The sequence below is a fragment of the Silurus meridionalis genome, chromosome 16 (genome assembly GCF_014805685.1).
Source record: "Silurus meridionalis isolate SWU-2019-XX chromosome 16, ASM1480568v1, whole genome shotgun sequence".
NCBI lineage: Eukaryota > Metazoa > Chordata > Actinopteri > Siluriformes > Siluridae > Silurus > Silurus meridionalis.
The window spans coordinates 5,618,729-5,679,676 of NC_060899.1; the positions used below are offsets into that span (position 1 = coordinate 5,618,729).

General features: G+C 37.8%; 4 protein-coding genes across 18 annotated transcripts; 1 reads left to right on the forward strand and 3 right to left on the reverse strand.

Moving 5' to 3' along the window:
- Nucleotides 1–14,587: 14,587 nt before the first annotated feature.
- On the reverse strand, nucleotides 14,588–20,779 carry mapre1b (microtubule-associated protein, RP/EB family, member 1b). Of its 2 annotated transcripts, none has more exons than XM_046869950.1 (7): nucleotides 20,645–20,779; nucleotides 18,368–18,491; nucleotides 17,915–18,060; nucleotides 17,243–17,441; nucleotides 16,542–16,648; nucleotides 16,174–16,326; nucleotides 14,588–15,763 (listed from the first exon to the last, which is right to left on the reverse strand). In XM_046869950.1, exons 2-7 carry the CDS (start codon nucleotides 18,486–18,488, stop codon nucleotides 15,713–15,715), a joined length of 777 nt encoding a protein of 258 aa, XP_046725906.1. In that variant the 5' UTR covers nucleotides 18,489–18,491; nucleotides 20,645–20,779; the 3' UTR covers nucleotides 14,588–15,712. The 2 variants fall into 2 exon arrangements, with proteins under 2 accessions (XP_046725906.1, XP_046725907.1); XM_046869951.1 differs by lacking the exon at nucleotides 20,645–20,779 and adding an exon at nucleotides 20,382–20,529.
- Nucleotides 20,780–23,040: 2,261 nt separating this feature from the next.
- On the reverse strand, nucleotides 23,041–38,529 carry prkcbp1l (protein kinase C binding protein 1, like). Of its 9 annotated transcripts, none has more exons than XM_046869399.1 (21): nucleotides 38,506–38,529; nucleotides 33,835–33,905; nucleotides 33,330–33,490; nucleotides 30,657–30,878; nucleotides 29,934–30,047; nucleotides 29,616–29,708; nucleotides 29,419–29,506; nucleotides 29,284–29,339; nucleotides 29,104–29,181; nucleotides 28,855–28,970; nucleotides 28,206–28,663; nucleotides 27,972–28,079; nucleotides 27,568–27,714; nucleotides 26,951–27,469; nucleotides 26,118–26,516; nucleotides 25,327–25,442; nucleotides 25,126–25,206; nucleotides 24,891–24,969; nucleotides 24,540–24,779; nucleotides 24,155–24,190; nucleotides 23,041–23,878 (listed from the first exon to the last, which is right to left on the reverse strand). In XM_046869399.1, exons 2-21 carry the CDS (start codon nucleotides 33,857–33,859, stop codon nucleotides 23,700–23,702), a joined length of 3,315 nt encoding a protein of 1,104 aa, XP_046725355.1. In that variant the 5' UTR covers nucleotides 33,860–33,905; nucleotides 38,506–38,529; the 3' UTR covers nucleotides 23,041–23,699. The 9 variants fall into 9 exon arrangements, with proteins under 9 accessions (XP_046725355.1, XP_046725356.1, XP_046725352.1 ...); XM_046869400.1 differs by lacking the exon at nucleotides 38,506–38,529 and adding an exon at nucleotides 37,867–38,012 and having other exon boundaries at nucleotides 30,657–30,800; XM_046869396.1 differs by lacking the exon at nucleotides 38,506–38,529 and adding an exon at nucleotides 37,867–38,012.
- On the forward strand, nucleotides 38,090–47,644 carry slc16a7 (solute carrier family 16 member 7). 6 transcript variants are annotated; one of them, XM_046869406.1, is made up of 7 exons: nucleotides 38,090–38,241; nucleotides 38,577–38,707; nucleotides 40,308–40,435; nucleotides 41,629–41,853; nucleotides 43,112–43,255; nucleotides 46,130–46,969; nucleotides 47,131–47,644. In XM_046869406.1, the coding sequence occupies exons 4-7, from the start codon at nucleotides 41,637–41,639 to the stop codon at nucleotides 47,388–47,390; spliced, it is 1,461 nt and encodes a 486-aa protein (XP_046725362.1). In that variant the 5' UTR covers nucleotides 38,090–38,241; nucleotides 38,577–38,707; nucleotides 40,308–40,435; nucleotides 41,629–41,636; the 3' UTR covers nucleotides 47,391–47,644. The 6 variants fall into 6 exon arrangements, with proteins under 6 accessions (XP_046725362.1, XP_046725364.1, XP_046725359.1 ...); XM_046869407.1 differs by lacking the exon at nucleotides 38,090–38,241 and adding an exon at nucleotides 38,371–38,416; XM_046869408.1 differs by lacking the exon at nucleotides 38,577–38,707.
- A 3,382-nt stretch (nucleotides 47,645–51,026) lies between these two features.
- Nucleotides 51,027–60,484, reverse strand: si:ch211-220i18.4 (SRSF protein kinase 3). The gene is made up of 12 exons (XM_046868963.1): nucleotides 60,406–60,484; nucleotides 60,012–60,097; nucleotides 59,758–59,866; nucleotides 58,828–58,915; nucleotides 58,666–58,753; nucleotides 58,303–58,409; nucleotides 54,470–54,593; nucleotides 54,303–54,349; nucleotides 54,113–54,220; nucleotides 52,842–52,911; nucleotides 52,667–52,759; nucleotides 51,027–51,999 (listed from the first exon to the last, which is right to left on the reverse strand). Exons 1-12 carry the CDS (start codon nucleotides 60,447–60,449, stop codon nucleotides 51,815–51,817), a joined length of 1,149 nt encoding a protein of 382 aa, XP_046724919.1. The 5' UTR covers nucleotides 60,450–60,484; the 3' UTR covers nucleotides 51,027–51,814.
- Nucleotides 60,485–60,948: the final 464 nt, after the last annotated feature.

A 60,948-nucleotide genomic window follows, 5' to 3' on the forward strand; every position in this document is an offset into this window, starting at 1 on the left:
TGGAGGTGGTGAAGCAGGTAAGTGGTAGGGAGGAAGTGAGAGCAGCTATTAAGAGGATGAAGAGTGGAACGTCGGCTGGACCAGATGACATACCTGGAGAAGCATAGAGATAGTTAGGAAAGATGGCAGTGGAGTTTTTAACCAGAATGTTTAACAAGATTTTGGAAGGTGAGAAGATGCCTGAGATATGGAAAAGGAGTGTGCTAGTATTGATCTTTAAGAATAAGGAATAAGAATAAGGACGAGGTCAGAGAGGAGTCTCCGTGGACTATGATGTTTGCAGTTGATGTTGTTTGTGGTGAAAGTAGGGAGCAGGTTGAGAAGAGCCTGTAGAGGTGGAGGTACACGCTGAAGAAAAGAGGAATGAAAGTCAGTAGGAGTAAGACAGAGTGCATGTGTGTGAATGAGAGGGAGGGCAGTGGAGTGGTGTGGTTGCAGGGAGAAGAGGTGGTGGAGTCTGAAGGAGTTTAGGTACCTGGTGTCAACAGTGCAATGTAATGGATAGTGTGTTAGAGAAGTGAAGAAAAGAGTGCAGGCAGGGTGGAGTGGGTGGAGAAGAGTGGCAGGAGTAATTTGTGATAGAAGGGTATATGTAAAAGTGAAAGAGAAAGTTTATAGGACTGTGGAGAGACGATGTTGCTGCGATGTTGTATGGTTTAGAGACAGTGGCATTGACTAAAAAACAGGAGGTGGAGCTGGAGGTAGCAGAGCTGAAGATTTTCATTGGGAATGACAAAGATGGACAGGTTCAGAAATCAGTTTATTAGAGGGACAGTGCATGTAGGACGTTTTGGGGACAAAGTGAGAGAGGCCTGATTGAGATGGTTTGGACAGGTGCAGAGGAGGGACATGGGGTATATCAGTAGGTGAATGCTGAGGATGGAGCCACCAAGAGGGAGGAAAAGAGGAAGACCAAAGAGGAAGTTTATGAATGTGGTGAAGGAAGACATGCAGATAGTTGGTTTGAAAGAGGCAGATGTGAAGGACAGAGTAGTGTGTAGACGGATGATCCGCTGTGGTGACCCCTAATGAGAGCAGCCGAAAGAAGAAAAAGTAACTATAGGATTAATTTGTAAGTAACAATATAATAATGGGCCACTGTGTTGTATATCAAGGGCATTTACATGCAAAGCTTAAAACAAGAAAGAGATTTGGCCTACAGTATTACAGTAATTGATCACACAGGTTATGGATACATATTTGTACCTTTTTTTGTGCTGTAGAACATCATTAGTGAGTCTATTAATGTTAGAGAAAACTAAATACAATAAAATCAATTACTCTCCAAAGCATTATTGTGATGTCTGCTGTATGTTGAATATTCTACCTTATAGTTGGCATACAGCTTCCACAAATCAGTGAAGAATTCTGAATAATGCATAATTCTAAATGCTATTTATTTTGGAGTGAAGCCTTAAACCAACCGAGCCTTATAAACACAGACTACTTGTTTCTAATAAAGAACCGTAAATAAACCTTTTATCACATAAAAATAGGGTTCCAGTGGGTTCAATTTTTGTTAATTTTGTGTTCTTCATAATAACAAACTTTTACAAACAAGAGGTCTGTACTATGTTTTTCCGCTGCAGTTTCAGGCCTTAGACATTCTTCTACACGTTAAGAAGGCACACAGGCTTTCATTTTCCAGTTCACAGCACCTGAAGGTTAATTAAATGGCAGCGCTCCAAAGAACAAAGTGATGGGCAGACAGGGGGAGTGAGAGGGGCCATGAGAGAGACCGTGAGAGAAGTAGAGAGCAGGTGTTTCCTTTGCATTCTGAACACCTGGATCATGCTTGGAGCACTGGTGCTCTTTTAATTATCAGAGGTATAAACAAACACACACACACACACACACACACACACACACAAGCACAGTCGCACATACAGAAAGAGAGTGGGGGAGGGGGACATAAAAAGTGCTAAAAAGGAATTACATATTACTATACAATGATTTTGTCCAAAAGTGTGTTTGTGTGTGTTGCATACATGATTAATGATCTATAAATTGTACTTCTATTGTAGGTTTTTTAGTGTAGACATAACTGTCAAAGCTCAACCTGCCTCAGTTCTCAGCTACTGGGAGCAGTGGCTTTTATCTCATTGACAAACTAAGGTTCTCGAAGAACTTTGTCTGCCTGACATGTGTTGACCTTTGACCTCTGTTCTTACAGCAGGATCACTATAAGCGTCAGGGGTCAGCTCATCGGAAGTCTAGAGTCAGTCTGTTAACGCAGTGCACTCATTCACTTACAAACACAAAACTGACCCACACAGCAGAAGAAGAGATGAAGGGACCTGGTATGTCTCTTAAAAAATAATGAAGGAAGCAGAGGATAGCTGTCACATGTTTGGTTGAAAGAAAAGTGAGTGACCTGAAAAGGACTGAGAGAAAGAGAGAGAAAGACACACACACTCCTTTCATCCTTAGGAGTGTCCCTTTCAGTTCATTAGTTTACTTCACTAAGACGCAGGACAAAGTGACTTCCTGTGCACCGACTTCTTTTTATGGGCTAAGAATAGGCCACTGGTTGTCTTGGAAACACCATACCAATCAATCTCAGCTCAGTGTTATTTAGTTAATCTCAGTGATGGGTGAAAGGCAACCAAAAATATATGCTCACCAACCCCCTGCTCCCAAATAATAACCATATTGATGCTTGCACTGATAGAAGAAAGACCCCTAGGCTATTTAAAAGTTCTTTGGATAGTGCTACATAGAAACTTGCACAGAGACAGGCTGAAGATTTAACCCTTGCACATATCATGCATGCAAGTTCAGAAAATTAGTATTTGATATAGTTAAGGACAGCCATTTGTTTGAGGGTTCTGCATAAAACAATTTTTTTTACAGAGTAATCAAGTAATCACAAAGAAACATTTTAACATTTAATGTCATATTTGTTGCGGAATTGAATATTAAATAATGATGAATCCGCTGGCTCCAGAATGCCATCCGCCTACTGTACATGACAGTTCTGCTGAGTTACGACAGCAATTTAGTTCAGCTAGTTAGCGATCGAAGTAGGATCACGTGTTAATGGCTGAAACCTGATCTGGTTGAGCAGAGTGTTTAGGTGAGGAGGTGAAACAGTTAGACAGACTAAAGCGATAAACCACTGCGCCATTGTTTCGTGAGCGAGAGCACCACTACTGGCAGGCGGTTAAACAGCATTATGAAAAACCGTGAAGAAAGACCAGCATGCAGAAAGAACATTTAGAACATCACGTGTCATTCAAGGTAGATGGTTCATTGAACTTTGTTTAAAATATGAAATCCAGTGCCATTATTTATGTTCTAAAATGCACAGGCAGTTGCAATGTCGGATTCTGAAGTGTACTCAGTATTAGTAGTGGGTGAATAGTGATTGTAGGTATGTAAAGGTATTAAAAGGCAGCATCTTTACTAGGTGGATATATTGATATGATATTGTGCTTATAAAAAAATCTCTCAAGTTCTTTGTCGTTTAAAGTAAAAATCCTAGAGCTTCCACCTCTGTGGTCATACAATGCTATAAATGGTATAAATGGTTAAATCCCCAAAAAAATATATAATATACGATGCTTTTTATTATTTTTCTATATTCCTTACAAAAAATACAAGCCTACCCAAATTACCCCAAACCATGTGTCAAAAGTGTCTTTAATACTGTTTGATGAGACCTGAAGCAGAGATTCATCAATGAGCATGTCCAGACAATTAGCATGGAGGGACAAACAAGAGATAAGATGTACAGTGAACAGAGTTATGCGAGATGTAATCAACAGGCAATGATTTAAGTGTAAAGACATGTAATGGTGCAGTGGTTGATAAGAAGTCTTTTTGGCATAACCCTGACAAGACCAAGACAGAATGTTTTGGGCATAATTCTAAAAGATATTTTTGTTATAAAACAATAAAGTGTGGTGATGGAAGCACCATGTAATAAGGCTGTGTCTTTTCAGAAAGTACTAAAGCTCGAATTAACATAAAGGGAATCTTGGATTCACACTGGATTTGTCTAACATTTTGGCACAAAAACAATTAAAACATTAAAACAAGGCTTCCCCTGAAAAAGACGTCGTCTGGATGAAAGCATATGTTTCTCAAAGACCTGCATATAACTTTCAGCATTACCAGAGGCAACCTCCAGCAGCACTAATGCACCCCCATACCATCAGAGATGGCGGCTTTTGAACTGAGCGCTGATAACAATTCAAAAGGTCTCTCTTCTCTTTGGTCTGGAGGTTGCAGCAGCTATGGTTTCCAAAAAAGGATTTCACATTTAGTATGAGTTTTGATACCCTTGATATATTTACTTTCTGCTATTTTGAATAAAATGTGGGTTTATGAGATTTAAAAATCAATGTGTTCTGCTTTTATTTACATTATACACAACATCCCAACTTTTTTTGGAATTGATTTCTTTCTTAAAGTTTTTTTTTTGTTTTTCAGTTATATTTTGTTGCATTCATTTATAACAACAACTTGCAAGTTCTACATAGGGTGTGTAGATTTTTATATCTGCTGTATATGAGAGTGCTGGAAGAAATTATGAGCAAATTAATTATCTAATAGAGACAGAAATATAAGGGGAGTTGAAAGAAACGGTAGCAGTGCAACAAAACATGACAGGAACACCTGCTGCATCTGTCATACATACATCCCTAACAGGAAACAATAAAACCTGAACTAATATTTACCTAATACCTATTATTAATAGTAAACCTAATATATAATTATACAATTATAGGTCACCGAGGAGTAAAATGTAGTTCCAAAAAGCTGAAATCCACAGGTTATTTAGAATTAATAATAATTACTCAAAATGCTTGTTTGGATGCCTAACATGTTTTCATTTATACCAATTAAGATCATGTACTAAATCCTAAAACGGCCATTTGTAGCAGAATTGAGCTATGATAAGAGCTTTTGGGATATTGAGGTAGCTTTATAAACAAAGGAATTTATGGTTCCAGTTTAATTCTAGCAAATATAATATTTTGTAATATATGTGCTTAGTGATCTTGTTTTTTTTTAATATGCTGAAATACCCAGATTATGCATGAAATGATTGATGATTACAAAAAGTGAAAACAGTGTCTTAATAATGTAGTGTAGAGTAAAGCAGGATAATGGTTTTCAAGGTCTGTCAGAACCTTTCAGAGCCAATGCTTCTTTATATTAAGACTGAAGCAGACATGAAATTGACATTGTGATTAAAGTGTCTAAAGTTCCTTAAAGTAATGTTTTCTCTTTATTTTGGAATGACCCAACACATGGTCTGTGGGCACTCCACTTCCATGTGTGTTTAGACTAGACTGCCACAAATGAGTAGTTTGAACCAATGAACTACATACAAATGCCAAACAAACAGATCAAATAAATTTATTTACTGTACTAAACATGAGCATTTGCAATGCATTTTACTAAACCTGAGTCACTTTGGCAATAGGGATTTGTTTCCTATTCATCTTTAGTGAGCACTTTATACTTGTCAGGGGTGCAAAGGAAATTCTGAGCCATTGAGAACATGGGGTGTGAGGCAGAAATGTACACTTTTAACGAGACACCAATCCATCCAGAACACCATGCAGTTTCACAGCAATAAAAGTAATTTATTGTTGCTATTAGTTTTTACATTGTATTGTATTGTATTGTATTGTATTGTATTGTATTATTTAATATTTCATTTAGTGCTGTCAAAATTAACACATTAATAACGTGTTAATGCAAATTCATTTTAACGGCGCTAATTTTATTCAAAGCAACACATTAATTCATGATGTCCTTAAAAATAAACACCGAAAAAGATTTTTTAATTACCAAGATTTGTTTTACTAATGTAGCAAGTCTTAAATCAATCATGCGATTGATCACAATTGAATGTTTAAACTGTTTGTAATAGTAATAGATTACATTAAATAAAATTAAATAGATAGATAGATAGATAGATAGATAGATAGATAGATAGATAGATAGATAGATAGATAGATAGATAGATAGATAGATAGATAGATAGATAGATAGATGCTAATATACTGTATGTACAACATGTTATATATAATTGCTATGGCAGTGTAAAAATGTGCGGAACATTCTCACACACCAATACTTGAGTGCCTTTCCATATCCACAGTATGATAACTTGTTTAAACAACAAAGTTTGTGTCCAATTCATACACTGTCAATTTTTTAAAATCACATTTGATCATTAAGATACCAACCTGGGCTTCACATCTTCCTCATATAATTGACATGTGTAGATTGATTAATAATAGTGTGGGTTATTGTTGATTGTTCAGTTCTGTAGATATGACTTCAAGTGCACAATTAAAGGGTTTGAAAGTTCTTTGCATATATGAACTCGTTCACTCTCTTTGAAGACCAGACGAGCTCTAGATGACAGTGCACACACTCACCAAGGCCTTTTGTCATGCATCCCTAAATTTCCTCTTGTCTCTTTTCTGATGCTCCGAGCTTCAAAGCGAGAGTGGGAGGTAGAAAAAGAGAGACAAACAAGATAGCAAGAGTGGTGGAGGAAGAGCACAAGCCCAAACACAGCCAACATGCAGGTACATGTTCTCCTGGCTAGACATCAGATTGTTCACATAAGCTATACACACACACACACACACACACACACACACACACACACACACACAAAAACATGGATGGATGTGCAGGTAGAATGAATTAAATTAATACAATGATAGATTTCATCTTAACAATAGATGTATATAGAGTTAAGCACTTGGCCAACCTACTTCTTTTTTTTTATACTACAGTTTTGTCACATTCAAAGTTCTCATTGGTCAGAAGATGTTGAATAATGATTTAACATAAAAACATTAAACAACACTATTTTATTCCAATTCTCTTTATCATTGTTTGTTAGTCATACATTAAATAATAAGAACATGGTCTCCTGGTATATTACTCATGAATCTCGTGATCTCACATTAGCTTTGACAGAGAGATACACTGTAAAAACTTAAATACTGTACGGCTCCACTAGTTTTTAGGGATGTGCATCTCCATAACTGAGGCCGATGCGATTCGCATCTCGATGCAGCAGCTCCCAATGCGATCTGATACGATTTACACCTTTAGGATGCAGTGAGATCAAATTTCATTTCGATTTAACACATTCAATTTAATGTAATACGATGCAATGGGAAAAAAAACGATGCTATGCAATTCAATATGGTACAGATAGTTTGCTTTTATTTCTTTGGTTCAGACAGACAGCAAATCATAATTTTACTTAAGTACCTTTTGAATTCGAACGCATGGCCCTTTCACACACAAAAAAAGATTAAATAATACCAGAAGATCTTTTCCTGCTCTTTCTCCAGGAAGATGCAGCTCCACCACTGCTGTAGATCTACATATAAAATGTTGGTCACAAATTATTGATCACTTTCTAAATGATAAAAGTGTAGTGCATCTGCTAATAATAATATATAAATACATTGTTTTTAACCAATGAAAATACGTTGAAAAGCTTTTTAAATCATTGATGCGAATCAGTGTATCTTTCCATCCCTACTAGTTACCTAAACATAGAGCGATTAGTCTAGTTAACAGTTAATGGTTCAAAAAAATGTGCATTTATTTAAAAGAAAAAACTAAATAACAATTGTCTGTAATCAAATAAATTACCTCGGCTGACTGCACAACAACAGACTTCAATAGTTGATAACTCCAATATATACTGTAAAACAACATTCAGACACCAGGCCTCAACTTAAAAGAAGACCCTATCATTTAATAACATGTAAAAGTAGAATTGAGGAGGGTTTTCAAGTGGCCTTTTAAGCAGTGATTTGACTTTCTATCTTAAAATGTTGCATTTATTTTTGTTAAACATTTTAGTGCATGCTAATGTCCAAGAATACTTATCTCGGGGTCTATTGTGATCCTGAACAGAATAAAGAGATTATAAAAGATGAATAAATGAAAAACTTTACTGTGCCTTTTAATGTATCAGAGTCAAATTTCCCTGATACCACTAACAGTCTTACATATTCATAACCCACCTCAATACCCTGTGTGTTTTCTTTATGGTGTCTTCAGTGTCATCTCCTAATTCAATTTGACAGACAAGTCGGAATGATCGCCACCTTTAGGCTTAGATTATGTCGAGTCTGCGGGAGATAACGGATCTTCAGACCCTTTTGTACGACTCATTCTGATTTTGTGTTATCACTGCTGCTAATATTGAAGACTATATTATAAAGTATGAGGACACCTGACCCTTGAGTATGAGTATGAAAACACACAATACCCTTATGTGGCTAAGATAGAAAGAAAGATAGAAACATAGAGACGAGAGACGAGAGACGAGAACATGTTGCAGCATGATAATGACCCTGTCCACAAAGTGAGCTCTATCAAGATGTGGCTAGCAAAGGTTGGTGCATAAGCAGTGTTCAAATTGAGGGGGGCTCATCTTTGCTAATGCTGCTACACTCAAGAGGATTTCAAATGCAGAGCTACTATTACATACAGCACACAGGATGACAGATACTTGAAAGTGGGGGTAAAGGTTTCATACACTAACCAGTAAAACATTACTTTCACATTTATGAAAGCTGAAAAGCAGAACAGATGGGGATTAGACACAGTTCTGTAATCCAGCTGTTCTTCCTCACTGATCACTGTTTAGATTTTGCATGTCACCATAAGCTCTCTCATTGACCTCAGAACTATTAGTCTGCTCATACATCTGCTCATCAGCAGCTAGCTCTCTGAAAAAAGCTCCGAACATTTTTGTCCAATGACAAAATATTCTCATGTATACATAAGATACTTTCAGGTTTGCAAACCAAATCGTCTGCTTTTCAAGGTACTCTAATGCAGACTTCTACCGCCCCCGTCTGGGGCCATTAGGTCAACACAGCTCAAATAAACTCCAACTCTGTAACCTCTATACAATGAATAAAATCAAATAAATGGCTTTTCCTTTAGTTCTGTTTTCAGGAAGTAAAGATTAATATTTACTAATCCTGTCCATCATCGTCACTCCCAATGAAAATCTCAACAATTCAGCTCTGCTTCCTCCAGCTCCACACCCTGTCTTTTGCTCAATGTCACTGTCTCTAAACCATAAACATCTCAGGTCTCACCACAGTCCTATAAACTTTTCCTTTTACTCTTGCAGATACTCTTCTATCACAAATCACTCTTCCTACTCTTCTCCACCCACTCCACCCTGCCTGCACTCTTTTCTGTACTCTAACACACTCTCCGTTACTTTGCACTGTTGACCCCTGGTACCTGAACTCCTCCTACTTCACCACCTCTTCTCCCTGCAATCGTACCACTCCACTGCCCTCCCTCTCATTCACACACATGTACTCTGTCTTACTTCCTCTCGCCACTCTGTTGTACGGTTTCTCTAAATCCACAAACACACAATGCAACTCTTTCTGACCTTCTTTATACTTCTCCATCAACATAACCAAAGCAAATATTGCGTCTGTGGTGCTCCTTCTCTGCATAAAACCATACTGTTGCTCACAGATGGTCACCTCTTCTCTCAGCCTGGCTTCCACTACTCTTTCCCATAACTTCATGGTGTGACAGATCAACTTAATTCCCCTGTAGTTACTGCAGGTCTGCACATTTCCCTTATTCTTAAAGATCAGTACCAGCACACTCCTTCTCCATTCCTTAGGCATCCTCTCACCTTCCAAAATCTTGTTAAACAATCTGGTTAAAAACTTCACTGCCATCTCTCCTAAACATCTTCATGCTTCTACCAGTATGTCATCTGATCCAAACAACTTTCCACTCTTCATCCTCTTAATAGCTGCTATTACTTCCTCCTTACTAATCCTATCCACTTCCTGCTTCACCATCTCCACATCATCCAACCTCCATCTCCATCCTTTATTGCTCTAACTTGCAGCTCGGTCCCTCTGCCTGGCCAATCGGGATAAAATTATGGCAAATAGTATTACAATAGTATATAATAAAGCACATCATATAGCAAAATGACATTGAATTAATTAGATTGGGTGAATTCAGGGGACATAAGCTTTTATTAAGACAATACAACTAGAAGCATTTAAGTTGTGGCCTAATAACAAAAGGCAAAAACTGTGTTCATTTTACAAGAAAATGTTGATAAAACACGATTTTGAAGCCATGCAAGAGTTTTTCAATAAAGTATTCCAATTACATTAATCTACTTGCCCTCATGTGGCCAAATCCTAATTATCATCAGGACACAGGCTGTTAGAGTTTTTTGTTTGAGTATACTTTGATGCATGTAGAAGTTTGGATAGATGTGGAAGAAAACACTGGTTATAAATTGGAAAATACAGAATAACAAAAAAAGTTACTTGGTTTATTTTTGCAATAAAAAGAAAAAGAATGTTACCAAGTCAACATTTCATATGTAGTTTACAAATTTGAAATGTTTATTATTACGAAATCTGATTTATTAAATATGCATGACTGTTTTTTATTGTAAAATGTTTCAAAACGTTTCACCTTGAGGATTTTAAAAATGTTTGATATTTTGGTGAAATTGCTTTTTTAATGTTAAGAAAAAATCGAATCATTTGGAAATTCTAAAGTGTCCCAGTTGATCTAAATTTATTTTAAATAAGAAAAATGAAAACCAGTGTAATTCACAACATGTAATCAAGGTTTAAATTCTGGTTACTACGTACAGCTGAAAATTAAACACCCCCTAGCTTTTAATTAAAACTATAAATGGCCAAAGGAGCAACTGCTCAAACATGCAGCCTAACTATCCATGCTCCCTCTGTTTTCACTACATATATCTGAGTAAGTTACATCACAAAAGATGTTTATTATAAGAAAATTAATAGAAAACTATAATTGTTGAGCCTGGGGACAGAAAATTCTCCTAAAACTCAAAAAAATGATGTTGCGTATTTGCTACAAGTTCCCTTAATAATACGGTAATAGCAAATCACTGTGAGAGTTGTCAGAGCTGTTGGGTTGCATATAATTTTATACAGGAAACAAGTCCCACACTGTTAATCCTGTTAACTGTTTATGCTTAGAAAATCTCTAAGTACAGTACAGCGTGGCTAATCTGGACACTTTCCTGAGTGGTTTACGAACATAGAGAGACGAGCTAATTTTTAAGCTGAAATTTCAGAATTCTTCCCATGACACTCCAACACTATATAGCTCCTATAATCATTCTTTATATGTAAAACTTATATTGATGCACACTAAAATATCTGAAGTGTATCCTAAACCTCAAAAATAAAAGCGGAATACATTTTTAGATAAAGTGAGCTCCAAGTAAGATTGTAAGGGTACAAGCACAAGCAGTGCTGACAACTGTTTCTTTGTATGTGACAAAGATGAAATCATATGATTGACCATTTTAGTGTTGCCCTTCTTCCGCATTTAGTCCTCCAGAAGGCACAATGTCTCAGCACAGAGGCATTTCTTTTCAGGCTTTTGAAACATTCCAGCAGCACTCCCAGAATACACTCCTCTAAAGGCGCATGGGTGTATTAGCATTTGCCACAGCATGTGGGATGTGTGCATGTATATTTGACGCACTGTGCAAAATCCAGATCGTGTAAAATGGCACGATTACAAATAGGGATAGCTGACTTTAAAACACCATGATAAGGAAAATATTTACAGGCAAAACGTATGAATGTAGAATATCTAACTGAATACACAAGCTACAGTTTGATAACAGTGAAACCTTTTCCGAAATAAATCCAACTCATGAATGAAAATGAAAAGACTGGAATTGTGATTGCTCATAGAGAATGAGAACATTTATCCATACATTCATTTAGAAAGCACCTCGCGTTTCACTTTTTTTTTCTATGATCAAAACCATGAACTAACTTACTATAAATCTTTATGTTTTGTGTGCTTGTATTCAAACTGTACAATCTGCAAAGTCATATCTTGAGTGATATTAATTTACTGCTACTTGCCACTGTCTCAGAGAGCAGACACATGGCCTGTTGTTTATATCGCTGTGAAACAGCATGGTGCAACAAATATGGAAGAATTCATCATAAGTACAATTCAAGTACTCAGGAACAAGAAATTAGTTGGGCTGCTGCATTAGTATGCGGGTTTCATAAAGTGGTGCAAAGAAACTTTGTACAGGAGCACACATGATGACTAATTATGAAGAACCTCTGGGTTTCCCTCTCACTCTCTGTGTGATTCTCACTTTTAGTAGAAAAGCGTAGAAGTAGGTTACAGGGTACAATAGTACATGGAGAGATTAAAAGATTCTGAAATTCAATACGGTATATTATAACTGTTCCTTATTGATACTTGAGTTACTCTTATTCTGAATAGAAACAGTATCAGTATCAATGATTCTTTTCTTTTTAAACAAAATCAGTATGCATTAGTGATGTGAGCAGTAATTATTCTATAAATTACTTTGGTGAAGGTATTACAATGTATTGAAAGTGCTATCTAAAGAGTGTACTTATCATAGAAAGCATTGTATTAGAAAATGTAATAGTTTTGCAGTAATTTTGCTCCTCAATGACATAACAGATCTAGAGATGATAAAACCTAACCATGCTGCAGCCTTCCATGGCAGGAGGCATAGCGTACTCGGTCCTGTCAATCACAAAAAGACAAACCAATCAACAATGTCTTTGAGTATGTAGAAGAGGGCAAAAATAAAACTGATATAAGTGACCAAATTGAGGAGAAATTATAAACATGACGGTATTTAGCAGTGAGACGGTATTTATGGACACAGCAGCATTTATCTCTGTACGTTATTAATGGGAATGGGGGAATTTATTAGTGGGTGCGGGGGGAATGTGTCAGACAGAGGCCAAATGTTTGTGGACACTATCGCACTTAAAGGTGCTTCTCCGTCAAACTTTATTTCTCAAATATGACACAGAACCAGGTGTTGCATGCCTTTCATTGTAAGAATAGACAATCAATTCGTTTTTATTTGTACCAAACTTTGACCTGGTAAAAGCCTAGAAAGTAGGGCTCTGTAAAAGGGTGTTGACGTTTTAAATAACGCATGTACATAGTTCAGCAGTGATCTCAGACTCGAAGCTGATTGGTTCTCTCAATGCTGACTAAACTAGCCAGGCAACATATCTGCATGAACTCAATTCACATAAGTGACTACTTCTTGCTCTTTTTTTGTTTGTTTTTTTAGAGAGTTGGCTAAAATATTTCATTCGAAAAAAGGGTAAAGCAATAAGAACAGCTCGTCAGTATACACATGTAATACTGTTTTATTTGTAAGAAACTGATGATGGAAAACAGATTGCAAAGGAGATATTTCACACACCCATGTACATAAAAGAGTTTGGATCAAAGGACATAAAAAAAGAATAAAATAAAATAGGGTCAATACACAAGTTGCCCAAGCTCACAGTGTAGAAGTCATCTATGTAGATGATCTTGAAGTCCAAAGTATAAAAAGCTCAAGACTGGGGAAAGAGCACCAATGCAATTTGATTAGTTCAATTTTGAAAAACTGGATAAATTACACAGCATTTCACCATCATACAGTACAAACAAGAGAGGAAGAAGCGATCGAGATCAGACTGATGAGGTCATAACTGTTTTGTTTGCAAATCTGATTGCTACTTTAATCCTAGCACCCTGTTCTTTGGGGTGTCAACATCAGTAACATTAAGAAACATGGCCCAGAGTTTCGGAATCACTGCACGTTGAGCATAATGTCATGGCGAGATTCATTTTTTCACCAACACTAAAACAAAACGAAAAAAAAAAAACCTTTCAGTGAACCTAACTGGAATTTTACCAGTAACAGTTGGGCAGTGATGGACAGCGGGTTTAACATTGCCAAGAACTAACTCATTTCAGTGTAATGATAATGTAATAGGCCGTGTAATAAAAGATGTAAAGTGACATTACTGCTACATGAAAAGATACAGTTAACACAGTGATCAAACAAACATCAGAAAAAAGTCTCTACATTTTCTAAATCCTATCCCACATAACTGAACATAAACTAATGGATCTGATGTGCTGAACGTGGTGTACTGTTGTTTTTTTCCCCTCACACCAGCAGGAGTGGCCCCTTTTTATTCTCCAACTGGATTATTATCTACAATGTAGGGTGTTAAAAAAGCAATTTATCGATATCAATTAGTCGTAGCGATACCATTCTGCATTACACTCAAGGGACTGAATACACACTACATGGCCAAATATTTGGGGGACATTTGACCTGTAAGGAACCTCAACTCTCAATCGCACTAAACATGGGAATAAATTAGAATGCTGACAGTGTGCTTGATCTCATTAATGCTCTTGTGTCGGATTAAACAAATCCTTCCAACAATGCTGCAAAAACCTAGTTTATAGCCTTCCCAAAGAAGTGGTGGGTTATAATAGCAGCTAAAGGGGGAAATAAACCTGGCATGGGATTTTAAACACATACGGTTGTGATGGATAAACATTTGGCCATATAGTGTTTCTACTGGGCTCAAGCTGATTCTTATTAACTAACTTTATACAGCATTTGTTAAATTTGCTGGGGAGAAAAGAAAAAAGTACCTGAAAAGAAATGGTTTGCACTTGACAAGGCTTCAATTTAGTTTTTTAGTCAAAAACACCAATGAAAAAATAAACAGAAACAAACATTTCTTTAATTTGATTTAAACAGTTGCCAATACAGAATTTGAGTTCTACCAAGGCAGAGCTTAAAAGGTGTGAAATGGTAAAATGATACATTAAATATTTAGTTAAAAAAAAAATCTATGCACCGAAAGTGCAAAAATAAAAGGTCATATTCTCGCTAATTCGCAATTTGGCCTCAAATCCACCAGTAAAGTGGACAATGAAGTATAATTTTTTTTCCCTTCCATAAACAAATCAATTAATAAAAGTCACAGATGATGCTTGAAATGTCATGGTTAGAAAAACATACCGAATGACTACCGAGAAACAGTTATTCAATCACAATTGTGGCAGTTTGTGGCCGATTTTGGAACGTGCATTAACAAATCAACCCTCTTTGCTGCAAAACTGACTTTCTAGACCATGAGAAAATTCCGACACACACAAAGACAAACACGGACATCAGACATGCTCTTCCTCCACTCAGTCTATAAGGCACAGTCACAGGATCAAAGCTGGAGAAAAGGTGACTGCTACAAGCCTTTCACAGAAATAATCGCATAAAAATAAAAAGCAATGTAAACTGATGAAAATGTGGAATTCTTTCTTAAGGATTTCTTTTGTTCACTAATTCACACATGAACTAAGGTTTTTGTGAAGGAAGTAAAAAAAATGTTTTAAATATGAAAAACATGACTAGTATAGCATAATTATTATGAAGTACATGCCACCAATCTTGTGAAGGGAAGAGGGGAAAAACATCCCCTCGATTCACATTGTGGTTAAAAAAAACAAACAAACAAAAAAAAACTGTCAAAATTGAATATCTAATGAGGAATTAATTTGCAGGTCCCTCTGAAGTTGCGGGAACTTTACACGATACTGAATGTTTGAGACGAAACGCTCAAACTCTCCTGAGCCCAGCAAGAACAGCTGAGCAGCCGCGTTGTGCTCTTCTCTAAGAAGGCATCGGAGGAGGTTCTTCTAAAGTAGCTACTTTAACAACCCAAATTACTTTCCATACAGCGTTCATTGAGTCCAAAATGCGTAAGATGATCCAAGACAGCAGGAGGGAGTGAATGTGTAGAGATGAGGGAGGAGACAAAGACACAACTGGGTCTAGTTATAGGCATTAGAACTCCTCCTGGTCCTCTGCTTCAGCATCTGGTACGACAAAGCCCTCCTAGAAGAGTGACAAAAGAAACAGTCATTGAGGGAAATGATTCTCTTAAACCATGCTCTACATGAGTTGCTCTACATGTTTAGAGCATGTTTGCCCGATCTTTTAAATCCCGTGCCACCCTCTTCTCCTCAATTTGGTAATTTCCCAATTCAGACTCATTATTTGACTCTCCCCAATCACACTACATCGTCCAGCCAGGGAAGGTGGAACAAATGTGCGTACTCTGAGACACATAAAGCCAACCTGAAATCGCCTCCCCATAAACCTTACTAAATCAATCATTACAACTTGTTTTGTACCTCAAAATTCATTGGTCAGCTCATAAGCCTTGTATGTCACCAAGTAGCTGCTATAAATACACACTGAGTCACAGCTGTGAATGTATTAGTGTCATCAGATTCTGTACTCACATCTGTGGCATAGAGAATATCCACAATCCTTTGCAGGGTGGGGTCTCCCTCGCTCTCCTTCTCCTGACAGATCAGCTCAATGTTCCTCAATTTGCCAAAGTAAAAGTCTCGCTCCTTCTCCATGTCCTGGATAGTGGACTTCAGCATATTCACCTGAGAAAGTCGAGACGCGAAATTAAAGAAAAAAACGCACGCAGGAAATGCGTACCAACATACAGTATGTGAACAAAAATGTCCATGTTTTTAGCTGTCAGTTCCCCTGGTAGGATCTAGAGTTCCGTATACGAGTCTTGTATTTGTGTTGCGTTGTTTATTATAAACAACAAAAAAAGTATTCTTATGCTTGCATGAGTACTCAAAATAACCACCTCTTGTATAAGCTCCGCCCTTTCATCATCACCACCGGCACCTGGCCTCCGTGCAGAACTGGGAGTCATCTTGGGTGCTACCTTGGCAACAGCTGCTCTTTGTGGTGCTGAAATAAACAAAGCAACTGTTATGCAAATGATATAACTTATGTAAAAGTATTTGAATTGATTTAGCACTAGTATTCAGCACATAATGCTAAGACATGGAATATATTTTGGTACGATAACCTGGTGCTTTAGAGGCCTGGAAGGAAAGACCCAACTCATTATGACCATTTCCCAGTTTCCCATTTATTGAAGTAAGTACAATGCAAAGCCATAAAGCAAAAAAATATATAAACCATGAACACACATTGTAAGTAAAGTTATTGCAGACATGAGCAATTCTGTGACTCTTTGAACTGTAAAAAATTATACATTGTTTTATCTTTTGAAACGTCATGAAGATTTTCACTCTTGTTAACTATGGCTAGATTTCCATAACTAACAAATGAGATCACAAAACGTGAAAAAGGTTTATTGGACATTACAAAAGCCCATTTAAAACATGTGAAACACCAAGGTGTGTTCTACAAGGTTTTATTAAAAGACTTTTTACCTGCTGATTAGTGTAAGTACTGACTTTATGAGAAAGTAAAGAACTCAATAGGATTATTGCTTTACAAGTCACAGCATGTTAAAACTGATCCAAATCGACCAACCTGCATTTATGATCTTCTTGGGCTTGTTGAGAACAGGCATGGGTGGGTTTGGCACGGACATTGAGTCCTGCCCTTGGCGTGCCTCCACTGGGTCGTACTCTTTCCCGTCGTAGTTGGCGTCAAAAAACTTCTTAAACCACTGCACAAACTCAAAGTTGTCCTGGAACTTGCCCTTTATCAACTTGTCTACAGGGATGATCTGAGGGGATTATTGAACAGTACATGAACCATGAGATGAACATACACCTATAAAACAAACTATCAAGTGAAAGGCGAGAGAGAGAGTAAATGAGGGTGACGTTCACTCTGCACAGTGCCTAATCTTTTATCTGAGGCACAGATAAGCTCACACATGCTTATCTAAACTCACAGTAAAATTACACATACACCATTCTCCAAAAGATGGACCGAGCTACTGAAGCTGAATACTGCTCGTTATCGATAACTATCAATGTTGGGAAAAAACTCAGTAATCTGGCACACATGCCAATTACCATAGCGACTTAATATATACACTAAATATATAGAGTATAAAAATGAGGGGGGTTATTTAGAGGTAAAATAACAGTTCGAACAGATGTCTAGTCACAAAGTTATAAACACCATGTTTTCTTTACAGTCAGATTTATGACAGCATTTCAAATGACAGGGTTAAGGCTGAAGGGTACTTACTTTGTCAACCCCCATTCTTTTGAATCCAGCTTGCAAGATCTTAAAATTGTGAATGTATTCATGCTCTAGTTTGGCTGAAAATTTGACTTTCTTCAAAGGCACACAGCCTGGAAAGAGCATGTCCATAAACTGGCAATAGGCAGCACCTGTGGGGCAAAAATAATGAAGCCATTCAAAGCAAATTGATGCTCGAAATGAAAAGCAGCGCTCTAGATATACAAAATAAACACCTACTGGCAAGATACAGTCAAATAGACTTAAGCAGGCATGAAGAGAAAAAAAACCCTATTCAAGATGGATGACTTTTACAACAGCGACTAACAGTAGCGGATCGAAAAATGTATAATGATTCTAACGTGTGTGTTGAGCATTTTTTATTATATACACATCCTCAGGTACTGTGAATATATTTTCATATTGTCCAACTCCATCACATGGCACAAAGCACCTCACCTGAACATAGCAGCTCGATCTTTGTAAAGTTCATCTGTAAAGACTCGTTGATCCACGCGAGCATGTCATGGCGACTCAGATTGTCGCTGGTCACTGAAGTGGAGTATACATTTACAGCCATGTCCTATAATTAAACAGGGGCACACAGAAATGGACAATCAGAAGAACTGCACATTGTGAAATCTAATCAGTGTCTGTGTCACTGGTACCTGATGGGAAGTTGCAAAATGTTGTGCTACTGGAAATGACTTCCTGAGCCTCAGGAGGTGTGGCTCAGAGTTTAAAGCTAGTACTCGTCATGATTCAGATGGGAATATTAGAAAATAAATGACTCATTCATTCAAATAAACGACTTCTTATGTCCTTTGAGATGGGTGTGTGAAACATGCCGTGGCTAATTGACTATGTCTCGCTAAGTGGACAATATTGGATATTGAGCTCAGTGGTTAAGGCTCTGAGTTGCTGAGCACAAATTTGTGAGTCTTAGCACTGCCAATGCTAAGTCATTAAAATAGAAACAAAATAGCATGAGATTCTTTATGCTGATGTAGTTGCCTTTAAAACAGGATGTCTGGAGCGTGCATGTTAAAAAGCTTGGCTGATTTCCACAACAGACAGCAGCACTTGAGATACGCCACATCTCCTGCTGACTTTAAACAGCGGCTTAGCAAACGGGAAAAGTAAGAGGCCTCAAAGTGTGTAAGACTTCCCGTTAGAGAGTAGACGTGTCAGCCACCTCAGATCCCTGAACCGTGGCTTGTTTGTTGCCTGTAACAGTGACAGCAATTGGCTTAAAAAATAAATAAAAAAATAAACCAACAGAAAAACTGCCATTTTTGTAGCAGTTAACCATAAGTGCGTCAAAGAACAAGCTTTTTGGACAACACACCATCTCTCTATTGCTGGTTCATAACCACGCATTATCTGGACCACAACATGTGCATTATTGCAGTTTGTTTAGAGTGCCTGTGCATGTTCTTGGCAAGAAAAAGATTTTAGAAATGAGTGCAGACATGCACTGGTGCACCAAAAACCGATATCAGATTATGAGTATCTGCTGCAGTACAGCGATGTATCCTGCTCAATTTATGCACAGAGGCAGGACAGGTGTGTTTCAGGATGCAAATTGGACAAGTATGTGATAAATCTTTTTCCTTGTAAACGATTATAAATAAAAATGAACTGTAAAATATGTATATGACATGACAATAAAATTTACATACTGGCTTTTATACTGATTATGGTTATTGAATGGCTAAATGACCTTATACTTCATCTGCTTTAGTCGATCAGTTGCTCGGAATGAAAAACATGTCTCACGGTGGGTGTGGGTGTGTGTGCTATTACAAGCCCCCAGTCTGGCGAGGCAGTGACTCAGGAGGCAGCTAGCGTGTGTGTGTGTGTGTGTGTGTGTGTGTGTGTAACAGAAGCCAGGCCTCGGTGCATGATCCTGCACTGGGCCACAGGACTGCGGTGTTCCTCATAATCCACTGTTCACTTCATTGTACATAATCACACTACAGATCACTGACACACATCTCATCTCTCATATTTGTGAGGTTTTTTTTATTATTATTATTCCTGCCGCTGCAGATGTTCTTGAACAGGCGTTTCCTGTTTCTCCAACACACCTACAGTACGTCATGTCCAGTGTAAATCGCCACATTCACACAGAACAAAACCGCGTGATTAAGGCGTGATCAATCAAGACGAAATTAATTCGATCAATTATTTATTATTTCTTAAAAAAATAAATAAAAGCGCGATCTAAAACCAGAGCCTTCTCCGCACCCGGTGAACGGGAAGTGAGGTTAGCATAGAGCCTAGCAACGGCTAATTAGACCAGAGCAGCTAAGCTAATCCTGTGTGAATAACGGAGCTACCGGTTAGCTCAGGGACATATATGCTGGTTCGCTCAACTATATTACATTGCCGCATGCTAACCAAGCTACCGGAGCGGTATCGGGCGACGTTTACAACAATTAAATATATATATATTTAAAAATGGACGTACGGGATGAGATAATATAACACACAGCCTTCACACAGACGCTTTGTCTCGTTCCTACAGAAGAGCTAGCAGTCACACCATCCAGCCCTCTGAACTTCCTCTACGGAGCCCTCAACCCTTTTTTCCCCCTTATCCATTTACTCCCATTCACAGACCCGCGATAAGACACATGACTTCCAAAATAAATCAAATTCTCTTCTATAGTCAATGAAACCCCACATCTAACTAATAATTTCGGGTTTTTAGCACGGTGTTGCATTTATTACCTCCGTTTTGCCGGCGCTCCCTTTTCGGTGAATTTGCGTCGGTTTGTTCAGACAGACGTTGACGTCATGGCGTAAGAGTGCGAACCGGAAATAAAGCGGAAATTGAACGGCCGCGAGGAGAAGAGCGCGCGTGCCAGTTTAAAAGACCTCAACGACGACTTCGAGAAGCCTTTAATACCTACATTAGCTTTAATAAAATCAGTTCATGCTCATTTGTCACTTTTGGTTTGAATTGGCAGAATGATGCTGCTGTTATCATTCACACTACTGGTGCTACTGAACATCCTTTCTGCACTTTACACTGCTGTACTACTGAACATTTGTTTTTGAGGATGTACATGCCCAATGGGCAAGCAACTGAGGAAAAGAAAATTCCCTGAGCCAACCTAAAGACTAAATGTTTTCAAGAAGCACACCTAAATTGGCTCCGTGTTTATGTCAAGTTAAGTCAAGTCAAGTTTTTTTGTATAGTGCTTTTCACAACAGACATTGTCTCAAAGCAGCTTTACAGAAATCAACAGTCAAGGTGAATGGTGTGCATTTATACCTGATGAACAGCCATGGCGATTGTGGCAAGGAAAAACTCCCTTAGATGTAATGAGGAAGAAACCTTGAGAGGAACCAGACTCAAAAGGGGAACCCATCCTTATTTGGGTGACATCAAGAGTTTGATCATAAATCTTTCAACAATACAGAACACTGGAGAGTGAGAACTAACATGAGTACAGGAGTATAAGATTATAAGTAAATGTTCTTTCAACAGTCTTTGGTATAAAAGTAGGAGCTACAATGCTCAACATTTGTGATCATCACAGATCCAGCATCAGCTTCTCCATGCCAGAGCCTTTAAACACCCCAGGAGGTCCAATGTCAAACTCCACACATGCAGTGGGATCCAATTGGCACTGGTACGTCTCTAGATGGTTCAGGATGTTAGCGAGTTTGGCATCTACTTCTTTAAAGTCCATAATCTTAATGAGGTGGGACGTGACTGGAGCTGGCCAAACCTCAGGAAGCCTCGGGATGGGGAGAGAAAGAGAAGCAGTGGAGAGCATTTGGTGCAATTGGTGGTTTATGCCGTTTATCAAACACATACAAATTAAAATCAAGTGAGCTTGAATGAAAGGAAATCAAAATGATTTACAATTCCATCTACACAATATGGTCAAATAAATGTAGAATGCTTGACCCACACAATTTAAAATGATCATTTACATTACAAATTCCTTAAAGACAAGGCCAAAGTTGGTGTAGAAGACTCCAAGACCTCAAACACATTGATCACTTTTTGAATAAACTGGAATACTGACTGCACACAAGGCTTTGTCTCCCAACATCAGTGTCACTAATACTTTTGTTTCTAAATACACTCAAATCCACACTCTCCAAAATCTAGTGTAACTATTTTACTATCTATATTTATATAAACCTAAATATTAATCTCCTACGTCCTTCCTAATACAAGGCATAAGCGTTGAGCCATTATTCACCCCATAAGCAATACAGCCATATGTTTGTAATATCAGTGACCTGTAATGAGAGACATGAAGGTCCTTATTGTTTGAGTTTTTCCAAACTGAGCTGCAGCTGACTTACTAAAAAAGTCAGTATAGGTGAAAGTCATTCAGTTTGCTTCTCAGTCTGAAATGTGTGACAACGTGTGACAACCCCCACCCCCCCACTTTTCATATATGGCATGATGGACCAAATCAAACATCACCATGTTTGGGCATCTCTGTGCTAGAGGGTAATCAACACACACTACTCATATAAAATGCATCAATGCTTTGCCTACTCACATTTGTGTAACAACTGCTGCTAAAGTCATTTATCACCCAAATAAGATTTGGTCAACAGTGGTACTGTTTGTTTCCTGAAAAATGTTAAACTGGGATAATGAGATAATGCATATAGAACCACATGGTCTACTCCGGAGTAGATCGTTTATTTTATTTTATTTCCTTATTTACTAATTTTTTTTTATTTATAAATAATGGTATAAATGGGGGTACCTAATAAAGTGGCCACAACCACGCCTCAGTTAATTGGTTTATACAGGAAAGACCATGCAAGTAACTAAATTTTTTTGGCCGTAAAGATGCCTTGTATATGTTTTATTTATTTGCATGGTCTTGAATGCTTTATATGAAAGAGAAGGGTATGTGTTAACTCATGTTTCAAAAAGTTTTACCGCTAGATGCTGCTGTTATTCTATGAGAAGTGGGGCAACAGGAAATGACAGACCGTGCTCAGGTAGTTACATTGTCCATATGCAATTGCTCTTGACTGTATGTAAACATGAAATCTCCACCTTGATAAAAACAATAAAATAAGCTTTATTTGCCTTGTTTAGTTGTATTCGAGAATTGGTTTTTGACTCAAAAAAAGACTTGCGATTCATTTCAGAAGCGAGTTGATTTATTTTCTCACAGATAATTGTCTCCTCTTTCATTATTTACAATATGTAAACAAGTGAAAACCTGAAATGTAAAATAAGAAATGCAACCTCGACCACTCTGCTACTGTCAGGTTTAAATCAGGCATTATCTGCAGGATGAAGGACTTCAGTAAGAAGGCAACAGAATGTCTTTGATAAGTGATGTAGTGAGAACCAAACCTTAACATGTTGTGAATCAATAAATCCCACCATGTTTCATAAGATCCACCATCTTAAAATAAAATTGAACCATCTCTCTGGTAAGTGCAGTACATAAAAAAAACAAAAAAAAAAAAAACTGAGCAGACAAATTAATTTAATCTGCACCATATAAAACTCAACAGTGTGTTAAAAAAGTATTACATTAGCATTTTTATATGAAAATTTGTACAGAGCAATTTTATGTAGACTAAAAAAAATTTCAATGAAGTATATTTGTGATAAATGAACCACTTTTCTTACATCCTCAGGTGTAGTGAACTGAGCAGGTGAGGAGCGCAAGTTTATTATGTCTTTACACCGAGATTTGTGAAGATGATGAGGAAAAGAAAAAAGCGCAACTCCCAGTCCAAAAGCATCCAGATTGTTGACCATGTAGAAATGATGGAAAACATCTGGTTAGGAAACCGAGACTGCGGAGCTTGCTTTAGTGTTGTCTGTAGTGGGTGAAGGGGTTTTGTGTGTTGGTGAACTTTTGTTGGCTGGCGAAGAATGCTGGGTTTTAGGTGATTGTCCTGAGGTTTTTGGTACCGGAACTGTAGAGGCCTCTTCCTCTGGCTCCTGCTGTGATGCAGTGGCTAGGAAAAAAGTAAAAGGTTTCATCAGGATGGGAAAGATGCATAAGTGTTGAATGTATAGATTATAAGAACTTCAAGCATTTTGTTATTACAGATGCTTTATAACTAATTCTATTGCATTTATATTATTTAATTTATTAATTTATCTTATGTAACTACTACATCTTGGTCAGAGCCATGGTGGATCCATTGTCTAGCCCAGAATGGGATACACAGACATACATTTACACACTCATTTACACCTATATGTAATTTAGAGCAGCCATATTTGTGTACCAGTATGTTTTAGTAGGTTGAAAGAAACCGGGGAATCTGAAAAAAAAAAACCTCATGTCACATGGAGAACATGTGAAACTCCATACAGACAGTAAGCCAAGGTCATGATTAAAATAGGGACCCTAGAGCTGTGAGGCAGCAATAATAATCACTGCACCACTATGCCATATTTGCATTCATTTTTTCTATTATTAATTAATGAGGTTTGTCGCATTATTTTAAAATGTCGTATATAACATGGTTAATAGTATGTGCAAGTTTAAAAAGGTTTATCTTGAAACAAATTTTCTTTCATTACAATCATTTTCTAGTAATCTCCTATATTGTTAATAAAGCAGAGGCAATTACTGTGATATTTTTCAAAATATCTGGTTGTATTTCATACCGGACTGCGTGCAGGATTTCATGTGTTCAGGCCAGTGCGCTTGTTGGCAGGGATAATCACAGTAGCTGGTATTCCAACAGCAGTAGAAAATGGCCTCCTTCTTACAGTTGGCACACCACTGCTTCTTCTTGGTTTCATCCACAGCCTGCTGTTTTTCCACCTCCATCTGCTTCTTTACCTCCGACACAAGCCTTTCCCGCTCTTGCTCCAAACTTTGTCTCATCTCTGCCATAGTCAGTTCTGCATACAGACAAACAGCACAATCGTGCACAGTGATCGTCGAGCACAGTCAGTGTAAAGTGAATTTATAGACAAAATTTCAAGTTAAACATGGTTGCAAAGACAAAATACCCAGATTATGCTTCATTTCCGAAAGCTCTTGCTGATGCAGCCATTGGAGCTTCTCAATCTCGATTCGCAACCGTCGTATCTGCATTACAGCAATTGTGTAAAACTGGTTATGTGTGAAAAACCCTATTATATTATTATATGGAAAAAACAACAATAAAAAGCATTGTACAGCGTGAACACACAAAGTGAAATTCACAATTCCGTAAATGCAGATGTGTGAATCAATAAGGCAAACCTCAGCAATAGTGTTTCCTGTTGTGCTTTTGGATAGGTCGCTGTACATCTCATTCATTGTTCCTTTAATGGCATCCATTATCTACAATGAAAAACAACGGCTTTAGCTTAATGTAGGCACATCAATAGCTGTAACTGCTTAACATACACAGCCATTTTATTCTAGTCATGTATTTGGGGTGTTGAAATTATGTTTGCTTACTTTAGAGGTGTACTTGGCGATATCAGCTGCTACATCAGCAGAGGCGGGTGGAATAAGGAAGTCCCCAGCCAGGACTGAACTGGAGGGCCCAGACGAGGGCTCTTTTTGCTGGACAGCTGGTAAAAACACAAAATCAAGTTTTTAGAAATGTGTACCCTAATAGATATATATATATCCAATATATAAATCCAATAAAAGGTAGAGTTACTGATATTGTGGCTGTGCTTACAAAGAATTTTAACAGGACAAAGTGAAACACAGCAGTTCTCTGGATCAGTCTTCAGTTTTCTGAGATTTAGGATCTGCTTTTAATGCTAAAATCTCTAAATAACAGATTTAAAAAAATCTGATTCTAAGATAACTCGGAAGTAGTCTTAAGGTTAGGATTAACACCAAGTTACTTCTTAATCAGTCAGCTGGAAATTTAAGAATATGGTTGAATATGATTCATATCCTGATATGTGAAAGTCTTATTATGACAAAGCTTTCGTTTAAAAAAAAAAAAAAGAAGCTGAGAGTAAACAACTTCTCAGAATTACTCTGAAAGAGAATCAGGAGTTAATCCTAGGAGTAGATCAAATTAAAAACATTTTCAGAGATGTAACTTAATCAACCAGGAGCAATCCCTGTAGTGTCTGCTTAAAACATGGTATTAGTGTTACAAAAGAAAAAAGCAGGAAAAGCATTAAAATAAATAAATATAATGTTGCTCTCCCATTTGAAAGAACTTCTAATTCTGCCACAAGCTATTGGAATAAACTATGGGATTTGTGTGATGGACATACAGTTACCTTTAGCAGACTGCCTGGTCTGGTAACGGGTGGCATTGCTGGAAGCTGCTGTGCTTTGAGACTGTGAGCCATGTTGCTGCTTCTGAACCTTCTGCAGGTGCCATTTTGGAGAGGATGTCTGGATTTTACTCCCCGTCTGGTTCCAAACCACGGATGCCTGACCAGACTGTGCTGTCTCCTTTGGCAGCAGAGGGCGCTGTTTCCTTACCATAGTAGACGTAGAGGAATTTGTTGCTGCAGTAGTTGCTGGTGCAGAGGTGGTGCTGGCAGGGGTAACGGGTGGGGCAGAGGTGCTGTTTGGTGTCTTTAAGGCTGACTGAGTAGCACTGGGGTTGGTGGATGACGCAGACAGTACTGTAGATGGAGAGACTGACGGACTGGCAGTTGCCACAGCCTTTCCTAAATAAAGAAAGAGGTTTTTTTTTTTCAGACTTTTGAATTAGTACAGCAAAATTTTAGCAAAACATTTTCAGAAAGTGAACAGTCATAACTGCAACGGAACACAGACTCATCATTACATCATTATTACAAATTAAAATTGTTTATAACCATGTTAACATCAGCATTTTGTAACAGGTTATAAAGGCGTATAAAGGCATCAGCCTTTCCCAAGCAATATTAGAAATGGTAATTGTGTATATTAGGATGGTAATGGTGTCGTGTTGTGACCAAACATTAACAAATGTTCAATATACTTTTAAATGTTTTAAATGGCTACTAAAACTATTCTGATTCCGTTTAGTGTGATATCCAAAATATCTACTGTTTCCATGTAGATACGGTATATGAATCAAATACTTCACACATACACACACGCAGAAAAGAGCTAGCACCTTCAGTTTTAATGGCTGCATTGTCTTTGGTCGTAGAGTTGGATAATGATGAAGCTTCTTTTTTTGGTTTCTTCCTCTCTTTTCCTCCATGCTCCTCACCAAGGTCAATCACAAGTTCTCTTTCCGAGTCGGAATCTGCATCCACAGTTCCAGCCTTTCCTTCGCGGCCAGCTGCAGGTTTCTCTCTGTGTGACTGGGTCTGTTGGTTTACCCTGGGCTTTTCCTGGCCTTCTTTTTCCGAAACACCTCCAGTTCTCTTTTTCAGTGGAGGCTCCGAAGCCAGCTTCTCAGTCACATTCTGAGACTGGTTTTTATTGTTTTGCGGTTGTGAAGATGTAGGCCTGGGTCTTTTTTTGTTTTTAAGGACGACATCTTCGTGGTCTTCATTCTTTGTTGCGTTTTTCAGGTTCGGCTCCTCTTCGCTTGCATACTCGCTGTCACTGGAGTCAGACTTGTCAGAATCATCAGTGTCACTGTGATCCACGCCTTGGTACACATCCTCAGATATTTCATCGATCCCTATACATACAGTATATAAAACAGACAGTTTCAGACTTTATGCACGTCAAAGAAGAAATGTTTCTGCTTTATACTATGATATAGTGCATGTTTTGTACCTAGTTGGGCCTTGCAGCTTTCTATGGTCTTATCCAGACTTCTGGTGGTTTTTCTGGGGGAGGTAAGAAGTACTGATGGGCTTTGCTGCTGCTGTTGCTGTACAGTCTCACTCAGCTCCTTCAGGTCCATTTCTGCCTTAATGCGATCTGAGAGAACATCGAATAATCATCCACACTTTGCAAAAGCAGACGTTTAATAAAATGCTAGAGGGCATTGCTTTAAATACAGTGCTGGAGTTTTTGCTAGATGATCTTTTGACATATCCCAAAACTAGTTTAGTTTAATTGTATCTGTGTATTGCTTTTAAAAGTAATATTTGATACAAACAAGCTTTATTAAAATCAGTGATCAATACACTGACTGGATGAAAATGTCCTTGAGATGCCATTTTTATAAAGCTTACCAAGATTTAGGTTGAGGATACTGGCTGCATTCTGCATTCTCTCCTGTTTAAGAGGTGTCGTTAGGATTGGTTTTGGGCTACCTGTGGTCTTCAGACATGCTGGAGATGCTGTAGCAAAAATAAATAAATAAATAAATAAATCTCTGCGATTGAAAATGTCTTTATATAAATAAAAATAAAGCATGAAGTATGAGATATTATGACATTATATAACAATGCTATAGTGTTTTGCACCTGTACAATCCATAGAGTCTTCCCCAGTGCTGTAGTGGCTAGATGGGATTCTTGTTCCTTTCTCCGAAACATCCTGCTCAAGGTCTGACCCTGTGTGGACTGAGGAATTGGTGCTCATTGGAGACCTGGGTATGTCACTCATCCTGTGTCCCACACTTTTACCCATTGATGTCCTGGGAGATGCAGTCATGTCAAAGTTGAACTTGATCTTGTCCTGTTTCTCTGGCATTACTGTACCTTTCCTGGGGTTACTTGGGTCCAGCAGCATCTGGAACAGGTTGTTGGGTGTATACGGTGTTCTGAACGGGGCGTAATTAAACACGCTGTGCTTCTTGCGTACATTTTCCACGTAAACCTCCATCTCTTGCATTGCACTGTTGAAGATGCTCTTAGTCTTCTTTACAGAGAAGGGAATCTCTTTTGACATGAGGTAGCAGTTGTTAATGGGCACCCAGGCTCTAAAAAAAAGATGATTCAATTAATGAGTCATTATATTAACCAAATCCTCGGCTCAGTCCCTTTGCTAGACCTGAAATATGTTTTTCAGAGAGCAACCACTGTCTAAGATTGAAATATTATTCTTAGTATGCAAATGAAGTTCAGTCTTGTCAAATCAGGAGTACAGTTCTTGTAAATACAGAAAGCTCACCTGTCATGTTGGCCAAAGAACCGAGCATCTACCTGGCCATCTTTGTCCCTCAGAGCTTTAGCAGGCCAGAAAGGAAAACCTTTCAGCTTAGCCCACACCAGTGGATGGGGTGGAGACTACATACAGCAAACCAGGCAATCATATCTTATTATGCTTTCGATGTTAAACTGTTCATATGCACGAGTTTAAAAATATGATACTTTATATGTATTGGTGCAAAGAAAATCCATCAGAGACTAATCTACTCACACATGGTTCACAGAACCAGTTGTCTCGCTTTTGGCAAGCTGACAGGTAGCACTCTGGACAAACTTCAATTTCGTTCATCTGTAAATGGAAACCAGACAAGGCCATTCATTGCTATCCTAATTTTTTGTTTTTAATTTTTTTTAACATTCTTAATAGTCTCCGGTTCCTAAAAACACCCACCTCATGTTCACAGATCTTGACAATAACCTTTGCTGTTGCAGTAAGTTTATGATTTCCTGCACAAGACCCACAGACACAAAAGTCAAATACAAACCACGTAATGCTTTAACTCCAAGATTAGAAAGGGTAACGTACCGCCGTTATAAATAATACAGTTGTGCAGGATCCATTTTACGTCTGCCAAAAATGCCTCGGTGCAGCCGTACATCTTCTTTTTAATATTCTGTGACAGAAAATGCAAAGGTCAGTCGTCAGATTCAACGCCTCTTCTCAAATGCATTGTTGCTATTTCATAAAGAAAACAGAAAATGTTTAACAGTTGAGAGAGTTACCTTCTCTAAGGTACACAGGTCCATCGGGTTGAAGATGTACTCAGCATAGTCAGGATGCTGCTCCAGAGAGACTGGTTTCTGAAATGGCTCTGTCTACACAGTGTGAAATTTACCACTGATTATAAACTACACATGATCTTAGTGGGTCTAGCTATCACAAACCCCAAATTATTCCACTCATAGGTTTAATTTATTTAACATCAATGAAGATTGGAAATAAGTTTTATTAAAGCCTGACAGAGAGATAAATGCCAACCCCATGTACAAACAAAACAGTTATTAAAGATGCATTAGATGCGTGAGATAAAGAAATATTACCCCTGGCTGCTTCATTTTCTGCAGGGCAAACTTCAACAAGTAAGACAGTTGTTCCAGATTCAGCATGGTCATTGCCTTGCTTTGACTCTCGATGCATTCTGCTACTGTTATTTTCTGAAACAAATCAAAGTTTTTAAAACATCAACTTGGTCGATTAGCATTCCTTTGACTCGATAGCATCTTAGCAAATGAAAATATTTTGAATATACTTCAATTTATTTAAAAGACTACAAAAACACCCAATATACGATCAACATACCGATTTCAGGACATTATTTCAAACTTGATGTTTGAGGGCAGATAGTTTGAAATCTTTTTTTTTGCGAAGTAAATACATTAAACATAAATGACCTGCCAAATGATCAAGTCTATTTTAAGCTTGAAATTAGTACAAACGACCTATTGTGTGTTTAAGAATTAAATATATAGCTTATTGTATTCTTATAATAGGAAAAACTGAATAACTATGATTAACAACACATTGTTGGATTGACAAATATTAAGCTTCAATTTGCTGAGAGAAACTATTTTACTGCTGCCCAGAAGGAACAGTGATTTTTATTGTATCTCGTTAGCAATTTTCACTTCAGTTCATAAGCCTTAGGAACACTGAAAAGCTAAACATCTTTCCTAGTGTGTAGGTGTCCTTAGTAAGATCACTGTTGAACTGAACATTATAGGTCTTCGTCCATACCATACGTCTCCCTTCCATCTAGTAGTTACCTCACACTCTGGACAGAACCAGTCGCCTTCAGGCTCAGCGGCCAGTTTGAGGCACTTGGCATGGTACACACGTGGGCAGAGCTCACAGCAGAGCACCTGGCCTTCACGGTGGCACATCCAACAGTAGAAGTCATTCCTTCCATCCTGTGGCACAACATCAACAGGGTCTGCGGTGAGTGCAGGCTGCTTGACATAGTAAAATGGACCATGTCTTAGCTCACACTGTAATGCAGGCAAGAGAGACAGAAGCAGCGGTCAAAAACACACACCATGGCACTGCAGGCAAGAGGAGCAGCAAGGCATTGCAAAAGTCAACACAGCACAACCACAAGACCTCACTAAATATATTGGGCTAAAGCAAGGGGAGGTAACCCTCATGCTGGAGAGCTGTAGGAAGGATTTTGCTCAAGCCCTTGAAGAGTAATGTGAGTGTATTAAGGGCAGCAAAGGATCAAAACACAATTCTGCCTCTCCAGGAGGAGGGTTGATTACTGATTCACAAAGCCACAGATACCAAGCACAGATACTGATTTGCCAAGCACCAACTGGGCCAAAATCATTCTGAAAAAGAGGATGCAAACTTAAAAAAAAAAAGTTAACCTTATATTGAGATTTATTTCTTTGATAATTATTTCTTGATTTAATATTGTGTAGTTTGCACACAATACAAACAAAAGTATTGGGACACCTGAATTTTCCTGCCCCTTTCCCGGCTCTTCTCCCAACAATCACCACAAAATTGAAGGGACACAATTGCATCTTGGGATGCTGTAATATAAGATGTTCCATTCCCGTGAACTAGGAGAACATGTTCCGGCATGGCAGTGCTTCTGTGTACAAAGCGACTTCCATGAACATATGGCTTACATAGTTTGGAGTGGAAAATTGGAACCCTATTTGCCATCTTTAGGATGAACTAGAATGCTGATGGCACCCTACATCAGTACCTGACTACTAACAACCTTGTGGCTGAATGAGCACAAATCTCAACAGCCACACATTTAAAAAACTAGTGGAACATATTTCCGGAAAAGTGGAGGTTAGAACAACAGCAAATGGGGACTTAAAGTGGAATAATAAGCACATCTGAATCTTATGTTCAGGTGTCCACAAACTTTTGGCCATATAGTGTATATCACAAATGCCTCTTAATTCTTATAACAACAGAACATTAAGCATTTTAGTAGCTTTAAAAGTATATCAAATTAGAGGTCGACCGATATGGGTTTTTCTCTGGACGATATTTAGAAATAACGGCAACCAATGGCCAATATATTAGACTGATTCTTTTTTCAACCCATTCATCTCATAAAATCGAATAGCTAATTAATACGTGCTACAGAAAATAGCTTTAATTAAACGTTTATTGATTAACACAAGCCTCTTCAATTAGTGCACTTGTTATTTGGTTTTATCCTATTGGTTTTGGTTTTATCCTACATGTAGCCTAAACAACAAATGGTTGAAGGCTCGCTTACAATACATCATATTATGCATCATATTATATATTTATATATATACACACATACACACACGCGATTTCTTGGAGCTCGTTGGCGAGAAAGAGAATCCAATTGGCTAATTAGAGTGAACATGCGATAAAGAAACGGAACACACTTGTCACCACTCCTATAGTCGTTAAAACTTAGCAGACATAATTGAGAAAATCTACAGGAATCCGTAAGTCATGATCGTGGCAGGTGGAAACGCTGCTTGCGTTATATATTTACAGTTGTATTTCTTCCGGTTTCCCTGTTTCCCTGTCAATAACAGACCACTACCACTTGCTGGTATGACAAAGTTATGTTCTCCCATGCAAGTGCAGAACATACACGCCCTCATATAATCGCCCTAATTTGCAGCCCAGTAATTTAAAAACGGCAAAAATCGTCCCGATAAAATCGGTCGACCTCTAAATCAAATCAATTTATACCTTCAGAAAATCCCTTTAAGACATTATAAATACCTCACTATACAAAACTCCATGGAGGTGCTATTTTCTAAGAGTGTCATTCTATAGTTCTGCATTTGGCATCATGCAGGGGGATTATAAGAGCTATTATCAGGATTCCAAGGCAACAATACAAGCAATGCAGCACACAGGATTTATTCAAGCCCCAGGAACGCTAGTAGTAGTTAGGATCTACTACAAAAGTAAACTAAGTCTATATCTATAGTAAGCTAGATAGAGCAAAGGTCAACATGTCCAGTTATGGAGGGCCAGAGTCCAGTGATTTCACACCTCCTATGCTTGCTAATTAACTGCATGTTAAACCGGGTCTTCTAGAAATCACTGGGTTGGACCCCTAGCACTTCCATGCTGAAATGGATGACCCTTGATCTAAAATGTGAAAATCAAAACATAATACAGGTCTAAATTCTATTCCAATTCTTCAGGAAATGGTGATGACATTTAGAAGAAAGGTTTTCCAGTCTATAATAAAATAACAGTAGCACAACTACTTTACAGGGGTCGTTAAAAAATAATATAGAATAATAAAGTACAAAAAGAAGAGATTTGCTTACACACTCTGGGTGCAAGAGTTGCTTCTCAAGATGCATAAACAAATTCAAACAAACTATCTTGCTGTCACTCAGCATTAAAAGACATTAAGCTTTTTCACATACATCATATCTGAATGAAAGAAACTAGTATGTATGGTAGGGTCCCACCTGATCTTTATTGTTGCTGATGCCTAGGCCAGGTTTCCTTTTCTTCTTGACAGCACTGGGTGATGTGTCAGATGGCGAATGGCCATTAGAGGAGTGTGGGGGACTGGGTGCTTTCCGTTTTTGACTTGCCAGTGTTGCATCTGCTGATCCTAAATCAGAAACTGTGCATATAACAATGAAAAAAAGGTTTAACAGTTGACAAGACAGAGAAATACAATAAGAAAGAGTGAGAAAAATGAAGAGTCTGTAAGTCCATCCTCTCAGGCCAGTCGGAATGACCTTATAGACTGAAATGGACTCTGTCTTCCATGAGCAAAACATTCACACTTTTTCAACCCTCTTATGTATTCCTCTGGCAGTGAAGGTCATGCCACTGTACCCTAAACTATATATTTTCTTGACAAAACACCCATTTTACCCAAGGCAATAGTACAACTGACTGAAATAAACTACAAACTGAGTCACAATTCTGTTAAAACACTAATATATCAAGCATTGATATTACCTTTAGGTGGTTCTGATACATCCATCTCTTCAACCACATCAGACACTGTCTTGATCTCTTCCTCAGCCAAGCTGATGTAAGAAAAGATCGAAACACAAAGGAAAAGCAAGAAATGTAAATGTGGAATGTCTCAAAAGGTTTGCTTCAGAGATAGAAACCTGAGGTGATGCAATCAAATCCCAAGAGTTTTACTGTAATGGTTCATTGCAGCATAACCAGTTCATCTCACACTAGAACTGGTCCTCAAAGTGGTGTCTTCACACATAACTCAGCATAAACACCACTATATGTAAGCTTTTTCTTATTTTTTTGTTTATTATGTACAGATAAAAGTACATAGTGGAGGCTATTCTCTGGTGAGTTGTACTTGACTCCTCTGGCCCAAGAGTTTTCATGAGGATTACACCTTTGAGCATGGCCTGCCACAAGGGTTGAAACGTTTCCTAGCCAACGGATAGTGCTACAGCTTTCTTCTGAATGTATTAGATGCTTCAGATAAACAACCAAATAAATGTTTTGACTGCTATTAAAGGATAATGCTCACTCATATCAGCTCATGCCAACCACATTAATTACTCCTTAATGTTCACATTGACTGCAAGTACTATTTTATTCCTATGCAGAGACCAATTGAGTCAGTTAAAAAAAAGAAAAGAGACTTGTTGAACTGAGAAAGCCCTTTTTGTTGTTCTACTGAAAAAGCAGGTAGAGAGATGTGATGATATTGTAGCCTTGTGACATATGTGCTCAGTCATTGTTAGCCTTGTTCAGCCTCCACAAGAACATCCACTGAGGTCATATAAACAAATACCAGCTCAACCACTCAAGGGAGGAGATGGCAGACGGTAAAGAAAAGAGGGTTTTTTTGGATTTGGTATGGTTAAAAAAAAGGAGGAACATGGGGCAGCTAAAGACCTAAGGCCTGTAACACTGCTAGAAACTTTTTTACCCTCTCACAATTAATACACCAACTGAAATTGGTGATTTAAAAAAAAAAAAACCCACTTCATTTTATTACTGTTTAGAAAGCTTTAAACTGCAGTGAGCATGACTGATCATGAGCCTAACCTTCTGAAGGTGTTGATTTAGTCAAAGCCAGCATTAAAAAAATCCTGCTGTGTCAATTATGAAAAGTCTTGAGGGAATGCGAGTCTGTGTCAACATGTTCCTTTTGCTTCAAAACCGTGTATAGCAGCCTTGTATGTCCAAAAAGAAACTAGAGTGTATTTAAGTATTTCAGTCATTATTCATGCAGCTATTACATTCCAGTAGACAGAAGACTAATGGAAAAGGTCAACTGAGTTGACAAGGCAAATCAGGCATAATGCATTACTCATGCCAAGGAGTAATACTCACCTGATCACTAGCAGGCCACAAATGTCCAGCTTTTGCGCAATGTGTTCAGCCAGATAAAAGTTACTACCAACAAAGTGAGGTTTCGTTGGTGTAGTGTGTGTTTATCACAAAACGTGATACTGAAATGCCTGAGTGTAAAAAATTCATGTCTTGGCAAATCCTGAAGTCTAGCCTATACTGAGCCTGGTGGGAGTGCCATCAATATTTCACATGTGGGCAATGGCACCGTTTTTGAAGCCCCAAGCTTTTTCCATCAAGATTTTCACTCCCTTCTTGAGAAAACTGTAACGTGGTCAAAAGTCCACCAGGTGTGCCACCAGAATGGCTAACAGAAGGACCTACACGAAGATTTTGTGTCAAACATGAAACCCAGTCCTGAAACTGATCCACAGGCGTGATAAGGACATATTCATAGTCGAGAACCGAAACACCTCATGGCCTTCATTCAATGACCTCCACAAATGCAACACACCCAAAAAAAAGGGCAAGATCTTCTAGAATTTTCTATGGAGCCAAGCGTCTACTTTCATGTCAATAAAGGCCATCCGATCTGCGAGCCCGAAATGGGGAGAAAGGCAGCTGTAAATGTAGAGATAACTGGTCAGAGAATACGTGAGCCAAGGTCTTTTTTTCCCTCTCTCTTACTCTGTTTCTCGCTCTGCCTTCACACAGGAAATGAGAAATGCTGCTGCTTCCCCTCCCCCAGTGCTGTGCTGAACATCCCCTCCCCCTTCCCTCAAGGCCTGATCCTGCACGTCCATGCCACAAGAGCTTTACAGTAAACAGGCAGCATGAAAAAAAAATGTCAATATGCGACAATCAAGAGCTATGACATGCAACAATATAAAGCAGCTAAAAAGCTCATTTTTGAGTGAGTCGTTTGATGCTAAAAAACAAAAACTATAACCTAAAAGATCGCACACAACAGATGTTTGAGTAATATATAGATAATCTAATGTCCCGTTTGACATGAAATGAGCCGTTTTTAAAAGCTAGTCAGTGAACAGAAATAACATTATTTTGATATTTTGCAACCATTTCCTTTTGTACATTGAAAAATATTAAAATCCAAATGTGGTCTGTTTCCTCTATAGACAAAACCACAAAAAATCTGTTTCCTTGCGAGAGCAACATCTGCTGTCCCAGGCAGCAAAATAGACTAATCTCATTCTATACGTTATATTTAAATACAACACTTTCGAATTTGGATCAGTTTCGTTGAACAACAAATGAACAGAAATTACCAGAAAATGCACATTCATACCTTTTCGTAATGAACAAAACTGAAAAATCTTCATTTGATGACCTTTGCATTCGAATCAAGGATGGTTGTGAAATTTTCCACAACATGCCTTTCTATCTGCTGCTCAGGTTGTGTCTCCCTCTGTCCCTATACGAGACACTTGCATAGGACTGGCTGATTGGTCGATCGGGTATGTGCCATTCTATTGCCTGTTTATTTCCTCATATAAGAGCCAGCAGAAATGCACTGATTCCATGGTGGAGCTAAATTCATTATCTGATGGTATAATTATTATGATCGGAGACTTTTTATTAAATAAATTAAAGCTATGTCTGAGGTTTACATTTCTTCCTGAAAAGAGCACAAATGGTCCCTAGAACCAATGGTAGTATCTCAAGGATGCCCACCATAAAGACAGAGGTTTTAAGAAATATATATATATATATATATATATATATATATATATATATATATATATATATATATATTCCTTTACTGTATAATTTAGATTTTAAGACCAGCATGATGCTGTAACGAATGGCATAATGAAGACTTCATTATTTAAGTTGCCATACATGCAACCTAAATAATGTAAATAAGTAAATAACTCTCCGCTCTGTTCACATAGACAAGTGAGTATGTAAAGATTCAGTCAGTTAGGTTGCTAAATGTCAATGTTTCACCATCGCTGACCCACCCATATGGCTGGTTGTGACAGAACATAGAGTACATGTACGAATGAACTAATACTTTATATTTCCATGCATTCTTTTATAATAGTGAAATTCTCTACAACGGCAGCAACTGCACTCTTGTGTAAGAAATGCATGCACATGACAGGTTCGAGGCCATAATGCCCTAAGAGTTTTGCATATTTGCCGAATTTGTGCACTAATAACAGCTTCTGTTTATTGTGCCATCATTTTCGGTGCCAGGCTCAGCAGCAGACATGCAGACAAAGGGCCAGGCAGTCAGATTACAAAAGATTTACACCATTCAATCCCCCCTTCCCCCTCCTACAATCCTATTCCCTCCCTGTTACTACAAGAGGGGAAATAGGGGGGAAAACAGGGCCTTGCTCCCACTCCAGCCCAAGTTCCATGGCAGTGCAACATTTGACTGCCATTTGTTTGCCGTTTCAGCAATGACTAATGGCTGCCTGAGTTTGCTTTGCAGTCATGTGACATGCCTGGGCCAAAGCTCAGGACAAGGACGAGAGAAAAGCCTGTTTTTCCTCCTTAGGCCGCTGCCACCGCCTCCTCCTTCTCTTCCTCCTCCTCCCCCTTTCATTCCCTCCCCCTTTTGCCCTGTTTTCAGTGTGAGGCCTTGCCAGGCCTTTACTGTAGACTGAAAATAAGTGAAAATGGACAGTGTTAACAGTCAATGGAAGTAGTGAAAGGACAGCATAAAGGAGAATAAAACAGAATGCTTACCTCTGTGGCTGCATGGCTGTAAAGTGTAATGTCAATACTTATGAAACATGGAGGACAGTCTCAGCCTTTAGACAAGGGAGGGCTCGCCTCTGAACACTCAGCGCTGGAGGCCTGTGTGTGATCAGAGGCGCGCCGTGACTGGCTACCCTCCCACTGACAGCATGTAAAGCCACAGCTGATTGGTCAAATGGCTTCCTGAGTAATTATCTTTGTTCAGCACTGCCAGGAGCACTCCACATGAGTAAGACCACAGGGAACGAGACGACTAGGCCTCATTTATTAAAAAACACACCAAATACATTTAAAGACTAGATGAAACATACATTTAAAAAAATAAAAATACAATGTACAGCACCAGATGTCTTTGTAAATTTGGTAAGCACTTCGATGAGCTGTAAATGTCTGGGAAATCCCCCATAATGAACACACCCAGTGCTTTTTAAGTAACCGGAGATGTTATTGTAGTGAAATAGAAAATGTGCATCAGGTTGACGCTGGTCAGTTGTTCGCCAAATGTGACTAGCACAAACAATTCTAGTCTCTAGTTAACGTAAGTATGTACCTTATGTGTAAGCAAGCAGTTGAACGTAAGCTTTAAAATTCATACTATGTTTTTTTAAGATAGTTGTATTTGCTTACTTGTTGATATGATGGATTGTATACAATCCTACAATTTCTATTTGACCTCTTGTTAATGGGTTTGCTGGTAGAAAACACCAACCCTAATCAGGAACAGGAGATTGTTCACTGAGCTCACAAGCGGTTCAGTGACCAGATCCACAGGCTACAACCCCTTCTGAATTATTTACAACTTCTACAGGGTACCATCAAGCCTCAAAAAGTGAGTGGGGTGTTGCATAATTAGCTCTAACTAGATTTCCACCAGGTATTTAAAAAAAAAAAGCCGTCATAAAGTAGGCCTCAAAATGGAGGGGCAGAAAGTACACATAATTTACCCAATGCTGATTCCTAGTGGACAAAAATTGAATTACATTTGGTTAGATTTCCAAAAGACAATTTCTTTGTCAAGTCAAGTTTATTTCTATAGCACTTTTCACAACATTGTCTCAAAGCAGCTTTACAACATACAGTTGCATCTTAATAATTTAGAATATCATTAAGAAGTTGATTTAATTTAGTAATTTAATACAAAAAGTTGAAAGTCGGATATTATATAGATTCATCACACACAAACTAATCTATTTCAATTGTTTATTTTTATTTTATTTTAATGATTTAGTGAATTAGTGAATAGTGAATTGTTGGCCTTCTGGAAAGTATGTTCATTTACTGTGCTGACCTTAGACTTTATAAAACACAGTGGACCAACACCAGCAAATGACACGACTCCCAAACCACCACTGACTGTGCAAATTTTACACTGGATCTCAAACAACTTGGATTCTATGCCTCTCCTCTCTTCTTCCAGACTCTGTGACCTTGATTTCCAAATTAAATGCCAAATTTTCTTTCCTTTCATCTGAAAAGACAACTTTGGCCCACTGAACAACAGTCCAGTCCTTTTTGTCCTTTGCCCAGGTAAGATACCTCTGACATTGTCTCTGGTTCAGGAGTGGCTTGACACAACGAATGCGTCAGTTGTAGCCCATGGATCCGTCTGTGTGTGGAGGTTTTTTAAACACTTACTCCAGCTGCAGTCCACTGTTTGTGAATCTCCCCAAAATTCTTGAATGGGCTTTGTATTACATTTTTTTCCACCACATTTTTTCCTTCCATTCAACTTTCCATTAATGTGCTTGGATACAGCACTCTGTGAACAGCAGCTTTATTAGCGATGACCTTTTGTGTCCTACCCTCCATGTGCAGGGTGTCAATGATCATCTTCTGGACAACTGTCAAGTCAGCAGTTTTCCCCATGGTTGTGTAGCCTGAACCAGACTGTGAAACAAGCTCAGAAAACCTTTGCAGGTGTTTGGATTTAATGAGCTGATTAGAGTGTGACACCATTAATTTCCAATATTGAACTTTTTCACAATACTGAATAGATACTGAATTTTGGGTTTTTCATTAGCTGTAAGCCATAATCATCAAAATAAAAAGAAATAAACATTTGAAATATATCAGTCTGTGTGTGATGAATCTATATAATAAACGAGTTTCACTTTTTTATTGAATTACTAAAATAAAATCTTTGTAATGATATTCTGATTAATTAAGATGCACCTGTATGTCTGCTTTCAGTACAGTGGATATACTGGAATCCCATAATGCAGTTTCTATACCTGCCTTAGCTTTATTTTATTAAAAATATAAACAAGTTTATTGATATATTCTAATTATTTGTACATATTATTTTAGAATATTGTTATGGTTTTATATAGCCATTGAGGCTGTAGTGTATTAGGTTATTATATTTGAATCTCTAAGTAATACAACATTGAAATCATTGATCCATTATAATTATGTGTATGCTGAATCAGTTAAAAATCAACCAGCAAAGACAGAAAGGTGAAGGTGCAGGAGCTGATAAGCCCTGGTGGGTTGTGTGATACACAGAAAAGGTGAACATATGTGGATTTACAACTGTCACTTAACTCCAAACATAGAGGTAAGTGTTAAGTGTATTATAATATATAATTACTGTAGGATGTTGACTACCTGAGTTGGGAAGTAACAAAGTACAAATACTTTGTTACTGTACTTTAGTAGATTTTTCTGGTATCTATATTTTACTTCACCATTTATTTTTCAGACAACTTTTTACCTTCACTCATTACATTTTTTACACAAATATCTGTACTTTTTACTTTTCAAAACAGGCTCGTTACTTTAGTTTTAATCTGTTTGCTGAAATGTTAAAAAAGTTTATTCTCATTGTGCACCGTTTTCAGCTCATCAACCTGGTTCTTGTTATTGCACGTCTTTTTCAACCTACCACTGGTGTATCTTTTCCTGGCTCTCACAATGCAGACATCGACTAGTTTCAGAAGATAACGAGCAGGACAGAAGGCAACAAGAAGTATAGCTATGTGGATGAGACAGAGGGAGACAGGGATGTAAACATTCCTGATCACCTGATTATCATCATCTTTTCTCTGCTTGTGTTCTATATGGTGAATGTTCAGCCTGGATACATTTATTAGGAAACAAAATGTTGAATTAATTTTATATTAATATATGACTTGTGGTCCAGTTACAGCGTGACACTAAAACAGGTGGTAGTAATGGTTACTTTTTACTTAAATACATGTCAGAGCACAAACTTTTTTACTCGAGTAAGAAAGTATAGTCAGTACATCAAATTTTACCCAAGTATTTTAACACATGGTATCTGTACTTGTACTTAAGTGAAACTGTGTACTTTTGCCATCTCTGTTAACTACACATACACTACAGGACAAATGCTTATGGCTTTTTGAAACACTTTTGGATAGTTGAGTTCTACAAAAAGTAAAAAAATTACACATCAATTTAAACATTTGGCCTATATTGTATAGAACTACAGTACATGAGTTAATTTCTGAAATGTTCCTTTTATTTCTACAGTTTTTATTAGAATGCATGGAAAGGTACTTTTTAAATTCATAAATTAATTCATATTTATGAAAATGTCTTGACCATTTGCATGAAAATGTAAAAGAAAGACAATGTAAACGTTTCTTATTTTGCAAGTATAAATGTATGAAAAGACTGTAAAAGAAAACAAATCAATTAGAATTCAGAAATAAAAGTGCAATGTATGTAAAGATTCATCAGCTATATTACCACTTATTCACTTTACTATTTTGCCTTTTTGGGAAGTCCCCACAATGCCTCCTGCAACTGCTGCTGATCTAGGCTACACTCCTCCTGATGGAGGTTGGGGCTGGGCCGTGGTGTTAGGCTCATTCATGTCAATCGGCTTTTCATACGCCTTTCCCAAATCCCTTACCATCTACTTCAAGGAAATCCAGGAGTATTTCTTGATCTCCTACAGTGAGATTGCATGGGTCTCCTCTATCATGCTTGCTACCATGTATGCTGGAGGTAATTTACACAAGTATGGCATTCTTAACACATACATTTTATTCAAATCCTGAAATCCTTAACTGTAAACAAATGCCCTATTTCATAACTGGACAAGAAAAAACAAATATATTACAAAAGTTGTGACCACTTAAAGACAATAACAACAAAATACTTTGAATATTTATAATCTTTGATACATAATATTTGGAGAAATCTCTGTGCGCAAGGGACAATGGGCGAAAAAATCTATATTTGCATTTAATACAGTCATGTAATGAAAATCACTGCAAGAACTTAGAAACACCTCCAGAAATCATAGTTTGTGACTATAATTTGCTATGTTTCCACAAAGGTTAAAGGCCTATGATTTACTCAGTTTGAACTTGTGCTCTATTGTAAAAAAAAAAAATAAAAAAAATTAGTTAATTAGATTTGCAAATCATTGTATTTATTTTATTTATATTTTACAAGATGCCCCAACTTTTTGGGGATTTGGGTTGAAAATGTATGCAAATAAACTATATTTCCAAAAGTATTGGGTCACCTGACATTTCCTGCTATATATGGTTATTTTCCAAACTGTTACCACAAAGCTGGAGGCACTCAATTGTATAGGACGTCTTTAGGTGCTCTATAATTAAATTTTGCATTCACTTGAACTTGGAAACCAAAACCTGTTCCAGCATGGCAATACCCCTGTGCACAAAGTGAGCTCCTTGAAGATCTTGAGTGGCCTGCTATAGAGCTCTGATCTCATCCCTACTGAACACCTTTGGGATGAATTGGAACAGCTGGCTGCACCTCCGGTCTCCTCACCTTATCTACATCAGTACCTGCATTTCGTAATATTCTTGTGGCTGATGAACACAATTATCCATAAGCACCCTCCAAAATCTAGCGGAACAGCTTCCCAGAAGAGTGGAGAGATTGATGAGAGCAAATTGGGAACTAAATGTGGAATGCAATACTCAAAAATCACATACCATACTTACCAGGTGACCCAATACTTTTGAAAATATCGTGTATGAAATAAAAACGAGACCACCTTAAGCTCTTATTTGCACACAGCTGCCATCAACATAACCCACAAAGAGGTAAAAGCTGTGCATTTGAATTTATAAATTAAAATTTTTAATAATTCACGTATGTCCCCACACTTGCATAACTTTCCTAAGCTCTTGTTTGTTTGATCTTGCAACAAAGGGTAACATAGACAGAAAATGTACCTAATTTGTGGGACTTTCTCATGTCCATTAACCCATTACTCTCTGCACAGGTCCAGTGAGCAGCATACTTGTCAATCATTATGGGAGCAGGCCAGTGGTCATTGTTGGTGGCCTAATGACTGGGGTTGCAATGATAGTTGCTTCCTTTGGCACAACCATTGTGCATCTATACATATGCATTGGAGTCATTGGAGGTAAATACATAAAATTAGGGCTGCTGCTATGGATTATTTTAGTAATCGAGTATTCTTATGATTCTTCCATTGATATAATTGGATTAGATGTACATTTTCTTTATTAATGAGGAATGCTAAATAAAAGAGAGAAAGTAAGACACTTAAAATGAAGTAATCTTTTTTTTTTTTATATTTACATTTTTGTTACTGAAATTGCATTTAGTGCATTTACTAGGCATATTACAAAATACAAATACAGTTGCGTTTAAAAAGTCACTCCACAGTTGCCGCATAGAGTAAATTATGGGAAACTATTAATTTAATAAAACTACTACCCTGTCATCTACATCAGCTTCTTTGAATCCAACTACCTCCATGTCTTTTCTCACCACATCCATAAATCCTTCCTTGGTCTTCCTCTTTTCCTCCTTCCTGGCGGCTCCATCCTTAGCATTCTTTTACCAATATACCCCATGTCCTCCTCTGCACATGTCCGAACCACCTTAATTGCGCCTCCCTCACCTTGTCTCCAAAACGTCCCCCCTGCGCTGTCCTTCTAATAAACTCATTTCTAATCCTGTCCATCCTCATCACTCCCAATGAAAACCTCAACATCTTCAACTCTAAACCATGCAACATCGCAGGTCTCACCACAGTCCTATAAACTTTCCCTTTCACTCTGCAGATACCCTTCTATCACAAATCACTCCTGCTACTCTTCTCCACCCACTCCACCCTGCCTGCACTCTGTTCTTCACTTCTCTAACACACATTTTCCATTATTTTGCACTGTTGACCCAGGTACTTAAACTCATCCACTTTCACCACCTCTTCTTCCTGCAACCGCACCACTCCACTGCCCTCCCTTTCATTCACACACATGTACTCTGTCTGACTCCTACTGACTTTCATTCCCGTTCTCTACAGCGTGTACCTCCATCTCTTCAGGCTCTTTTCAACTGGCTCTCTACTCTCACCACAAATCACAATATCATTCGCAAACATCATAGTTCATTGAGACTCCTGTCTGACATTGTTCGTCAATCTGTCCATCACCACTACAAAACAGGAAATGGCTCAGAGACAATTGTTGATGCAGTCCCACCATGCAGTCTGTTGTTCCTACTGCACACTTCACTGCTGTGACACCGTCCTCATACATGTCCTGCACCACCCTCACATACTTCTCTGACACACCTGATTCCTCATACAATACCACAACTGCTCTCTCTGCACCCTGTTAAATGCTTTCTCTAAATCCATAAACACACAATGCAACTCCTTCTGACCTTCTCTATACTTCTCTATAAACATTCTCAAAGCAAATATTGAAGTGTTGCTCTTCTTTCGCCATGAAACCATACCATTGTCACAGATGGTCACCTCTTCTCTCAGCCTGGCTTTCACTGCTGTTACCCAAGATTCATGGTGTGACTGATCAACTTTATTCCCCTGTAGTTACTGCAGGTCTCCACATCTCCCTTATTCTTAAAAAACGGTACCAGCACACGCCTTCTCCATTCCTCAGGCATCCTCTCATCTTCCAAAATCTTGTTAAATAATCTTGTTAAAAACTTCACTGTCATCTCTCCTAAACATCTTCTTGCTTTTACTGGTGTGTCAACTGGTCTAAACGACTTTAAATTGCTGCTCTCACTTCCTCCTTACTAATCCTATCCACTTCCTGCTTCACATTCTCCACATCATCCAACCTTCTCTCACTACGTCTCTTTGTCTTCTTTTCTCTATCCTGATGTCACACCAAGTACCTTCCTAGTTGTCTCCCTTATCACTTCTGCAGTAGTTGCCCGAACATCTAGCACCTCTTCACCATCACCATATAGTCCCCAATTTCCTTCAGGTTGCATCTCCTATATAAAATGTAGTCCACCTATGGACCTTCCTCCACTCTCATACATCACCCTATGCTGATTCTTCTTCTTTAAACTGCCATTTCTATCCTTTTTGCAAAATCTACCACCATCTGCCTTTCCACATTCCTCTCCTTATAACCATACCTACCAATCACCTCTTTATCACCTTTGTTCCCTTCACCAACATGCATTAAATCTCCCCAATCACCCATCGTTCTTTCCTAGGTACCCTCTCCACCATTTCATCTAATTCACTCCAGAATCTTTTTTTCTCCTCCAACTCACTACCTATTTGTAGAACATAAGAACTTACGACATTTATTATCACCCTTTAACGCCTACACCATTTCTCTTTCCATCCACACCATGATAGAACAGTTTAAACCTTCCAATGTTTCTGGCCTTACTCCCTTTCCATTCGGTCTCCTGAAAACACAACATATCTATCATATCTTCTCCATCATATTAGCTAACTCTCTCCCTTTACCAGTCATAGTACCAACATTTAAAGTGCCTACCCAAACCTCCACTCTCCTCCACTTCTCCTTTCCCTGCTTTCTCTGTGGACATCTTCCTCCTCTCTTTCACCTCCATCAGCCAACAGTTGACCAATTTTCACCGGTACCCTGTTGGCTAACAATAGCTGTGGTGGTTGTTGGTAACCCGGGCCTTGACTGATCCGGTTTGAAATTTAAGTTTGTGATCTGCATATTTGATTTGCCACATGTTTATGCTGGCAAATCGCAACCCTCCCCATTTATCCAGGCTTGGGACCGACACTAAGAGTGCAACCCTAATGGCCTTTTTTTTTTCTCTTAATTTTGTTGTTTATATATTTTTACGATGCAATAAATTGCTTTCTTAAGTGCCTCTTTACAGTTCTGTAGCTATTTCACTAAAATAATTTAAATCTCTTTAACCTTTTACAAGTCTAAGACTATAAGTAAAGCTTTTCTGTAATAATCAGAAACCCCAAAACAATTAATGGATTAACGGTCTGATTTTCTTTCATGCTCAGGTTTTGGCCTTGCCTTTAATCTGCAACCTGCCCTGACCATTATTGGAAAATACTTTCTTGTGAAACGGCCCATAGCAAATGGTTTGGCCATGGCAGGAAGTCCAGTATTTTTGTCCACTCTGGCACCACTAAACCAGTTTCTATTTGACAACTTTGGCTGGCGAGGAAGTTTCTTCATCCTGGGAGCCATACTGCTGAACTGCTGTGTGGCAGGAGCACTAATGAGGCCTATTAAGATAAAAGAAAATACATGGCAAAATCAAACCAGTGGTGGCAATGAATCACAAAAAGAGAATAGTGATTCTCAAAAATCTACCTTAGCAAGTGAAAAGCAACAGACATCAAGTAGTACATGTGTGAACAAATTTATTGACCTTTCATTATTAAAGCACCGTGGTTATCTTATATACCTGGTTGGGAATGTTGTGATGTTCTTTGGGTTCTTTGCTCCAGTTGTGTTCTTGGCACCCTATGCCAAGCATCAGGGGATTGATGAGTATTCTGCAGCCCTCCTTCTCTCTATCTTTGCCCTGGTAGACATGGTGGCTCGGCCACTGACTGGCCTGGTGGCCAACACATCATGTATCCGGCCCAAGATTCAATACTTCTTCAGCTTTTCTGTAGCATTTAATGGGGTGTGTCACCTGGCATGCCCTCTGTTGCCTGGGTATACAGCTCTGGTAGTATATGCAATCTTCTTTGGGTTGGCCTTTGGAATGCTGTGTGCACTGCTTTTTGAAGTGCTAATGGACTTGGTGGGAGCACAACGGTTCTCCAGTGCAGTTGGACTTGCCACTATTATAGAATGTGGTCCTGTTCTTCTTGGACCTCCAATTTCTGGTGAGTCTTGTGCAGTTCCATCAGTTGCATGCTTACTTGAGGCAAAAAAGTCAAAAGGTTTATGTTAAAAAGTTAATAATAACTTGATATACAAGCATCATATAAAACACAGATATAACTTGATTTTAATAGTTATATGCTTTTGACTCTTTCTCCTTTAGGTGCATTAGTGGACATCTTCATGGACTATAAGTACATGTACTTTGCATGTGGCATGATGATGCTGATCTCTGGACTTTTCCTCTTCATTATGAATTTTTTTAACTACAGATGGTTGGAGCAGGAACAGTGCAAGCAGAAGCAGGAGGATCTGCAGATTGGATTAGCCGAAGAACTTGTTGCTATGGTTATTGATATTGATCAAGATATCAAACAGAGTCAGGAAGAGCAAGTTATGGGTGCAGCTAGTAAAGAAGCATAATGTTTTGCACAGGTTTTAAACTGAAAAAGCATTCATACACATTTTTAGATATTGGAATATGTGCTTCTTAAGATTAGTATTATATTTTTTATTTTTCATGGACCCTTCACTGGCAGCTCGTCCTCAATTCTTGGTACTAATTACTGGGGTTTTACTCTTTAAAGTCTCCACCCACCTGTGTTTTTCGTATCTGTTTTCCTTGGCATTTAATCTGTTCTGACTCTCAAATACATTAAATATGTTGTCCAACTCAATTCATTTTTAATTTTACACAGACATTTAATTCTACAGCATTTTACAGCACATGTACATACATTCTCACAATACAGCTTTACAAAAATACATAAATTGCGAATATACATTTTAATTTGGAAATTAGTAGCCATACATCCTAATGAGACAGAAAAATCTTCCACAAGAAGAAACTTGAGAGGATTCAGGCCCAAAAGGAAACCTATGCTTATCTGGGTGACACTGGTTCTTTTCGTTATATTTTCATGAATGTTTCATTAACTGTTCACTGAAACTGAACAGACTGTTAATATCCATTCCACAACCCATGAACATTCAACTTGCCATAATCATCATTTAATGACAAGTTCATGCCCATGTTTGAGGCTGTATTCAATAATCCCACAAATTGTGGGGATTATTGAGAAGAAATCTATTGACCTTCAAAATACCACTGTAGAATACATATTTTTTTCATGCTGTCTGTTGGCAGGGTAAAAAAATCAACTATAAATTACAATGTAATTAATCTTTCAGCAACAACTTTAAGCCAAACCTGACGCATACTACATACTTCAAGCATTCATCTGTTTGAATAAAAAAAAAAAAAGCCGAAAGAAATATTTAAATTGGAGCCCTGAAAAAAATACCAATAAGCAGTAAAGCTGTGAATGCACTGTATAGTTCATCAGTTCAGTTGAAGCTCAGATAGCAGGCATCATTAGTTATGAAACAGCTGGGAACTTGATTACACACACTGGAAAAACTGGACCTGCACAGCCCTGTCCACCACGCCCTGTCCATTGGTGACGAAGAGCCAGCTGCCAAACTGGCATTCAACATAGCTCCAACACTAATTCAGTTCAAACCTACATTGCCCTTTGTAATTGGACTTCTTGGAGGTTAGAGAAGGGACTCATCTGAGTCAAAGGCAAGAAAGACCTCCTAAGTATCAGCCAGTTGATCTCTACTATAAAAAGCTTACATCAGCTGCTAGGAATTATATAAATATACTCTACAATTGTTTCCTTTTTTTAATTGAATGTAAGCAGTTAAACTCTAGTGAATAACCTGAAATGGAACAAAAGTAAACGAAAAACTGGCAGAGAAGTTTTTTGTACTTACAAGTTGAGGCTAAAAAAAAACAAAAAAAAAAAACAGGTGTCTTAACTTTTGTTGATTACTTGCAAACCCTTGGTCTGTATTAAAGCAGTGTTCGAACAGACTGTGTTACTACACCCTACTGCAATATTTGGACAGTGTTGTACTGCAGGAAGTAATATATTGTTCTCAAAATAGTGAGAAAAAAGCAATTAACAAAGGAACACAGACAGACTATTATAACCCATAAAAGTTTGGGCTTTTCTTTAAAGAAATTGCAAATGAAGCCAAGGTGTCAGTGAGTACAGTTTCCTACATTATCAAAAGACACTTGGAAACTGGAGGAAACTTTGACAGTGGCAGACCAAAGTCAAAAAACATCAGAAGACAAGTTTCCAAGGACAAGAGTCAACAGACTGTGTGATGGTCGGCTCACAGAACCACAGCTTCAAGCACAGCTTAACAATGTTTAAAGTCTTAGTTTTAACTGTGAAGTGAGTACTCTGAGTTGTAGGTTTGACAGGTCAACTAAAAGTAAGAAAGCCATTACTAAGATGGCAAAATAAGAAAAAGAGGCTTGCCTGGGCCATAAGGCACCATAGGTGGACTACTGGAAGAAAGCCTGCAACTTGCTGAGAGTAAACAGCACCATCAACAAAGACCTTTTGGTATGTCTTGTTGGACAGGGATTTATCCTACAACGCATAATGTCAAAAAGCATACCTCCAGGCTGTGTCAAAACTACCTTAGAAGAAAAGAACAAATTGATAGGCTTCAAATCATGGAATAAGCAACACAGTCTCCCAGTTTAAACCCCATCAAGCTAGTTTGGGATAAACTGGATAAAGCCAAACAACCTACAAAAAAGGATGTCACAATTGTGTTTGGCTGTTATATCTGCAAAAGGTGGCTTCTTTGATGAGTAAAAAAAGTCAGATTGAATTTTGCTAAACCAAATGATTCCCTGAATTCTTCATGTCCAAATATTTATATGATCTATAATCAAATTTCAGAGTACATTGAAACATTAAACTTAATAAATTTCAATAAAAATTGAGGTGTTTTAAAACTTTTAACGTGTCACATTGTTTTAAAGGTGTTGCACTTCCTGAAGGAGTTTTAACAATAGGCATTATATTAAAGCAGCTTTGCTTTGAAGTATACAAAAATCTTTTAGCAATATCATTTTCTACTGAAATTTGTTTTTATAATGTACATTATTATTCAGACAAAAGTATAAATTATTCCACAGATTAAACCTTTTCATGTACGCATAATTTTAAACCTACAGAATGTTTTGGTGACCTATACTTCCTTTTTGGGCCTTTCTAATTAGAACTTTTATTCTCACCTCCTGCATGCATAACTATTGGCCAGTTGTTGTGGCTGCCACTTTTGAATATTCTGTCTGAAAAGTGATTTGCTTGTTTTATTATTTGGAGGAGAAATATTAACATATTTTCAACCCTCCACTTCTGTAACAGTCAATAATCAGGCAACAAGTTGTGCTCTCTCTTGGGTTCTATGGGGCAATAAGCAGAATTGTGGGGCTTTGTTAATATTAGCTATAGTGATTTCGCTAGCTTACTAATGTACACAGTTAACTACTAAGATACATCACATCCACTTCATAATAGCTAAAATGTCATTTATTTTGGCTATCAAACTTTATATTGGTTGATTGTAAACCAATGTAAATTGTCTATTTAGTACTGTATAGCCAGTCCACTGATCTTAAGGAGGACGTGAGAAAACCAGAGAACACTCATATCTTAGGATTGAAACACTTCTCACTAACACTAAAATTTGACTTTGTGAGAAAAGTCATGGTGATTGGATGAGATAAAGCAAGTGATATCTGCTTCTATCAAACAGTGAAATTGATTAGTGTACTAGCCCTAGTGTTAAGAGAAATTAAATAAGAATAAGCACTTAACATTTGGAAATACTATTTGGTAAAGTGTGGGATCTTAAATAGGATTGGCAACCTTGGCAGCTTCAACTTGGAAAGGCAAAGTGTCTAGAATTGTTTTAATTCTGATAAAAGACTTGAGAAGACCATTAAAGTTGAAATGTTATTTTTGGGCAAAACATTTAGGGCAAACATTCTGTTATCCTTTTGCAGTAGTTCCTACAGGGGCTGTTCTGGTTCTTTATACCATAACTCATCCTTTCTGAAATTTAATCTGAAATCCAGGTACTACACAATCAAGTACATAGCATATAATTCCACAATACACTAGTTCATAGTATATTCCCACTTTTATTTGTTAATTTAAACAGTTTTATTATTTTACTGTGGTTTTAGTAAAGTTAGGGGAAAAATATTTAAATATTTTGGTTATAATGATAATGTCTTATAAAACATGGACAAAATTATATGTATTTATAAGCATAAACAAAGATGTTTGAGTTTTTAATAAGTTTTATAAGTGATCTTCACTTACACTGAGGTAAACTTATGAGCATGTAAATAGCATGTGAGAGAGAGAGAGAGAGAGAGCAGCTGCAAACTGTGAATATAATGTAGATTAAAAATGTCATTTGTACATTTGTAGTATTACTTTCACGTAAATTGCAAAGCTAAAAAAAGCTAAACATGAACATAACCTTTGAAACCAAAGGCCTGAGAGAGACTACCGTGGCCATCAAAGACAAATGTGAGACAAAGAGAGCTGTGAAAGAGAGACTTTTGCACATTGGGGGTGCCAAGAAACAGGTGTGAAAGATTAAGAACATGTGATCAATCATGTGAGCATACAGTGGCATATACAATGTCAAATATTATAAAGCATTTGCAGCATTTTATTGAATGTGAAATATTTATTTAGGGTCATTTATTCATAACAATGTAAAAAAAGAGCTGTACTTTCTATATAGCTCATATTTCAGCTGACATTTTGTCCTTTATCCTCACAGCTTGTCTTTCCTGGGCTCCAATATAAAATATCACTGTTTAAAAAGTCAAAATAGAATGAAGATATTGATGTGAAGGAATTTCAAACCTTGTAGTGCCAAAAACATTACATCTAAAAGTATAAAATCTCAAATGAAAATGTAAAGGTTTATGACATTCAAAAGGGAATGTAAGGTCACAGTTTCAGCCATGGGTGTTCGAGACACTGTGCTGCTGTCACTCTCTGCTCTGGCAGGAAGTCGAGCATTCGAAGCAGAAGATCAGAGAAGAGAGTTGCCTCCTGAAGACGGAAGTGATATTTCTCTATCATGACTTCATACAACCCCCAGGGACGAAGGGTAGCAATTCTCCTCAGGTCTCCTGTGTTAGTTCATAAGTCAAAAATAGGGAAAAATGAATTAACAAACCGTGGAGTATCAGGGAAGCAGACATTTTATATGCATTCACATTGGTCCTTAAAACATGCACAATCACTGCATAAACATTAGATTAAGCAATGCTGGAGGATTCATGTAAGCTTCAAATCTAATCCAGTGAGATGCCGATAAAGACTGGATGAAGTATTGTATAATCTTTACATGAATAGAGAAGAGAGTGAAATACTCGATTACTGACATGAGATGAATATTAAAAAATGAATGAAGTTAATATTAGTTAATATTTCTGAAGTGTTAAGAGATCTTTTGTGGATATTTACTAGTTATATAAGCTTTTGGGAAGTTAGCACCCATGTGTTTTACACTTCTCACATGGAATTCATTTATAAATGAAGTGCTGGTGCTCCATGTGCATGTTCCAAGCCACAATGAAGCAGCAGTCTAATAAAATTAATTACACAAAGTACACAAAAGTGTGCATTTATGCATATATTACTGTTATGAAGCACAATGTGTTGCGTATACAATGCTTTCAGGATTATCAAAAATAGCTTAAGCATTTAAAAGTTGATAACACATGAATTATGCATAATAGATAAAAATAATTAGACAGCTTCACTCTAATATTTTAAAACCCTTCATTCACTCACCATTTCTGTTGAAGTACTTTGATGAATATTTCCCAGACAAAGCCACTGATGCAGGGATCTTTCCCAGGAGCTCAATGATATGGGCTAGATGGTCTGAAATATAAATGCTCCTTATTTATTTGTTTTATTAATCATTTGGTATTGATGTGTAATTTTATGTAGCAACATTGCACACCTTCTTCTGAAGAGAAATTCCTCCCACTTTTGGGCTCAAATAAAGGATCACCAGTGGCAAGCTCAAAAGCCTGTTAAAAGGAAAGGAAACATTACTTGTCTTCGAACATTTTACATTTTAGACATCATTGCAGTGAATGACATTACCAGAAGGATTTATTTTGATAAAACAACAGAGTAGGGGTTACATGATGGAGTCCTGGTCAGTTCCCTAACCTCAGGATCGATTTAGGATTTAAGTCCAGTTATGGTAGAATCATATAAACAGAAGTATCTGGCCATAATTTAAGTTTCAAGTTTTAAAGGTCAGAAAAGCTATTACATATAAACATAGCATGATGTAAACATACTTTCAATCTTTATTCCCTGTTAGAAGGTTATTGTAAAATGATGTGGCTATTGACTAAAAATCTAAATATTCTTCTGTTTACTTTTACATTCATACCAGCTTTAAAACTTTGCTGTTAGCCAGGAATAGCTGTGTCTACACTTTATATAAAATAATATGAAATAATTCAAAATAAGTCCTACTGTTTCTGCCACTGACTGTATTTCACATTTGATGTATATTTGTTTTTGCTATATTTGCTATATTTTTCTCCTCACCTTTGCAGAATTTTTGTTGAATGCAGATTCTGCATTTATGCAAACTCTAGAAAGAAAGCATGTATGTGACAAATAAAATTAAAATTAGAATTTTAATAGAATGGAGTCAGGCTAAAAGTTTTAATATGATGTCTTCCATTTCTTTTACCTGGTTCAAATGTGTTTGTCTATTATCAGGGCCAGATCTGGCAACAAATATAAAAAAAATATCAGTTCACTTTTGGAAATAACCCTAATGCATCTTATGGTAAAATAATAATGAAATAATAAATACAAAATAATACTGCTACAATTAATGGTTTTTATTATTATTTTTTACCAATTGAATTTAAAGGATAAGTACAACAATCTGACATACCGCACCATTTTATTTAATATTTTACTGCCACAATAACTGATTCATTATTTTAAAAACAGGAGGAAATTACCATAAAATGTATGCATAAACACATAATGTGACTACAACATGACCATATCGCTGCCTGCAAAAATTGTTAATGATCAGCTTCATTCTTTGGATAATTTTGAAGTGCACTGTGAAAAGTATGATCCAGATGCAGCATAGTTAATAAAATCTGTTTTCGGCATTGACAATGTCCCATAACACATCAGGACATATTGGTGTGCACAAGACAAGCAGGAGATGACAGCTGACTAGTGACTCACCATGCAGGCTAAACTCCAGATATCAGCAGGAGGCCCGTAATCACAACCCAGTAGAACTTCTAGAGCACGGTATTGCCGGGTCTGGATCTCTTCACAGAAGTGCTTGTACTGGAACACATAGAAAAATAGAATTTTATTGTATTTTTCATAAGAACGATTACTTTTCTTCTTTTTGAAGCCTACTACTCACCACCCAGCAGGAGCTACCAAGGTCTGTGATTTTCACTGAAATCTTCTCTGGATTTGTTTACAAAGCAGAAAAAGCAAAATTTATAGAATTTTAATTAAATGATCAAATAAATCAAACTTATTAAATGCATTCATGTATTGTAAGATTTATGTCATCCTTATTCTTACCAGGATTAATGTGTGTCTTGTGTGCCAGAGGCTGCTGCCCCAGACACAGCAGAATGTTCTCAGGTTTGATGTCTGCATGGATGATCTTACAGTGTGTGTGCAGATAGTCAAGACCCTCGAGCACCTGGAAACAATTTCAAGTAAAGAGGCTGTTTCTTTTCAGAAACTCAAGCTGCATCAAACCACTTTGGGAACGCTTCACGTTGTTCACACTCTGAATCATGTGTAAAATCCGGCCAATATGCAAGTTGTTATGTCATCGGCGCTGATGTCGCGTAAACCAGAAAGCTACAAAATGAGTGAGCGATGGTAGCGACATTAGCTTCTGTTTGTTCAGATAAGCACTTTGTGTGTGTGAATCTGTGCAGCCATGAGCTTTAAATGCAAGCAGAATTTTGACTGTGTTCCTTCTTGCCCCGCATCATTCGGCGAAGAGACGCCGAAGGTCGTGGGCCAACCTAGCAGAAGGCATGGAGATTGATGAGTCCTCGCAAGCCTCTCCTGCTGGGCCGAGCTCCCGTTCCCCAGGGAAAGCACACGCTTTGGCGGTTCCTTCATCCGGCACGTGTAACACGAAGCTCCGTATTTCTTCCTCCGAGGAGGGAGAATTTTCTGGTGCTAGTGAGCCCACAGACTCCCCACAGCCTGTGTTGTCTAGGTACTGGGAGACCCCATATGCGGCCCGTACCTTAACCTGCTATACGTGAATGTAGTAAGGTTCAGGGAGTGCGACTATGGGGAGATGTCCAGGGTTGAAGAGTCGCTAGCTGGCTATCTCTCCCCAGGTGATGCATCACTGAAGGCTCTGATATTGCCTACAAAAGCCACTTTGGCTCTAGTAGGTAGGGCTTACGTGGCGGCAGGTCAGGCTGGGGGTTGCCTCCACATGATGAGTGTGTTCCAGCATACCAGGCTGACCTGCTGTGAGAGATGGACGAGGAATTCAACTCTGGGGCTGGCGATTTAGGAGTTACGTCGTGCTGCGACCTAACCCTCAGGGCCCCCAATTTATGACGCGGGCCGTAGAAAGGCTTCTGTTGCTCACCCTGTAAGTGGAGATTCCTGACAGGGGATAAGGGTGGCTTATCCTGGCCTGTTCAGGTAATGCTGTAGGAAAGGGCGATCGGCGACAGGTTCAGGAGACCATGGCGGCATTTCAGTGTTACTTTCCTGCCGCTCTCATGGGGCTGCTTGGTGGGCGCAGCCCCAGCCCAACATGGCTGGGCAGTGTGAAGCCCAAATTGAAAAAGTCGGCCAACCGGAGGGTGGTCCTCTCCTCGAACAAACAGGCAGTGGTGCAGCGGCCCTGACAATTAGAACGCCCTATTTCGGGGCGGGCGGTTTACACCTCATGATATGGTGCCCGTACCTCCTCAACACCACCAGAAGGCCAAACTGTTAGCTCTCCCACAAGACGTGCCTCAGAGCACAGTCTCCCTCCACCATGGACTTCTTCCGTCCCCACTGAGGATGGAGGGGACCCGTGCCTGCTCAAGAAACATTCACGGCTGCAGGGGATCTCCCCACCTGTTTTGAAAGGATCAGAAGCCAGCCTCAAGAGCCTGGTTCCCGATCAGACTTCCAGGCATCTTGGGAAGGCCTGCAAGACATATCTCGGTGGGTCCTGCACAAAGTAGAGAGGGGTTACTCGATTCGGTTCGGGTCCTCTCCTCGCCGGGTTCAATGGGTTGTGTCCCATCATGGAAGTCGGAGCAGCTGTTTCTCTGCTAGGGCCCTCATTGGAAAGGTTTTCCAGCTAATAAGCAGATGCTCAGCAGATGGATTGTGGATGCATTTCTTCGTGTTATGAGTCCTCTGGTCTTCCCACTCCCCTCGGAGTCAAGGCTCATTCCACCCGGGGTATGGCGGCCTCTACAGCCTGGTCTGCTAGAGTTTCTCTCCAGGACATTTGTAACACTGCAGGCTGGCCCAACCCACTGACCTTTGTCAGGTTTTACAACCTTGACATCAGAGCCACTCCTGGGTCCACTGTCCTGCATGCCTGTTGTGCTCAGACACACTAGGCAGGGATTGGTCAGTATGGCGTGATTGGACACTCATTCACAAAGCGTTTTGACGCAGCTCAAGCTTCCCTAAAGGGAACGTCACTAGGTTACGTATGTATGTTATGTAACCCTAGTTCCCTGAGGGAACGAGAGCTGCGTCAATGGGCCATACTCCCTGCATCCCTGCAGCGCTTACCTTCTTCTTTTTTTATAAGCTAATGTCGCTACCATTGCTCACCCATTTTGTAGCTTCCTGGTTTACGTGACATCGCCCACCGATGACGTCGCCCACCGATGACGTCGCCCACCGATGACATCACAATTGCCTATTGGCTGGATATTAAACATGATTCACAACGTGAACAATGTGAGGCGTCCCCAAAGTGTTTCGATGTAGCTCTCATTCCCTCAGGGAACTAGAGTTACATACGTAACCAAGTGACTTTTCTGCAAAGTCCTGATCGAGATATAAAAGGTTTAGTAGTACAAATATTTTCATGTTGGAAAAACACAGATAATAATGCTAACTCCTTCTCTTCATTTTAATAAAGTCAATTTTGTGGCTCTGATGCAAAACAACTTACTTTTCTTTGGCATTTCCTGGTTATGAAAATCGAATAATGAGACATTTTAAATGTAAATTAAAGTATAAACTGGGGCTGTGAAAATGAACGCGTTAATAACGCAAACTAATTTTAACGGCACTAATTTTATCAATGCACAATTAATTCAGAGTGCATTTCTGTTTAAACATTAAAAAAAATATATATATAAATAAATATAAAGAATGCTAAACTAAAACCTCATTTATTCATGATGTCACTTCTTTACTCAGATATAAAATAAATAAATACTATTTTAAAAAAATTCTTTTTAAAAAAAATTAAATTTAATCACCAAACATTTGTCTTAAGATTTTATTATACTTATTACTTTTAAACATTTACAAGAATATTTTGTTTTAACGCTCCTTGTTGAGTCTGTTTTTTTCTGAATATAATAAACATGCATTTGCATTAGGCATCCATATTTGATATTTGTCCATGCCCATGTTTTAATAAAGTATTAAAAACGTGAAAAGTATTAATTTAAGGTTCATTTAGAACAGATAAAAATGTGCAGCTAAGTTAAGATTAATCAGTTAAATCATGACAATTATGCGATTCATTGAGATTAAATTTTTTTTATGGATTGACAGCCCTAGTATAAACATTTTAATTATTTAATAAAGATGTTGTAAGATTGATCAGGGCACTGTTGGGTTTCTGTGTATCGTGTTCGGAGTATCGTGGCTTTGTGTATTGCTGTTAATGATCCAGAACGATATTAAGTGGCAGGACCGTAGGCCCCCTGCGGGACAAACAGTTCATGCCTTTCCACAATAACATTGGTACAGAGATAGAATAATATGCAACTGCAATAAAAAAATTATAAAATGTAAACCTAGCAGCCTGGGTATTAATGATTTCCATGAGAATCACTTCAACCACCCCAACAGATTGTTTCTTTTTTTTTTGGTAACCTACACTTTCTTCCATTTATTAACAGTCATTAACAGAGAAGACTTTTTAAAAACCATAATAGTCACAATAATCAAAATTAAAACTACTTAATGCTTAAAACTTGATTTTTAGCTATTTTCTCCAGTTTTATACAGAGTGCAACATATGAACAATAACTAATTCAGTTTCAGCAAAATCAAATTCCACCAAAAACATAATTTTCCACAACATATCAACTATGTTCATTTTAAGATCTGAATGTTTTTAGTTAATATCAGTGACTATATCCTCATGTTAATTGTGTTGTTTCTCACTATTTACTCACCTGAGTGATTATTCTTCTGACACATGCAAGTGAGAGACCAGGTTTACCAAAACACACCTGCCAACATTGTAAATCTGGCCCCAGCAACTCCAATACCAGACACACATCTGTATAACTGTATAAGTTTTAAAACGCTTCATTTCACTCCAAGCCACATTTGAATTCTAACTGGAATTAAGCTAATGGTAATCTTATAGATAGGTTCAAAGGGAAAATGAACTAAAAGTCAACGAGTTGTATGAATGATTTGCTTTATATATATATATATATATATATATATATATATATATATATATATATATATATATATATATATATACAGTATATTTAAAGTAGGATTATTGCTGGGTAAAAAAAGGATACGGATGCCATTAACACCAGCTATTTTAAACTCATCCAGCAACTGCACAATGCGTCCTCTCAAAGGGTGGCAGGCTGAGAGACCGCTGGCCTGAAGGTTCAAGAGCAACAGTCATGTTGTGTTGAGAGAGATAAAGCATGAAAGAAAGAGCAAGAGTGGCTCACACATTGCAGTAGTGATAACTCATCTTGGCCAGCCTGTGAGAAACCAGGTCCACTTTTCAGGACCTTTACTGCTACATGCCTTCCAGATCTAACACACACACACACACACGCACACACACACACACACACGTTAAAATATAATATTATAGATTTAAAAAAAAAAAAAAAAAATATATATATATATATATATATATATATATATATATATATATATATATATATATATATATATATATAAATAAAAAATGTTTAATCTATAATATTATATTAACATTTGTGATCTACAGATTACATTTTGCCCGCTTGGTTAAATAATGTATACAATTATTTAACCAAGCGAAATTAAGAGAAATTATTGAAGCTGGACATAAAAAAGAATCCATAGCACTAACATTAGCCGCTAGCCACTTCCTGGTTAGTGGCTAACACTTGCGCTATGGATTCTTTAGCGTTTTTTTTTTGCATGCACAAAACAAATCTTATTTCCTGTACGGAGTGAGTAACCACAGTGACACTGCACTAATTCTAATTTTTATTATCCCTGGCAATGTTGTGTATGTTTTCAAGTTTAATAATAATAATACTAATAAATGCACTTAAAGTGCGAGGTTGAGACTAAACATACTTGCGATCCGCCACTTAATACATTCATGAGGGAACTCAGATTTTAGCCATGTTCTGCATGTAAAAAGGATTGCATTCGATACCGAACCGATATTTCGGCATCAATACGTGTACCATTACACCCAAAAAAAATAACATAAATAATATATATATATATATATATATATATATATATATATATATATATATATATATATATATATATATATATATATATATATATATATATATTGTTGTCTGCTAACATGTTGAGGTGGAAGTAATAACCCACACACTTACACATACTAAAAAAGGTTTCCCACATACCTGAGGTCCACACAAAGCCACACAGTAGCGAAGTAACCCCATCCCAGCTTGGACAGAACCTTATATCTCTTGTTAAAAACATCTCCCACTTGTACAGGATGGTAACCTCCTATAAACACAATACACACACCTGTAGCTGCGGGGCTTACAGTAGGTATACAGTATATTTGTACTGAAGGTCAATAACATGATATTCACACGTATGAGAGCTGAAGTATTGATATCGACACGTTAAACATTACAAAGTTACAAACCATCACAATATTCACTTGGATCCTCCTCCTCTTCCAGGTTGTCATCGTTTCTCTCATCAATGCATGGATTTTTTTTAATAAGAGACCTATTTTGAGGCACCGTGCACACACACACACACACACACACACACACACATTCATTGAAGGCTTCTCCTCCTTTACTTGTCTGTAGCCGATATTCATAGATTGTCATGTAAGGTGAACACAGAGACCTCACTTTTTTTTGCATCATTGCAAAAACAAGTCATGGTCTCTATTTTATGCAGAAAAATGAATAAAAGGGTGATAATGAATAATGTGTGATAATGATTCATGCTGGTGAACAATGTTTTAGTGCATTAACCCTCATTAATATAATTCATATGAAATAATGAAGTGAAACAAGATTACTCACTTTTTATTGGATATGTGAAAGCACTGGCTACTGCTGGTCTGCATGATGGTGGCTTTGACTTCAGTTTGTCTTTGCTGTGGATTTGTCCCTGGGAAAGCCCTCTCTTTCTTCACATTAACCCCACCCTTCTCTCTCTCTCTCTCTCTCTCTCTCTCTCTCTCTCTCTCTCTCTCTCTCTCTTTCTTTCTCACACACACACACACACACACACACACATACACATATTTTAAACCATATATTTATTGTTTTAGCTAATATACTATTAAAACCATTTTTCTCTATTCTCAAACAAACAAACAATACAGTTTTCCACAACTGACTATTGCCTGTTTTGGCTTAATGGCTTAAAACAAACAGCATATCACTGAATTTAAATTATGAAACATATGCAAAAATGTATATATACACAAAAATTTAATAATAAGAATATTAACAATAATAAGGGAAAAAACCCTCAATAGAGTTGATTCAACTTAAGTTGTAATATAGCGTACCAGTGTATATTTATTCATTGCTAAATGTTTAAAGCATTTTTGTACGTCG

Coding starts and splice junctions, on each gene's coding strand:
- mapre1b (XM_046869950.1), bottom strand. CDS start 18,488: ATGGCTGTAAATGTATACTCCACTTCAGTGACCAGCGACAATCTGAGT. Junction 18,061..18,367: donor GATCGAGCTGCTATGTTCAG/GTGAGGTGCTTT, acceptor TTTGCCCCACAG/GTGCTGCCTATTGCCAGTTT. Junction 16,327..16,541: donor GGGCGGAGCTTATACAAGAG/GTGGTTATTTTG, acceptor CGACTTTCTCAG/GTGAATATGCTGAAGTCCAC.
- prkcbp1l (XM_046869393.1), bottom strand. CDS start 36,540: ATGTTGTGGAAAATTTCACAACCATCCTTGATTCGAATGCAAAGGTCA. Junction 28,664..28,854: donor TTCTTTGGCCAACATGACAG/GTGAGCTTTCTG, acceptor TCTTTTTTTTAG/AGCCTGGGTGCCCATTAACA. Junction 24,970..25,125: donor CAGGAAACACTATTGCTGAG/GTTTGCCTTATT, acceptor GCTGTAATGCAG/ATACGACGGTTGCGAATCGA.
- slc16a7 (XM_046869403.1), top strand. CDS start 38,211: ATGTACAGCACCAGATGTCTTTGTAAATTTG. Junction 38,242..41,628: donor CAGATGTCTTTGTAAATTTG/GTAAGCACTTCG, acceptor CTTTTTGGGAAG/TCCCCACAATGCCTCCTGCA. Junction 41,854..43,111: donor TGCTACCATGTATGCTGGAG/GTAATTTACACA, acceptor CTCTCTGCACAG/GTCCAGTGAGCAGCATACTT.
- si:ch211-220i18.4 (XM_046868963.1), bottom strand. CDS start 60,449: ATGCAGACCAGCAGTAGCCAGTGCTTTCACATATCCAATAAAAA. Junction 52,760..52,841: donor GAATTTCTCTTCAGAAGAAG/GTGTGCAATGTT, acceptor TTTATATTTCAG/ACCATCTAGCCCATATCATT. Junction 52,000..52,666: donor AAAGTACTTCAACAGAAATG/GTGAGTGAATGA, acceptor GAACTAACACAG/GAGACCTGAGGAGAATTGCT.